This window comes from Colletotrichum gloeosporioides (assembly GCF_011800055.1).
Source record: "Colletotrichum gloeosporioides strain Lc1 chromosome Unknown consensus_39, whole genome shotgun sequence".
NCBI classification, from domain to species: domain Eukaryota; kingdom Fungi; phylum Ascomycota; class Sordariomycetes; order Glomerellales; family Glomerellaceae; genus Colletotrichum; species Colletotrichum gloeosporioides.
In genome coordinates, this window is record NW_025544684.1 from 130499 (window position 1) to 201039 (window position 70541).

The 70541-nt window shown below is 51.0% G+C and overlaps 8 protein-coding genes and 1 pseudogene across 9 annotated transcripts; 7 read left to right on the forward strand and 2 right to left on the reverse strand.

Moving 5' to 3' along the window:
- Positions 1-23149: 23149 nt before the first annotated feature.
- Positions 23150-23529, reverse strand: GCG54_00015398 (uncharacterized protein; the record flags this gene model as incomplete). Its single annotated transcript, XM_045415184.1, is given in 2 exon segments — positions 23150-23264; positions 23282-23529. The coding sequence occupies 2 exon segments, from the start codon at positions 23527-23529 to the stop codon at positions 23150-23152; spliced, it is 363 nt and encodes a 120-aa protein (XP_045264998.1).
- A 6-nt stretch (positions 23530-23535) lies between these two features.
- Positions 23536-23834, reverse strand: GCG54_00015399 (uncharacterized protein; the record flags this gene model as incomplete). Its single annotated transcript, XM_045415185.1, has 2 exons — positions 23536-23664; positions 23760-23834. The coding sequence occupies 2 exons, from the start codon at positions 23832-23834 to the stop codon at positions 23536-23538; spliced, it is 204 nt and encodes a 67-aa protein (XP_045264999.1).
- A 35003-nt stretch (positions 23835-58837) lies between these two features.
- GCG54_00015400 (Reducing polyketide synthase FUB1) lies at positions 58838-59206 on the forward strand (the record flags this gene model as incomplete). The annotated part of the gene is made up of 2 exons (XM_045415186.1): positions 58838-58956; positions 58981-59206. The coding sequence occupies 2 exons, from the start codon at positions 58838-58840 to the stop codon at positions 59204-59206; spliced, it is 345 nt and encodes a 114-aa protein (XP_045265000.1).
- GCG54_00015401 (Highly reducing polyketide synthase cla2) lies at positions 59207-60118 on the forward strand (the record flags this gene model as incomplete). Its single annotated transcript, XM_045415187.1, has 2 exons — positions 59207-59278; positions 59744-60118. Coding segments are annotated over 2 exons (447 nt in total), but the record flags the coding sequence as incomplete, so codon positions are not given.
- Positions 60119-60122: 4 nt separating this feature from the next.
- GCG54_00015402 (Reducing polyketide synthase hmp8) lies at positions 60123-60719 on the forward strand (the record flags this gene model as incomplete). Its single annotated transcript, XM_045415188.1, has 3 exons — positions 60123-60222; positions 60257-60462; positions 60489-60719. 3 exons carry the CDS (start codon positions 60123-60125, stop codon positions 60717-60719), a joined length of 537 nt encoding a protein of 178 aa, XP_045265002.1.
- Positions 60720-60727: 8 nt separating this feature from the next.
- GCG54_00015403 (Highly reducing polyketide synthase curS1) lies at positions 60728-61264 on the forward strand (the record flags this gene model as incomplete). Its single annotated transcript, XM_045415189.1, has 3 exons — positions 60728-61017; positions 61065-61113; positions 61163-61264. The coding sequence occupies 3 exons, from the start codon at positions 60728-60730 to the stop codon at positions 61262-61264; spliced, it is 441 nt and encodes a 146-aa protein (XP_045265003.1).
- Positions 61265-61299: 35 nt separating this feature from the next.
- On the forward strand, positions 61300-61538 carry GCG54_00015404 (annotated as a pseudogene). The gene has a single exon. A coding segment is annotated over exon 1 (239 nt).
- Positions 61539-61571: 33 nt separating this feature from the next.
- GCG54_00015405 (uncharacterized protein) lies at positions 61572-62229 on the forward strand (the record flags this gene model as incomplete). Its single annotated transcript, XM_045415190.1, has 2 exons — positions 61572-61708; positions 61890-62229. The coding sequence occupies 2 exons, from the start codon at positions 61572-61574 to the stop codon at positions 62227-62229; spliced, it is 477 nt and encodes a 158-aa protein (XP_045265004.1).
- A 774-nt stretch (positions 62230-63003) lies between these two features.
- On the forward strand, positions 63004-63759 carry GCG54_00015406 (Reducing polyketide synthase hmp8; the record flags this gene model as incomplete). The annotated part of the gene is made up of 2 exons (XM_045415191.1): positions 63004-63459; positions 63538-63759. 2 exons carry the CDS (start codon positions 63004-63006, stop codon positions 63757-63759), a joined length of 678 nt encoding a protein of 225 aa, XP_045265005.1.
- Positions 63760-70541: the final 6782 nt, after the last annotated feature.

A 70541-nucleotide genomic window follows, 5' to 3' on the forward strand; every position in this document is an offset into this window, starting at 1 on the left:
TGGAAAAGTAATCTTATCACCAGCCACAAAAGACAGGGTCGTTGTGCTCCTTGGGGTGTACAGTGGCTCATACTAACTCCCGTGGTACGAATGATGTATGTGTGGCTGGTGGGGTGTTCTGATGGAGAGCATTTGAACCTGCGCTCGCCTAAAGTTTGTTGCATCTCGCCTCAGACGGACGCTGCACACCTAGGGACCCTCATCTGCGATAGGAACTACAATTCAGGAACAGCATGTTATCAACAAGGTCGCATTCACCCACGAGAAAGGGCTTGTCAAGCTCGCCTCGGGCGATCATCTCCAAACGCATCGTGATGTTGATTCAGAGCGCTACTCCCACGTACAACCCGGTAGACCTTGTCGGAGGGAGACGACCGGGCCCTCGTAAGCATCGGGTACCGCGAACCCCTTGTCGGTGCGCGGGCGCATGGATTGGACAGCCTCGCGGCCAAAACCCTCGGCAGCTCAAGATCTAGAGTGCTGTCGTCGCGCAGCAGCGCAAACCCATCCCGATCATCGAGACCTGGAACAAATCGGTGGCGTCCTCGTTCTGGACGTAGCCAATCGTCTCCCGCCTGGACGCGGCAATCGAGTAAGTGCGCTTGGCCATCGATGCCCTTGATGAGCGCGGCGACTGCAGTTGTGCGAAGCGCGAGACGGTGCGCACGTACGCCCACCATAAGGGCTGGCTGCGCCAGACATGCGAAGCGGTCGTTTTGGGACTGAACACGGAGGCCACAGTCGAGCGTGTGTAATCAAACTACCGCGCCCTGACATCACGCCTGGTTGATACTGCACGACCTCGACAAACTCGCCGACGGGCTGCTACACACGCTGGTTGGACACGAGGCCCTCCGACAACGTGATTCTGCGTGTGATAGGGCCTACTGCGCGCTGTTTGAGTATGTGGCTGCGACCCTGGGTGCAGTTGATGTCGAGCTCAAGCAACGCGCCGGATGGCTCTACCTTGCCGACCAGGCTGTCGACGATGACGTCCGAAGCAGTCATGACAGCAGCGATCTGCAGCAGTACTTCGTTGCCGGCCGGCATTGAGGGCGTCGCGCGCGAGGAGGTCCGTCAGGGCCAGATGACGCCGACCGAGTGCGCGTCGGCCGCTGCAGACATCGGCTTCGGGTCGTTATCCGGGCGGGGAAAAGGAGCCCTGGGCAAGAACATGCGGCTCAGGTGTGTAAGAGTTTCCGATACATGCTCGCTCGACAACAGGACGCAGTAGTCGTCGCCTTGTGGAATTGGGGACAATACATTGACGAGGTGATGCTTTTGAGACGCGGTTGCGGTACCGAAAATGGGTGGGTGTGCGGGTGCGCGCGGTGACTCGTGGTGCAGGACGTGGTCGGCTATTTTCCGGCGCCATTTACGTACGCCGGAACATCTTGTTCGGAAAATCTAGTCAACCCTCTCCCCCGCCCAGGGCAGTCACCACGAATTATTATGGGTCGTTGTGCACACAAAGGTGCACAATGGTCCATATTAATTTCTGCCCCAGCCAATAGATGCGACTCTACTTTAACACAACCACATGGCAGCACCTGACCTGCCATCTGAGTCCACATAATTGTTGCACTTCTTCGACATCTTCCTCCCCATCTCCAGATCTGCAACTGCTCGTCCATAACGTTGAGGTCGGAGACATATGCCGTGAAGATAGATGACAAAGACGATACCTGTCGCGGGTGTGAATCTGCCATCGTCTGTGATGGCGCCTTTTCCGCGCTGCCCGTCTTGCCTGGCACCTGCTGCCTTGGTCTGCGACCCAGCCAAGGTTTTCCAAGTCACGGTTGCTCGTCAGCTGCTATCTCGGCTACTTGCGTGGAGGCTTCCTCTTGGCTGCATGCTCTGATATCAGCAGGGGGCAGAAGGCGACTGGAAATACTGCGTTCGCTCGGTCCTTCGTGATGGTGCTTGTGGCAGGTCGCCTCCTGAGTGTGGGACAATTTGGGGCCAGCGAGCAAAGGAAGATTGCACTGGGCTACTGTATGGCCGGCCATCCACGTGCATCTATTTTGGTCATGGTAGGCTTAGCTTGAAGTCGTCAAGAGACCTTTAGCTGCTTATTGGAGCTGCAATAATCAAATCTGACGAGAAGCTTAAGGCGCGGAGTGGGCAACGCGAGACGGCACGGTAGACAGCTACAGCACCCGCAGCGCTGTAGATTTAGCGCACTTTCAGCGCGTCGCAGGAAAAAACCCCAGCACAGCACTGGCCGACAGGGAAGGCACCCGCTGTTCAGCTCTGCGCGGGGAACTTGGAGGCAGCCGGTCACCACTCTGGTACCCTCTCCAAATCCGTCGCTCCCGCTGAGCGTCAGCTACCTTTGCTAAGATCCCCGTTGCACCTGAAACTGCAGCTTCCCCCAGGGCCCTCGGTCTGGCTGGCCGGAAAGGTGAGGAGGAGTCAGGCCATAGAGGTGCCTAGGCTTCAGCCGGCGTAGCCATTCAAACATTCTGCTTCAGTGAGATGAAGAATGGCAGCGATTGGGCAGCCCAAGCCACCCCCGCTCAAAGTGACAGCGGAACTGGTTCTGCTGTTCGGCTTGACTATGGGCCTTTCCGTCTCCTACGAAGCTTGTGGCGAAGGGAGTGTAAGATGGCTACTCACCCGACACCATCACAACGTCGGCGACGGCTTGGTCAACAAGAATGAAGATGATGGGGAGGGAAAGGCTTGCTAGCACCCTGACGGGAGAGCAGTGTGGCCAAGCCATAGTTGTTGCTTGGTCGGCACCTTGAGGGAGGACGGTTGGCTGTCCCTGCCCAAGACGAAGTTCTGCAGTTTTTGCCTGCCGCCCCTACTTCCCTGACACGCAATAGGTGACTCGACGGCAAGACGTGATTCACGCGTGCGCCCACGAACGTCCGTCGCCATCAAGTGCATGCTGCGTCCTTCCTGCGGGGTTCTCAGGGTCCTTCCGACCTTTTCTGTTTGTTCTTCGCCTTGCTGATAACACCCTGTAGGCCTTGATTCTCCATAGTGGAGAAGAACTCGCCGAACTCCCATTTCTTCGACCGACTATCGCCCCAACTCACCTCCTCAGCACAATCGCAGCAGAGCTCACCCTCTTTCTTTCTCAAATTAACCGCTCCGCAATCTAGCATATTTGACTTGTAAAGGAGGATTCCTCGTCAAATCTGCGACACATAACTAACACAGCTTTTGGACTTCTTGCCAGGTATTTCCGGTCCTCGGAATGCGGCCAGAACACCGCCGAATCACGGTTTCTACCAAGCCAACACTTGAACTCTTGCAGACTGGCTGGGAAACTTGGCGTCGATGCTACAGCTCCGACGGGCAAAGCGTCAGTGTAGCGAAGATTTCAAGCCGTCAGCTGGTCTGACGGTTTCTACTGAGGTTGATACCTATAGATTCCTTCTATCTCGCCCATTATCTTGGTCTCCCTATCTCTCTAACCTGCACCAACAGGGGGCACGAGAGTTCGGATACTCGTGTTATTAAGGGCCCTTTGCACCCAACTTGCCATGCGGCTGAGAAGGAGGACACCAGGCTAATTTCACACGCGATCCACAAACCAGCTGCCGTGATCTGGAGGAGGACACTTGTTTCATAAACCAGCAGCACCTGCCGCAGCAAGTTTTCGATCTAATACATCTCTACCAGGCTGGGATCAAGACTCGCCGCATTGTTGAGTGTGACCAGGGTTGAAGGCCAAAGAGAGCGCTATGGTTTGCAGGTAGACGCTGTTCTGGATGACTTCAGTCTTCGAGTGTCCGAAGTGCCTTGATCCTTTTTCAAGGAGATCTACAATAAAACAAGTCCAGGCCCCCACTCATCAGTCAAACACGCAGCAGACGGTCACTCGTTCGGCCATCCAGCAGCGAAAGCACTGCCCATCTCCAACTCCGCAAGCTGCACAGTCTGTTACGCCCACTCAAGTGTTTCGATTTCAAAGACCAGCCCGAACGGCCCGAGCTTGGGACATCAAGCGCGTTGATTGCCTGTCTTTCTTCCTCAGTATGGTTGATGCACTCGGCGACCATCGCCTTGCCAAAGATGGTCCATACGGCAAGAATAGAGACTCGCCCGGGAGAGGATGTCTCCAGTCACATCAATTCTTTCCTTTCCCACGCAAGCGACATCAAAGGCGATCTCGATATGATCCTCCCTCTTCCGACTCAGGCGCATGAACTCCTGTCAATACTACTCCGCCAGATGTATGAAGCTTCCGGGAGTCAAAAAATCGACGTCTCCCCATCAAGAACATCGGCAACCCGAACCAATACTCTCGACCATCCCCACCCCTGTATCCAAAAGCAGGTCGAGGACGTCTGCCCATGGAGAAGTTGACAGCCTGAGTGAGTGCTCTCAATAACCCGATCTAGTGCTCTCAACAATCTAAATCAATACCCTGGACACCCCTTCCCCTCCCCTAAGTACGGGGACGAGTCGAGAGTCGACGTCGTCAGAGGTTGTGACTTGAGCCGACGCTAGTATCAGGGCTACTTTCCAGGTTCATGGGGGATGATGGTAAGAAGCATCTCGACTTGCATATCCTGGGACACTTGGGACAATGCTCTGGGCCAGACATCTTGATGGCTACAAGAAGTAGAGGTCCCAGTGGTAAGATAAGTGAGATTTGCAGTGCTTAAGTCCATGTTGCTATCGTGGCATTGTCATTTCTTCAGTTCTGCTGTGACTTTCAGGATGCTGTTATTATGTTGATAAAAACTCCTCACGTCTCTTTATTGAAACCCTGATCCTAATGTTATAAGATGATGGTGTTCTCTGTTATTGGACGGCGAGTGGCCACTAGGTTTGAAGACAGATCTCAACATTGAGAGACCAACAAATACACCTCCCTCTCCCAGTAGGAATTCATGAAGTCGGAGAAACTTCAATGGAGCGCTACTTCCGTCTTAAAGACGGACACCCTTTCCATTTCTCACTCAATAGTTGATCTTCCTTACCATGTCTCTCGCTTCCTCACATCCTCACCATGTCTCAATTCATCCCAGCCAATGCTGCCAACCATAATGACTGCCCCCGCACGTCCGGACGGCGTCTCTTTACTATCGCCCGGCCAATCGAGTGCTCTGTTTGATGTCTGATTGGCAACCCCTGACGAACAACCCCTGGCGGAGGCACCACGTTGGGGAGACATAAGTGTCAAGGAGTCTGCTGTCAGATTGGATAGCTAGATCATATTAACGCGTAATATGCGCATATGCTGAATGAGTGTCTAAAGCTGCTAGCAAAACGCTCTAAAAGTCTGCTAAGTCTACAGCTCGCTCAGTGAATGAGAAAACCCTATGCATAGTGGAAATCACGCCGATATATTGAGGAGTATGTTTGAGGTTGCTCGAGGGTTGGGGGGGTTGCTCGAGGGTTGGGGGGGTTGCTCGAGGGTTGGGGGGGTTGCTCGAGGGTTGGGGGGGTTGCTCGAGGGTTGAGGAGGTTGCTCGAGATTCGAGGATGGTTAATAGAGAATGGCGAGCATGCCGCAGCACGAAGACCGAAACCCTAGAGGCCGGGCCTCAGCGCAAGCTTAGGGGTTAGTCAAGAGACGAGAATCGCCAGACCTCGAGATCAGAGTTGGTGTTGCACCCTATCTGCCTTCGAACCAGCTCAGTCGGGGAGCCTTGTCAACCACTACGAAACGACAGCCTTCGCAGGGCAGCTCAGGAGGATAGAGTGGGGTGTGACAAAGGAAAGCTTTTGATTCAAGCATACGTCAAGCAGGCTGGATTGTTTGCTGCTAGATTTTGCGTACGCAATACGACCAGCCAGCAAGTTCGATGTTGGACGCATCATTTGCATTATCAGGGCAGTCGCACTGGAAGTAGCCAGGCGCCGTCTTCGACCCCGAGATTGACGTACTTTGACTGACAACGCTGACAAGACGATGGAAAGATTGCCATCCACACCCGTGCCTCTTCCAGGTCGGCAAGTACCCTTCTAACCTCCCTCGTCAAGACCGAATGAATTATCCTCTCGCGCAAAGAACCAAGATACTCTCGTGCTGGATTGTCGACCCAGTTTGGCTCAAATGCCAACCGGGCTGTTTGGACCGAAGTCACATCCTCACGGGCCCGAAATTTCTCAAGCCCTATGCATTCCACGTCCATCCGTGTATACTGGACGGTCCCGAGGGGTGCTGGCTTTTGGTGCGAACATTGCAGGAGGCGGTTGCGCAGTTGCTGCGGCGAGGAACAGGTAGCATTCGAACAGGCTGACTGGAAAATGGCGACGAGATTTCTATTGCAACTCCAACAGTTAGTGAGACGCTGCGAACATGCCGTGAAGGCTAGTGGTGACATTGGGCTGATTTCCTACTGGCCTCGACAACCCAGAGCTTCCATGTAGCCTCAAATGACGAAGTCTGTCGAGAGCGCAACTGAACCGTGTTAGCTAGCAGATGGAATCGCACGCGGTGCTCCATCACTCGGCAACAACCATCTCCAAGCTGAGACCATGCGGCGCCCGTCCATCCGCATCCAACTACCAACTCCATATAACTACAGCTTCGTCCGCCCGGGGCTTTCCCCTCGCTTTTCTTGCGCTGTGTTTCGTATGATCGATGTTGGTGCAGAGAGTCAAGCTGGTCCCAGCACGACACTTCAGGGGACGATTGGAGAAATCTGCCTGGAGTAGACGTGGTTAGCGGTGGTGTCTGTGCGAAGTTGAAAGAGATAAGCAGACTATCAGAGCAAATACTTGCGGCTGATAAGCATTGTTGGTTTTCTGGTGTGTTCGACAGGCGCGGAGTGGTTGAATCGACGGTCGAGGCGGGGTGTGAAGGGTGAACAAGGCGGATGAAGACCCGAAGGCGAAATAAGTCGGCAGCACGTCTCTCTCCGAGTGGGTCTTATTCCCAGCTTGGTACTTGCCTGTTTCTGGTTGGTGTAGGATATCCCTGGGGCATGTTGAAAGAAGAAGGCAAAAGGGCTTGGCACAGATGGGAAAGTTGCCTGCAATGAATGTCGTGGTGATGCTTAGGCTGTGTGATACGTATCGTAGAAGGAGGCACGGAGGCATGGAGGCAAGGAGTCGGGGAGTCAGGAGAGAGATGGTGGCGCTTACCTGAGGCTCTGAGCAAATCAAGATGTAGGTAAGGTAGGTAGACGCCAGACAAGGAAGGAAGGTGGTACCGGTTTTGGGGGTTCAGATGGTGACTTCTCCACTGAACTTGCGCCCATCCGGCTCCCGGCAACCCCCTCCTCTCACAGCGTGGCATCGCCATAGGGGAGATACTTATGCATTTCCGTTCCGGACTTTGCAGCGGATCATTTCTAGCCATATGCCGGTCCAAAGATTGTCGGCATCAATGACGGGCGACCTCAAAATGACGTCTGTGAAAGGCTCGACCTTGCGCCAGGCATTTTCGCAGCATGGACTCCGAGTTTCACGGTGTTGTTGGTCTGTTCTGGGTGCCGTCGAACATCCGACCCGCAACATGCTTTCGAATCTGAGATTGTCGGCCATGACGGATTTCGAGAGCTCTGACCTTGATTAGCGAGAAAACAAATCCACAGCTTCCAAGACTGTAAAAGTCCCCAGCCACCAACATCAGTGGTGCAAGTCGTGAAAATGTCCGGCCGGCAAGTGATGGAGGCGTCACAGCAAGCGGCCTGATCCCCGCAACATCGAGACAGCGGGTCGGCCCGAGCCGTGCAGATCACAACAAGGATGGAATATCGGCCGAATGAGATAGCGACCTGCGATGCATACACGCTGCGTCCTTTCACTTGATCTGCAGCGCTGCCCCAGCTTGCTCGTCACGTCATGTCGATTGAAAGGTAGGTGGTCGGGAGCCTGATTCCGAGCAGTCCTCGACCCTCCAGGTTGGTTGGGATTGAGCACAGCGGGCGCTCTCAGATCCAGGGCAGTGACCGACTGCTAATTAGAGTGCTGAAATCGGCAGCTGGTGCCGGAGGGGCCGTGGCACAGCTGCGCAGGGTCCGTGCACCCGGTCCCCACCCCATAAGCACCAAACGCCGAAAGACAAGGCGCCACCAAAAGGAGAACGAACATCTGTCGCGTCGCCTGTAGACATATGAAGTCTTTGCCGAAGATCTTGAAAGCCTGCTCCTGCCCTGGCTAGTTTGAGCTGTCACCGTGCTAATATTGATGTGGTCGCTCGTGCGTAGTGATGGGAAGTGCATCGTCAAGGAGACGGATTTGAGGAGAATGTGTTTGAGCATGAAGATGCAACCTTGTAGGATCGGGATGCCGTACCAATGTCTCGCAATCCGTCATTGTCAATTAGCCGCTGTCTTGTTGGCTATATTTGTGCTCCTCCAGCGATCGTCCTGTCTCTTTGACTTGAACGACATCTTCTGGCCCATACCGGACTTCTGCCAATTTCAATCAAGAAGGCAAGAGCACCCAAGCCAGCAAATAACACCCCACCTTCCTCCCAAACGTCCATCTTCGCTGCCATCACAACCAATTTTGTTTTGTACCTCCGTCAGGAATTCCCTTGACACGACTGAACAGCAGCCCTCCCAGATACTCGCGATATGAAGTTCTGGACACCCAAGCTTGGCGCTGTTGTGGGTCGCCTGCCCGAAGACTCCTCGGAAGTGAATCGGAAAAGCCTCATCAGGGAGCCTCGAGAGCTGCCCACAAGCCAAACTACCGAGGCCTCTACTACCGACTCAGTTACTCAAGAAGGCTGGGTCCTCGTGAACGGTGCCCAAGATGCACATGTCCCCATGGCTGAGGATACTGAGAGAAGACCGATGTCTTCCAACCGGGCATCTCCGGAACCCCTGCGCGAGGGAACGGACTCAGCGAGCAAGGACGAAAAGTTTTGGACGGTGGACGACATATACCATCTCCATCGCATCTCCAAGAGGAACGCGGCTGGATTGATGAGGGCAGCGAAGGATGCTCGGAGAGAAACGTTGGACAAGGTAAGCTTGCTTGAAATGTGCCACGGCATGGTGCTAACATACGTGCGACAGCTTCAGAAGCTGAAGGAGGCTACGCCAACCTCTGCGAGGATGAAGCAGAAGAGCGACACAAAAACTAGATGAAGTACCCCTCAAGTGGAACAAGAACATGCCGATGTAACAAGGTCTCCGGAAGCTGAGATATGGATTGGTAGCGGATATGGAATGGTGCAGGAAGAGGATGGTCTGAGTGTTGGCCCAGGCAGATGGGTCATCATTTGAAGAGAACGGTAGTAATGGACTGAGAGCCAAAGGAGGCATTGAGCCTGCCCTTACTGGGGCAGAAGAGAGTGTCGTGGCGGCCGAGAGACAATGCCGGCGATAAGGCCGAATAAAAGTGCAAGGCTTTGACAAATGTGGCGGGCAGTGAGACGGATGCTGGGCAGGCAACTCGGGGCCTGTGGGATCAGAGCCAGTGATAGGCGGCAACAGCAGTTTTCACGCCTGACAACTGAAAGACAAAGGGCATGCTAATTCAACCAAACTAGGAGGATACTATCACGATCAATGCGAATAGCTCAAGTTTTCCTGCCCCCAAAAAGTAGTGCTGTTGAAAATCTAGCCCTCTGTGGTGAAGGACCGGTGGATATCATGTTCGTCTACTCATGCAGATCATAACCTCATCATGCCGCATCATAGTTCCATGTCCTGCTCCCTCTCGTAGCGTGCCCACTTGCGCAGATGAACCTAACCATATTCGCCAAAAACCAAGAAACCACCCATGCTCATCGATTCAATCTGACCGCGTCATTATAGCTCGATGGAGCTCTCCTCTCCCGCTTCTTTACTGCCATCTTCCAGTTCCTCGTAAGCCCTCTGCGTGTCGTCTCGGAGCTTCCTGATCATTACCAGCATCGCGTCGGTACATTGCTTCGCTCCCCTTGCCCTCTCGATCATATTTGTCAGGCGCATAGCCGACGGTAGATCGTAACAAATTTCTTTGCTCTGGTTTGTGGTGGCCTTGGGACCAAGTCCGTTCCCCTGCTCTAAAACCTTAGCAGCTTTCAACTTGCCCTCAAGTTCCTCAACATTAGACGTCATCGAACTAGCCACGTCGTCCAACACCTGCATTGCCAGAGAGACGTTGCAGAGTGCGTTGGTGCACTTTTTCATATCGTTGGCTTGGATCGCCTGGATTCTCTTTAATTGCTTTGATAGTGCTTTCGCCAGCTGTGGTCGGGGCAACTCAGGGGATACCGAAGCATCTGCAGTGGTTGCGTTGGGAGTCGGCCTTGGTACAAGACTGCTGAGGTCGGAAGACGACTCGCTGTGTAGGCACCCAGCCATGATAGATCGCCACAATCTTGAGTCAAGGTGTGCAGGCAATTCGTGATTCGTTGCTTTGAAAAGAGCAAATATGAATGTGAAGACTCCGCAATCGGAACCATTTGTCTGTCGAGGGCTGGCACAAGGGACAAGGACTTGAGCCCGCTGCGGCGTTTCCCACAGATAGAGTTTGACAAAGGCCAGGACGAGACCCCTTGCCTCGTGTAGATTGCGATCAGAGGGAAGCGAGTCGAAATAATTCATCGATACTGCTGCGTAACGCTTGTTTCTGATCGTAGCAAGAGCCCAATGATTGTTGCCTAAATGCAAGGGCAGCAGAATCAAGGACGCTTTGGGAATTCGGTATAATATGCTTCTGCATACGACGTAATTAACCTGTAAAATCCTTTGAGTCTCGAGAGACTCAACGACCATGGTCCCATCTGCGACACTTGCGCCACTTCGAATCGTTTCGCACATTGGTCCGACTGTAAGCATTAGTTGCTGGTCGGTAATCCACCAATCTTCCTTGATGATGTTCTGGGCGTCGGCAAGGGATCCAGAGAGGGAGTCTTCCAGCCGCGGGCGCTTTGCAATGTGGTTCATTTTTTGCTGTTCTTCAATGGCCTTGTCTTGGGTTGGTATTGCTTGCTGGTCCGACGTTGCAGATGTGTTGGGGACGTTGCCTCCCGCGTTGTCGTGCAGTGTTCCCTTGCCAAAAAGCTCGGCTGTCTTGTCCTGGGAGTCGTTGCCGATAGGGTTGTCGTTGTCAGAACCTGCGGCTCCAGGATGGAAAGAATCGCCAACGAGGAAGTCGTCGGGGAGATCGTCGTCATTGAAAAGATTGTTCAAGTCGGAGACGTCAACGACCGAATCATCGACTGCCTCGAGCTGTTTGTACCGCGATCGGGACTCTTCTGCTGGAAGAACAGGTGACGACGGGGTTGACTGAAGCGGGGATCTTGTCGATGATGTAAATATTGGAGAGGGTGGTTGATGATCACTGTCTCTTCTTCCCTTCTCCGGGGTGCTTTCAGTGACTCGTGTGAGCTCGTGCGCTGGCTTCTGGACGACTTGCTGACGGGCCTTGGTTGACGCGGAAGATGGTTCGGGAACGACTTGTTGCTGAGAAGGAGGGAGTTCAGGGCTATTCGATGGTGGTGTAACACGACTGATGACGGCGCGTACGTCACTCTCGATGAATCCTTTCCGAGAGCTCAGAGAGGTGCCCCGTCTGGACGTGTGGGGGAGCAGCAGTTGTCGACGGTCATGGACACAGGCTTGAAGAGCGCTCCGACAACGCGGCCAATTGTTGTCTGCCTTGGCTAGAGCGCAAAGAGCAGAGAAGAAACCCTCGCCTTGGTTGCCGTAGTCAAAGGCGATCTGGAATAGGAGGTGCTTCGGATTGACTTCCCAAAAGGCTGCAGCTTTTCGCGCCTTGGCGACGTAACGAAAATTCGTGACGATGAACTCGTCTTCTGGAGATGCTGCCAAGAGAATCAAAATGACGTCGTCGGGAATGTAGGACCGTAGAGTAGTCGGATCGATTATCGACTTGGGCTGGTCAACGGAATCCGCCTCCAGGTCTTTAAAGCGGGACCATATGCCGTGCTTCTCGTGGGTCAAGTCTCGGAACTTATCGACAAGCTTTTCGCACTCGCTGCGGACCCTGTCCGCGTGCGTGTCCTCGCGGGTATCCTTGGTGGGTACCAGCGCTGATTGGGACTTGGGTATTTTTGACAATCGCGCCATACGAGGAGTACAAGTTCAATTGCGCGTGGTTGGTGTTGGTTGTGGACGCGACACCAACGGTGGTTGAGGAGGAATGTGGAGGGCGGCGCATGACATCAGGTCGCGAACCAATGAATATGATGGGGGGCCTCGAGGCAGTAGGGCGACCGGCCGACCGACTCTTTCCGGCGCGGGGAGGGCCTTCAAGAAGGCGCGACGTGATGTGCTCTTGCCTTTTGTACAGGCGACCTTGGCAAGTGGAAGGAAGGTCTGGGGATGATGGGCGGTATGGCACGTACCTACCTAAGGTAGGTAAGGTAAGGTACGGCCACTGAACCTGAGGTGGGTAGGTAGGTAGGTAGTGAGTAAGGGAAGGAAAGCTGTGGACCATGGATCGTTGAGCAGGAACACTGACCCTGGAAAGAACCGACAGGGGTGGGGCGACGCTGCGGGTGTGCCTGCGTGGCGCTTTGTGGCACGGAAGCCGCTGCTATCACTCCCCCGAAAAGTGCCTACCAATGACATGGCACCGTCAGCTTTATCTCAACTTCGTCCTTCAGGTGTGCTGCCGTCAAACTGTTGGATGTCGACCAATCTTCCCACTTCGGCGCGCCTCGCTGACGTTCCCAGAAGTAACGAGGGAGAAAAGCAGCTGAAAAAGCCGTTTGGGCACTTATTGATTTGCTTGATTGCGCCGTAACCCACTTTGAGCAGGTGTCGCAAGCTGATTTTCCGCCGCGGTATCGGGAAAGGTCTCGTCAAATCGCGTGGAAATTTTCGCGAGCCAGAAGTGTGACCTTCATCAACAGACGTGCAGCAAGAATCAGGTGATCGATGGCAGGGAGGGTTTGTTCCTGGAAGCTTGGCCAGCTTACGAATGAGGTTGAGGATTGGGCTGCATCCTCTGGATGTCTGTTACCTGATAAGTAGCAGACCATAAGCCAGTAGAAAACAAGCGGACGCAACAGCACGGGAAATCGTGTCGCAATGATGGCCTCAAAGTGAGAATGGAAATGCGGCGCAGAGGAAGAGCTTGAAATTGGAGACTGGAAGGAAAGGGAAAGAAGTCAGGACATGATCAACAACTGGCGATTCAGCGATCCTACAACGAGAGGCATGGCAAAGCTGACTGACTCAACTTGAAAGGCAGGCGCGACACTGAGCTTGATGTGGTGGACTAACACTACCTAGGTAGGCATGAGGAAATCGCAGTGTCAAAAGCTGCAGAAATCGAGTCAGTGAAAGAAATGGCCTCGAATCAAGCCTGTGATACCGATGCCGGGAAACACCCAAAAGTACCGTGGCGATCTTTGCCTGGCATATTTACTTGCCGAAGAGCTGTGTCGCATCCCTTCCCATATTTTTTCAGTGACGGAGGCGAGGGTGTGAGGCCGCGTCAGCCCTTATGAGGACAATCCGCGTGTTGGGTAGCTAAAAATCTCGGTCTGTAGCGCTGCCGGTCAGTCGCTGTTGGCGCCTGGTCTTTTGAGCGGTGACACCGGGATCGCAGCAGCGCTAGTTCGCAAAGTGAGGAGCGATCATACCTGGTGTTAATGGCCAAAAAGTCGCCGGACGGCTGTGGGGCGCGATCAATATGTGATGCAGGTCGAAGTATTTTGGTGGTGAATCTTCGACCTGCACTGCCACGAAGAGAGCCACGAGGCTTGGGTGCCGCAGAATTAGCGCACCTTCAGCGCATTGCCGGAAAAATTACCAGCAGAACCCCGGTGAGCCTGGAAGCTTGCATGCACTGGACTGCCTGGTGACCTGACCTCAAAAGTCGTCCGTCTCGGTGCCGGCGGGGCCCAAAGTTTCTTCTGCCCTGTAGCGCGCTTCATCCAGTGTCGCGTTCCCAATGGATGGATACCTTCCCTTCCGACATCACAATTTCTACCTTAAACCCCGATCAACTTCTCCTACGAGGCTGTCAATTGCATTATCTGCAGCAAACATTGCCCTCTCACCATCTGGGCATCCGCGTCCTCAAACGGAAGCCTTTTCTTGAAGAAATCACGTGCGTGCAGCATTCTGCGTTGCTCTGCGTAGACAGTGTTCCGGGACCATTTGCGCCCTCTGAGACCCGTGATCCCTGAACGACAAGTCGAGCGATGACCATTTATTGAATAGAAATCTTGAGGGATATCCTCGACCTAACCAAGCAGGCCCGTCTGACGGCGACCAGCCCCCTTGTCCAACCACTCGGAAATCTCCACCGTTTCCCCCTCCCATTTCAAGCCAGAGCATCCACAGGCGATGGCTTGTGGAGCTCCAGGCCTAATAGACTTTGAGGACCAAGCTTGGAGCAAAGCTGGGAATCATGGCATCACAGCCCGCCACTCGGAATGCCAGACACAAGACAGGTATTTGCGCACTCATGCCGCCCTTGAAGACAAAACTGTCGAGTCCGAGAGCTGACGATAGAGGGTGCAGTTTATGACATACACGATTCAGGCTCGATAATCGAGTCATACGTCCTCTTGAACTCTGGGCAAACAACAAACTCTGGGCAGAATATCAGGGGCATTCGAGCTCGCCAGAGTTGATGAACCCGCGGCTGTGTATTTGTTCTTCCACAAATTCTCGAGTCTACCTATGACTGCGTGAGTCTCCAAATAAGAATATTTGCGTCTCCTGAACACCAAGGAAATCTTCGGTGTGTCAAGGCTCGACCAAGCAGAGATAATTGGAACAGCACAAATAACCGAAGTATTCGAAGATCGCGCTTCTGAAAGACACATAAAAATACCAGCGCATTGGGTCGTGACTGCTCAAGTCGTTATCCGCAAGAAAGATTGGCCAACCTTTGTAATTATGCTCAAAGAGGACTCGCAGGCGACAAACATGTACCTCTGAAGTTGCGGCCCTTCAGAAACGTCCCTCAAAGACACGCAAACTTCAATTTTGGCTTTTCAGCTGCCAAGTGGCGACTCTTCGCCTTTGTTGGGACCAGTATAGGCGCATGGCTATCCTCAATGCAAGCTGTTCCTCGTCTAGTATTTTGACGGCGGAATCGCAGACACCTGTAACTGGTCGATCTCCACGAGTAACCCGATGTCTCATGTCAACCATCCATAAACTGGGACACGGCAAGGCACAAATTCCGTTGAATACATGGGTGCTACCTCTGAGCTCAGAGGAGCCAGGAGAACGTCAGCTATCTCCCAAGTCATGTTTCAATATCAGCACAACACCATTTGCAGAGACAGCTACCTTAGTAATTGCACCGATATCTCACTAGAAGGTCGTCTCTTAAGAAGAATCCCTCTAAAAACATTCACATGTAATCGATGAGTTCAGACCAAGCCTATTGTACACTTTCTTCCGTGCTTGAAGTAGATGACCAACATTGTTGGGGACGTTTCAGCTGTTTGAAGCACAAGTATTGCGCGTATTCAAGCCCAAGTTACCCGAGCCCGTTTGGTCATCAACGAGAAGAAAGAGGGCATTGATGTCAATTTGGTAGTATCGACTTTTTCAGCTTGGAAGTGGAACGGTGCCTAGTGTCATCTTCTGCATTCGATGCGAATGTGCCAGGATAACTTTGGCAGGATGACTTGCGCCTCATACCAGTAGGAAACACGTCGGCGGGCATGATGTGGTTAGTAATTTCGTTCGAAACAGAATACTGAGTGCAGACTCGAATGAGTGCTGGGAGAGATTGAATAACAAGGGCGATGAAGGGGGGCAAGTGCTGCAGGATCACAATGCTACACGAAGCATGGGAATGTAGCTAAAGTATCAGGATATGAGTATGCCCCACGAGGTTCGTCGTCACCGGGGTCTCCAGCGGGATTTTCATCAGGCCGGCGAGACTGAACGCGTCTTCCGTTAATCTGTACGTCCAATCTCTGATTCTCCGCTGCATGAGCTTATAGTATTAATAAATAGTATCATGATACTATTAGAAATGCCGTTAATATCGAGGCCGCTGTGATGTTGACTGTCTTCCCGTTGTTGGTGAATACCAGCTCATATCGCGCTTTTCAAATATCCCAGGGCCATTGACTTTTGCCAACCATGGTTTGCGGCGCCTCACATGCGTTGGTTCGTTTATCGGTCTACCACCATGTAAGCGCTGGACCGCCAAAAGCGTCCCCATGTATGGTTCCGACCAGACAAGCTTAACAGCCAGCGTGATATTCCCTGCACCATTCGTGTCTGACATGTTATCTTCAAGGACTCTCATCTCGGGGCCAATAATAGTGTCAGCTAATCAGAACAGGATCATTTGAGCATCAATCCTCAAGCCTCTTGGCATTCATCTGCATTTTATATACTTATTTCATACAGAAATTCGGGTTTGAAACCCCTACTCGCTGGTTGTTTATTCTTCCCCTCCCCTTGTTTTTATACTTTTGTATAGCAGGTAATTGCTTGCGGGCGCACTTTTCGACTGCCATATAACTGACGGGGAGATATTTGAGGACTAAGACGGCATTTCTCTTCGCCGGCTAGACTAGATTCTCTGTTGATATCCTTCATCTAGTCTCAGTCTTCTCAATCATATTTATCCTAGCCCAGCTGGAGGACAGAGGACACCGGCGTGACACCGTTCCATACTATCGACAATCTTCGCGGACTCGAGCTGCAATCTTTCCTCAAACTGACGCCTGACCCCTCTTTATTTGTTTGACCTCGTGGAGAAGATGGCGCTCAGGACGCGTGTTCAAGCCATAAACTCCAATAGATTGGTCGCTAGAAGTGCCGTTTGGGGATCGACGAGAGGCAGGCTGGCCATGACTGGGGTGTGTGGAAGCACAGTAGAAAGGTAATTGGGAGATGCCAAACATTATGAACTCCATCGAGGGCGACGGATGCGCGAGATGCGAACATCCAGGTACATGGCTTATGAAGGGGCCGGTCAACACTGAAGTGCACCATCCAGGTCGAAAATCGAAAAACAGCCAGTCAAAATGTCGACTTACATTGAGGCGGGCACGCGCCTTACTTGATTGACATGGAAGTCCAGGGCCATGGGCCCAGATGACATGGTCTGAGCTTGTCGGCTGGGCAGGCCCGGCAGGAGTTGTCACGCCTCCCACGGCGAACTGACAGCGGACCAAACGTCCGAATTTCTTCATCAGGCCACCCAGCCTTTTTCTTTTCTTCTAAACGCAACTACTCCGCCTAAAAACCTTCAATCTCAACTCTTGACTCTGCCAGGAAACACTTCCATCGACCACCGACAATTTGCAGTTGCCTTTCAGCTGTACGTAATGCACCCTGTTCACGTGCTCGATTGATGGCCCTCGGTTCCGCGGCGACGGCGACGAATCACCTCAAGCAGGCCAAGTAAGATATGCGTGCTGCCTCTGGACGGGGCGTCACGAATATAGGTGGTCATAGAGGTTTCTCTGTGACCCAGGCCATCCTGGCCCTCGAATATTTCCCCGTGAGAGTCATACGACAGTCAACAAGGTGCGCCTCCAGGCGGCAAACTGCGAAGAAAAAGTTAGAAGGGAAGAAAGACTCCAGCTAAGTGTAACCAGGAGGTATCCTACTTGGAGGAGCTTCGTCTGTCTGGAACCACTATGAAGACTGTCTCGTTCGCCCTGGACGGAAATGCCGAAAATCCTGCCGACGACATATCCTACAACCTAAATCATAATCAACACCTCATTCTACCCGCTGAATGATGCGTCTGAATACTTAAGTTAGTGGGATATTGTGTATGGCCTGGAATTAATTCTGTTGAAGCAGGCGCTTGGGAGTTGGATTGGACAATGTTCCCTGGCTGGGAGTCAGACAATGTGCCCCGCCAAGTGCTCACTACGCTCGCTGATCTATCTGATTTCCTTAGGCTACCTACCAAGGTTTGTATTCAAGTGCAGATTGCTTCTGCCGTCGTAACACTCGCTGGGCCCAGTTCTTGTGCTGCTGTACCCTCCACCCTCGATGATTCCGCTGTCGTAGTGCATATGTTCCTACTATGGCTTATTCGATCAGATAAACTATCTTCTCTTTCTATTGCTTCGGCCCACATATGGACGCTTGTCCATTCTGACTGAATGAATTTCGTGGATGTCGGAAAGGGGCCGAGTGCTTGATCAGCTATCTAAATTATAGCAATCGACTCTTCTAATTTCACTATGCTGCCGAGATAAGGTCACAAGGCATGTCTCCAGAGTGGGGCAACCAGAACGACGGCGACAGGAATGGCAGAGAACGTGGAGTCTGAACAAGAATACGCGCACTCGGCAACCTTGTGTGTGCGCTCTTCCTAGCCGTGCTTGTTTAGTACGGATTGTCTCTCCACCCTAGCGATTCGAACCCCAAGTCTCCCTTGCAGTCGTCTCCTAATCATGTCTTCCGATTCTGCAGTGCTTTGTTCACCCATCTATTCGTTCCCCGCAGGTCGGCAGCCTTTTACCAAAGATTTAATTGAACTACATTGAAGATGCTCGACTGGGCTTAGCTCGTGGGTATCTACTCAATAGCGACGCGAATAATCTTTTCCTCCCAAGATGCCGCCAGGTACCTGCTTGGCCATGTCGTCAGCCCGCCCTACAACAATCAACTCTACTTAAACGATCGCCTCACCATTCCTATTACTGCAGCCCGCCAGAAGACCTGGGAAAGCCGCCATCAAGTTTGAATCTACCTAGTCGGAGCGGCCGTTGTCAGTCAATATCGACATCGTAACCGTCAACCGCTTCCCTTTTATGTGCAACCGCCCGGCGTCAGAAATAAATAAGAATTTCATCCAGACTGCTTTCAGCCAGAGTGATCGAGAACAAGACTCTGCACCACCTCAATCAAGTTCAGGCCATCACTCCCCGAGCCAAGAAGCTGTTGAAGAATCCAAGCCGCAGCAGAAAGTCGTTCGCACAGATGAAGGCTTATGCAGCTTTTTATCCCTACTTGGACCGCATCAGCATCACTGGACGGCCAGAATCCCTTCCCTTCTCGACCTCGCCGAGGCTACGTTCCCTACAGTTGCACCGAACGGAATAAGAGAGACGATACAAGCCAAAGTCCCAAACCTTTTCATTGATGTTCGAGGGAGGATGAGTTTATTCGTCCAAGACTCACTCTGACGGCAGCACACATGTCTACGCGGCTGATGGATGAAGACAAAAGCTTGCCTATAAGACCTTGTATCCTATTGCTAAGCACAGAGTAGCGCAGTATACGGCGTTAGCATCTAGCATATCGCTGAGATGTTACCCGCAGACCTTTTCCAAACTTCTTTGCGCGGTGCGTAATCGTCGGAAAAGAGGCCGAGTGACGTCGAAAAAAACCCCAACTGAGGGGCGGTAAATCGTATATGAATACTTTCAGGGGTTTCTGACAGAGCAAACGCAAATGAGTGCTGCCCGTGTGAAGCCACATCCAAAAACCAAACCCTCAACCAAACTCACCGCCACGCCCTCGCCACCAACAACGATGACAATCTGTTTGCCGATATCGCGAGATCTTCCTTTGGGGGGGGGGCCCTGAAACGCTCCCTTCGCATAACGCAGGATTCACCTCAACCTTGAAGCAAGAGTTATCGGTCATAAAAGTAGCAGAAATGGCGACATTTCGACACAGAGATTCTGCCTGCATATGGTATACCCAGCTCCTGCAGCACACCCAAACAACAGGCGGCAAACTGCGAAGAATAAAAGTTAGAAGGGAAGAAAGACACACCCAAACAACTCATACTTCTCTCCCCATATCATCACTCATGATGCCAGCTTATGCCAAAAGAAGACGACATGATGTCCTAAGAAAAAGTGTTCCGAGACATGATGGCCTCAAAGACTACTACTCTTGGATATCTCTCGTTGCACTGGCGATGATAGCCTGGGCTGGCCGAGCCCCGAGCGGGACATCTGCCCCGCCAGCGCTGTAGACTCCCGTCGCAACCACGACCGCCGCCTTCACCATGATCTGCAATGCAATTATCGCCCTCAGAGGCGTCCACCCGGGTGTCAGAATGTCTAACTGGCCGACTCTCTTCAGCGCGCTGGGCCTGAATCCCCACTCACCGTCCTTTGACAACGGCCATGACAATGCCAACGCGTCTGCCGAAGTTTCTTTCAGATCTTTCCAGCATTGAGGCGTCCAAAATGCAGAGTCATTCCTGATACAAGAAGCTTTGCTTACGTGTTATATGCGGTTGGGCGGGAAATAGCGGGTTGTAAATTGTTTCCGTAATCAGCTAAACTAGCAGAATTCCGTTTGGGACGGTAGCCAAAGAGAAATCTTAAGGCACCTCCTTGCGCCACTTACCCTGTGGAATACCTATGCAACCAAGAAGCCAGCCAGTCAGTCTTCCACGTCATCCAAAATTCACCCATACGAAACGTAATGGCAGAGCCGGACAACACAGCAGCCAGGCCGAGCTCCATTCAAGCCACGAAGGCCTCTTCGTTCGCTCACCTCTCTACGTGACAGCAACAACGGGCTGACGATGGAAGAAAATCTGCACGCAAATAAGGCTGCCGTCCCTGAGGCCGCCTCAGCTGATGTGGTCTTCTCCCCCAAGACAGTTGTCCCATCCGGTGCAAGTTTGTGATTCTGTGATTCCCTTTCCCTTCTCTCCCTTGATGCATGGCGACCGACTTTTGCTTAGGCGTACACTCTTTGAACAGGTAAGGTGACCGAATTCACCGGAAAGGAGTCCGCCGCCGCCGCCGCTACGACGGATGCAAAGAAGCATGACCTCCGAGCCCGACCGTACGTGCGGTTCCACGACCCATACAAGGACAGCAGCGACGAGGACGTCGTCTACATAAAGAATATTATGGAGGACATGGATCCGGGAATGAAGGACCTGAGGAAGCTTGCGATGATGGGCGATGACGCAGTAGAGATGGAGGAGAGATGGCCGGCGAGGTGGGACAAGCCCCATCACGGCTACTTGAAGGGAACGATCAGGCGGGATTTCTCCCGGTGGATTGCGCGTGTCTCATCAGGAAACGAGGCAGCTCCAGAGCCGGAGGCGGAGGCGAAACTGTGGGAAGCCAGCAGCGGAGAACACTAAACCAGCAGTGGAAGAAGAACCACTCGAGGATTTGGCGTGGTGGGCGTTGAAGCTCCTGGGACTGGACTCCTTGAAGCTCGAGGGAGCTATAGCAGCTGTGGGAAGCCAGCTCTGTTGGGGTTTGGGAGTCTGAGCTTCAACATCAAAAATCACTTACTTGATCACTTTAATGCCCGGGATCTCCACATGCAGCATCCCCAAGTCCGCCATCCGTTCCTCCGCCGAAAGAGGCGCTTGGCTTTGGTCATCAACCCCACTGCTTTGTGGGCAGTGTCGGCTTTGCGTGTAATTGCTCCTCTATCATTCGCATTCGCTTTTGGGCTTCCTGTGAAAATTAAACTTCGCGACGAGCTATTTGTTGTTCATGTTCACCACTGTGATGCCACTGTTGATACCTGAATCCCAATGGTGGATGGTGGGGTCGCACTTGCCCTGAGGGGAAAACTGGCCCATGCTCCCTAAGGGTTCAGTCGGATTCTTATAGATCTTGGATCTCATGGGATCAGGATGAGATGATTTCTCATCTAAAGACATTGTTTCGCTAAATTTTGTTCCTGGCACTAGTCAGCGCATCTCCCTTGGATAAAGCGAATAAATCACTTTTGGTAGCTTTCTATCTCGGTTGACTTCAGCAGCGATCAGTAGACTTTCTCTCAAATTAGAAGCATCAAACTACTATGTGTACATGGTTAAATGTTGGAAAACCATTGCATAATCATCTTCAACTTTCATCACGAGGCTGCTGAGGCTGCAACAACTGTGCTCAGCAGTCATGAGGTCAGGCTGAGAGCGATACGTACCACAACTCAACGCCATCTCAAGCAGCGATGCCCATCTTTGACTATGCCTTCATTAGCTTCTTCCCACGCAAGATAGCTTGCAGCACATCAATCCCGTTTTCTTTTCTAGAACCAAGCCATATTCAAACGATACATTGTCATAACATAAGCAAACCGAGATTAAACATGCTGGATTACCTGCGCAAAGCAGCGATCCCTGGCAATCTGATCACACAACAGATGAGGTCGTATCTCATTGTGTGAGAATCCACAGATCCTGTCCCTCGGATCTGGAGCCAAAAATGGTCTCAAAGTCATGACGGCTAACAGTTCTGTCGTCATTCATCTGACCGCCCGGATTGTCCCTTGTATAGGTCCTGGACCCAGTCATTCGTTATCCCGTGGAGAGAGATCCATATCTCTACAAATCCAACCAGCGCGCATGGCTGTAAATAACAATTTCGGCCGCAGGAAGGGTCGTGAGAGCGTGCGGCCTGTCGAGCCTGTTACGTGTGCGAGATTGATGGAAATGTGACCTGGTCCTTCGTCGAAGGCTGCAGATTATGTGAATGCTATTGAGTATTGTAGCTTTACGGCGAAAAGGAGAATGCAGCGACTGTCATCACGAACAGGACGATCGAGTTTCCCACGGTTCGTCCGTGAAAGGTAGCACCATCGCCTCTTCACAGTTTGTGCTGTCGACCACGACGGGATAACCCATCACTGAAACTTTCAATAGCTGTAGTGTCTAATCTCCTTCAATGATAGCGAAATCGTTCAGAACAAAGCGAGGACTTAATTACGATCCATATACGCTTTTCTCGCGGGAACGCTGGTCTTCCGCCTTTAGGCGCACTGGCCGATTTCCGCCGTGGGCTCTGAATAGCAATGATCTCGCTGGTTGTGATACCCTTCTGCAGCTCCTCAAACTCTTCTACCAGCCCCTTGGGATATGTTGGAGGCTGTATCTGGCGTGTGAAAGACCCTTTCGTCCTTGCTGTTATGGTATGGGGCAGGCTGGGAAGTCTCTTTGATTTATTCTGGGAGGACGGCTGCAGGGGAGCGTTGTTGATGCTGACGCGGGGAAAGTTGTTGAGGGCGTGGGAAGAAATGAAGGTGCTCGTGTTGAGCGATGGGCCCAAAGGCAACAAGAGTGCTCGATGTATATAGGTGGAGATAATGATGGTTTTGATGCTTTGATGTTGGCGATTGTGAGTCTTAGGCGAGCAGTGGCTGCGGCGGTATTCCGGGGGCAGACGTTGACGGGATTGCAGAGGGGCTATGGTCATGAGTAAATCCAGGTAGAACTGTAGGTATGCATCCTTGTTCGACACTTCTTGCTTCATCGAGCATCCAGACGATGTAGGTACCGGTAATGATGCTCCCGTGTAATGCCTCGCTATGCAAATCTTCTCCAATTGCCGAGAATCCATATCTAACCTTGGCATTGCCATCAAACCCCAAGGATCGTCCTAGACCTCTGATACACATACAGAGCTGAAAGCGACCATGGACACGACCTTGAAACAGCGAACCGTAAGACTGACCCTGAAGCCCTGAAGCCCTTCTATTTGATGATCAGACGGACTGTCTCGTCCATCCACAACCGATGTCCATCGCCCCGCCGACTTGCATGTGTCTCTGGATGATTTCGAAGGGGTTTACAGATGTCTGGGAGACCAGTCCTGTGGGATCTCTGGCCGCCAGCTCCGCCCAGTATTTCACGGCTGGCTCTATGGTCGGATCTCAGGGGGGACATTTTGGCTGTTGTGCATACCGCATGAAGCGGTATTCGCAGCCAGTCCCTTGCTGCGTCGTGTGTTGAGAACGATACACTCGCGTACGGCAACATGCCTGCTCAAGTGGACGAAAAGCTGCGATAGAAATTGACAAGGCTAGATCGCGGGTTGGAGGCTTGGGCGATGGCTGTCGCGGCAGGTATCGCGGTATTCGATGCGGCGATGGGAGGTGATCTTTCGTGGTAGACCTGGCTGCAGATGGGCGGAGGGAGGGGCGCAAATGAATCTCTGTTTCAAATGTCAGTCGGGCTCGTATGACTTCTAGTGGGCATGTGAAAAATACCAATGTAATCAACGCAAGCAATCCGGACAGACGGCGGCGCAGGGGCGTCTCTTCGGAGGAGACTCCGGGGTCCATACTTGGGCAGATGCCCTAGGGTAAGATCGTCTAGAGGGACCTGCAAGCAGGGCTCAGAAGGGTGATAACTTGCATCAGGGAGTCGCTCCATGAGAGATCCCGGGGCTCCCCGGGAGAGCTCTGTTGCTTAGGCCCTGATTTTGGTTGATCCGCTAAGGTCCTATCAGTCCATATCAGAGTCAATCTCACCTAGTGAGCAAGTCCGTGCCGTCTTCAAGGTATGAAGAATGCGTCCCATTTTGTCGCATGTAACAAAAAGATGTATGGTACCTGAGATAATAGACAAATGAGGGATCCCGAATAGCATAATTTTTCTCTTCAGCTCTGCATTATGATCGGTTGATGAGTCTGCTTTCGCTCTTAAGGCAATTCCTCGACGTTCCTCCACTTTGACTGTCCTGGCTGTATGCAGACACCTATGATTCCGCGCGGATGGTCTTATTAACAGCTAGTATTCCCTCACCTCTTCATCTGAAATCATATGATATATAAATCCTGTGCTCTATTGTCCCACCTATTGAGTCCACTGTCTTTCTTGGTTGCTGTACGGTGGTTTGCCGCTGCGAGCCCCATTCGATATATAATAACCGCTTTTCTTTATACAAGTGTTATTGTTGCAGCTATAGCCTTATCAGGTGTCGATTTGAACAAGCTGCAGACCGCAGGCAATGGCTTCTCTCTTGAATTCGGCTTGACAAATGCCGACGCGAAAGTCAACACTGTCTCCTTAAAGGGAGAGCTTCTCAAGAACATTCTTATAGCAAAAGTGCCAGAATTCATCATATCAGTCCTTTATTTCGCGCACAATTGGGCATGTATGCTGCTTAGCCAAGCATGGTTCAGCTATACTAGAAGGGCGAAAGGCTTGCGCATTACTTCATTGAAAGGCGAGCAGCAGTCGAAAGACCGTTCACAACTGCTATAACGCCATGGTATTCAACTAATGGCGATGTATAGACTCCTCCCCTTGTTTGTCTCGCAATTACTTTTCCTTATGTTACTCAACGCCGACGGCATACTCTACCCCGAGGATCTGCAAGCGTCATACACCACGTGTGGCTATTCTCCTTCCGCAATACTGGCGAGTATCCTTGTCGGATCTCTGGATTCGTTGATTGCCCTGATAAATAGGTTCACAAGTAATCCAGCGATGCACATGCCCCTTGTTTAATCCTGCAGCACGGCCATCAGCCCTGCTTGCCACCCAACACCGATTGACTGTGACGCGCATCTTTAAAGAAAGCATTAGAGTGTCTTACGTGAAGACAAAGGCGACGCTGGAGAATTTATAAACAGATTCGTTGACTTCCAGCTGCCAAACGAGGGCCAAATTCATCTGAGCGAGTAGAAGGCTCTCGATTACGATTTGTACATGACAAACCCGACCATGGCGGTCGGGATATGAAGTTTTGGGAGTAGGTGGACGACCGACGGCTACAATCGGGACATTGGCATTGTGCCCTTATCAGTACGTCTGCTGAGATGTCGATTGAAGGCGAATTATATGCAGACATAGATAAGATATAGATGTCGGCAGGCTGTCGCTTGCCTTCCAATTCGCCCTGTATCGCCGTTTTCAAACCTTCCTGAACATGGATTTCACAACTCTACAAGGAGTAATGTACAGTCTCTTCCGCTTCCGCTCCACAGCCTCAGCCGCCTTCGGGCCTCTCACATCTGCTGCCCGGGCTATCGGAAGGTATCACCGCCCAGTATAAACAGATCCTAAGACCTACGCGCGGCAGTGATCCAGTTAAAGTGGCTATGGAAGCGGCTTGGAGTAACCAGTCACCATGAACGGTGAGTGTACGATGTGATCTTAATTGGCTTTGAGACGGCCACTAGGACCTGGGGCCGATGGCTTCTTTTCCTGTTTCCCGAAGACCTCTTCTTCCGATGTGAAGAGAACTATTCATGGCTGTTTGCGAAGGAAGATTGACAAGACTTTACCGCGCAGATGTTGCTTATACAGTATAGCGATCTAAGGAAAAGGCAAATTCAACCAATTCAGCCATCGCCCTCATCATTGTCGACCCACTGCAGCTTTGAATCTGGACAGAAGAGTCGGTGACCCGTCCTTTCGTACGTTGGCTAGACCGAGTTATTTGGTGTGACACCTCCCACCAGAATCTCAGGGACGCCGTCGGTATCCCAGGTTGCCTAGAACGAAAGTGTGCATGGTGAACCTTCGCCGGAGCGAGAGACCCGCAAAGGATTGCCCGCATGGCGACCGTCCAGAAAATATTTTGTGCATGGCTGCCGACCGTGGATATCCTGAGGCATTCGATGGAAAGATCGGGTCTCGGCCGCTTAAGAAAACCCTGGTGACCACGCAAGTCTGGGCCATTTGCGACGTTGCACCGGAATGAGTCTCTCCCTAGTGTCTCCATCCTTATGAGGACAGATGACATTTTGACAGCTGGTTCGAAATGTCAAGGATAGGACTGCCGTAGGCCACGGTAAAGGTCACGTTCAGCAAAATCCACGGTCTAGACCAGTGAATGAAGGAAAGCCCCGTGGCGGCTCGTTAAAGAATTCTCGCGATCACACAAGGCAAATCACGGCATATCGCAAACGAGGCAGTGTTGCTGGCGCGACTCGATCATCCCCAGATTGCGGAATTAGTCGAAAATTGCAGTCACAATGGTTTGACGAGTCTTTTGGGGAAACAACCGAAGGTCGAGCTTCGATATCACGTTTAGGCAGCGGCAAGTCTGTTCTCTTTTCAGAGATCATGACTGAACCTGGACGTGGAGTTCATGGCTGTGCAAAATCCGAGTCTTCCATGCCATGATCGTGGATGGCTCGATGGTGTAGCAAGTTCCCTCAATGGTAGCCTGGAGCTGCCGGGATCGTCGAGAGCAACCTGCGGCTGAGACGCTGCAGATGATCGACATCTCTCTTCCATATGTCTGCCCCATCGCTGCCTGTTGCTGTTAGAGATTCATGAAGCATAATTGAGAAAGCTGCACCTTGCTCTGTATCAACACTCAGGGGAAATCTCGGATCCAGTCCTTTTGCCCCGACTAAGCAATGTTCACGCAGAAATTCGGCCTTCTGTTCCACGGACTACGGCTTGAACTTGACTATTTTCTCGCACAATTCTTCTGATAAAACAACATGTTGCCCAGAGTCCAAGCAGGATGGATTGCTTTTGCATCGGTACCAACGTGAACCGGGCATGTGATACTACTAAAGGTTCAGAGGGTCAATGCCATTTTGCCGAATGCCCTTGAACAGCTTGGCGAAGTCTACAGAGACCTTCAGGTATGTTGGAAGTCCATGCGAAGCAAGCTTGTCACTGAGATTCAGCAGCGCGGAATCTAGTTCGAGAGCCCACTCGAGCCAGGGAGCGGTCTCGATGTTGTAACCGGCTTCCGTATGTTCTTCGAGCCATTCGCTGTTGTTGGCGATATGATTCCATGCCAAGTTGGTAAGGACCAAAAGACTATCCTTTACCGTCTATGGAGAGGTGGTGGCTTCTTATCGACGTCGTCTGAATGCCTTACAAAGCTCTTGCTGCAAGCCCCTCATGTTACATTTCTGCTTTCACTTTGTATAAACTCGAGTTTTGATTCACGGAGAGCGGAGTAGGTTCTAATCATAAAATCAACCGAAATAATGTTCTTGTGTGAGTGCCCACTGTTCAGACATTGCAACGGTCTCCTGGGCATCAAAATGGGAGCGTTGTGGAAACTTCACGTTACCTCCTCGATAACTATTGAGAGCTTCATATTTTTTTGTCGAACTGGAATGTCTTTGCAGTCTATCTGTGTCTCTTTCTTTTTTCACCGAGCAAAATCATCACATCATCTTCATCACATGGTCGCTCAGGTGGAACTTTGTCGAGCAGACTGTATCACCAGAGCTAACGGGCTGAATTAAGGCGGCTTTGTGGAGACTAACGGCGACCAATGCAACCTATCTGGATGAACGGACATGAAAGCAAAATCTATGCTGCAAATTGGCTGGCCATGTAATGATGAAATAGCGATGAGAGGCTCTTCATATGTCCATGAATGCCCAGATTTGCCTGGTTCAAGGAAAAGGAAGAGGTGTTCTTGCTGAGAATCTGTGCAAGACTACGAAGAGGAAATGGCTCAGATTGGATTATGATTGAGTAAGCCATTATATTGCAGTTTTGTTCTATTGCCACTTGATCTGTAAACAGGGAGTGAAATGAGCTGGTAGACGTGTCTGCCTAGGACTTAGATGGCTGCCTATGATTTCACGGAAAAGTCTTGCGAACTTCATGGAACCCTATGAACTAGAAGTTGGTGAGTTGAAATTGGTCGCAGTCAAGGCCTTCATCTGATGTGACCTGGCATGTTGAGTCTGACATGTCAGTATTGAAGGACAACACTTTCTTGTCATTGGCTCTGATCTTCACTTGCCCCTTCTATTCGAAAATCAATGATCAAAAACCCATTTGTTCCCTAATAAAGTCCTTGTCCCATTGCGTTCTGATCAGTTTGCTGTCACTGTATCTGCTGTCCATGGAAAGTTGAGCCTGAATATCGAGCGACTCTTCCGTCAGTCCCTTGATCAGCAAATATATCTCAACTGGCCTTTGATACCTCTCTCCTCATATTTAAACTATTCTAAATCCTAACCACTCAGCAAAGTCTCACTAACCTTAGTCGCTCTCTAATGCCACCCTCTCCATCTACAGACAAAATGTCTATCTACATGGAATACTGCTCCTCTATAGACCGCATAGAGAAGAAACACGCAGCGGAAAACGGCGCTTAGATGGACCGGGACGGCCAGCCTATCGCAGGCGTACACCATTCGGGCGACGCTTCTCCTGCAGAAAGTTCATGAGAGCAAAACAAAAGAATGTTACTAGCCTTCAATCTCTCAGTAAATAGACATGAGTCTTGTTCTTGAGACTTGCCATCAGATCCAATAGCATTCCGGTGCAGCGCGCCTTGACCAAACAAATTGTCGGTGCGCTTGGACTAAGAATGAGACACATGAAGAGACTTGTCGACCAACTACGCTAGTACATCATCATGATGCTCGAAGGAATGAGCTTCATTACAGAGCTTCGTGCTATCTCTGGCGTTCTATGCAACATATCGTGCCGCTGTTGACGCGTCGTTTTCCCCAATAAATAAAATAGCAAACTTTAAAGAAATCTTGTTACCCTGAAGCAGGCCATCGATCTGGAGATGGATCCCGGACGATGCAGGCTGGGTGCTCCATCTTCATTCATCAGAAAAGCTCTCGCCTGGTCTGCAAGCAAATCCACTTTAACCTTCAGCGTCATTGCAGGCGATGTTAACATGGTTGCCGCCAAGGCTCGCGAAGCATGAAGAGGTATAAATAAATATCGCCAAGCGAAGTCACGCAAGACTGAATCAGGCGAGGTGAACGCACCGCCTCTTTGGTCTCGACGTGGCTGTGCGTCGCTTGATCGCCGCGCCAACCATCGACGTTGTGTGCCGCATTTTGGAAGGAGGAGGAAACTGCTTGCGCAGTGAAATTCCAGATGCCCCTTATAGCTCAGTACCCTGCGTTGCTCGGCTAGTCTCTTAATGAAGACTGCAAGTCGTCGAGGGCCCGGAGAGGTGTCGATATCGCTTCAGTGCAGCAATGCCAACTAGAAGTGCGTTGTAATTACAGCGGAGTGGTGACGATTAGCAGCGCTAAAATCGTCACTTTCCCTACCTAAGGTAGGTAAGGCAAGCATAAGGTATGCAGGCCACCGCAGCTAAGGTACCCACCCAGTTAGGGACTTTAGCAGTGTGACAGCGCCAGCCCCGGCAGCACTTCCCCGCCGTTAGGTTGTCACAGGGCTGCTTTACACCGCCAAGCAGCGTTGCACACCCAACCAACAACGCCCACCCCACCTTGCAGCAAAACCGAACCCACATCACTCAGCGATCCAACCCAACCAAAGGTGCCTCTCCGTACTGCGCAGCGAATTGGGACTGACTTCTTTTCGTGTGGCCTCAATCAGTGCTTTTGCGGCGCCAACAATAATCTTGCATGGTGTGTTTGATGGAATCTTGTTCACGCCCAGTTTGATGCATACACTTATGGACTTCGCACTGCGACTTTCTGTGTGCAGAGCTTTGTGATTTACAGTTCTTAAATGCTCGGGAATAGGGCTCATAGCTCCGTCTCATAACCACTGAAATCCAGTCGCTCAGCTGGAATACTGTGCAGAGGTCAAGGCATGTCTATGAACACCGAGAAATGGAGCAGAGCAACGCTCGATTTAGCCACATGATTAGAGCAAGCAAGTCGTCTCATTGAATGCAATAACTGTCACTGAGGTAGCAAAGTCAGACTTGCCCCGCAGCGTGCACGTCTCCACACGCTCAAAATACTTAGGTGGCTTCGTCATGTCCAGCCAGTCTCAGCAGACTGCACACACGCTCTTCCAAGCGGGATATGGCGTTGTTGATTCTCATCCGTTCCTCTGCAAGATCTGCTCTCTCCTTTTCCAAGCTCTCACGTTCCATAGCCAGCTCTAAGGCTTGAAATTCAATCTCCGCTTCGGCTGCTCCAATTTCTGCCCACGCGAGCTTGATTTGGAGTCGCTCGGCCTCAAAACTATCGGCAGAATCTTCACAGTCATCTCCGTCAGGGGCGTGCGTCTCAGGCTGACAGGTACTGGCACTGTCGGTATCGACGCGACTCTCAGTTAAAGTATCATGTTCCTCTTGTTCGCTAAATTCTTGGCTCATGGAGTCTTGCAGTCGTCGTGGCGGTCGTCGTGCTGGCGTGGAGAACAGCGTCGCGCGGCTGGTATGTCCAGTGTCGAGGTGTATGGGTCGTCTGCTGCGCGGAGTTCGGGAAGGGCAAGCCGACACAGATGATGGCGGGTTGGTGCTTTCGTGATGGCTAGCATTCGAGAGACTGATTTCATGACGGCCGGGCGTCTCGGGAGGCCGGTCTCCCGGAAGGATTGGCTGTCTCGAGGACATAACGGATGATGTGTGCCCTTTAAAAGGGAGAGAGAACTTTGTTCGGCGCGGAAAAACGATTTCCTGTGGTCAGACTCGTATGATTCTTGGCCACTGCTCTAGGATTGGAGATTCAGACGGGCATTGGGGGTCGAGGAGGTTTGTTCTCATGGCATGCACGGTATTGAGACGAGCGACACAGTCGGGCCCTCCAACGCGTTGCATTCAATCCTGAGCAGGCAGGACCTGCACCAGGCTTGACCGAAGTGTCCTCTGGTAGTGATGGAGGGATTAAGACGGAAGTCAGCGACGTACATGTGCTTAGGAAAGAAGGAGAGGTCTGCCGCATATCGAATTAGAGGGAGAAGGTGAAGGTTGCATCAACTGGCAATATAAACTGCGCTTGGAGAGGAAAGAAAAGCCAGACACCTTACATCGCTAGAGAGAGTCGTCAAGTCTGAGGCAGTAAGCTTCCCCGCTGGCAACTACCTCTAGTCCTAATATTCAACGCCATTGACCTCACACAGCTCTAGAGGTATGCATCCTCCGTATTTCCCCTGAGCAAATGTGATGCTAATCAAGCCTTGTTATTCGGCGCAGTGTCAATGCCTTGGTTGGACGCCTGGTCCAGCGATCGTAGGACACACCCGTTCGCGCCGTGAGTATTGATTCGCTGGTTGGGAACCCAGAATATGGACGGAAAAGTGGTGCCATGCCGGAGGAGGATCGCCGTCAGTAAGTGTGGTGCTCGAATGGGTCCGCACTCGGGGCTGCACGAGTTTCTTTCCACCGATGGATGTTGACGGCCTACCCGCTTCTTGGGCTTGGAACGTCTGCGGGCTGGCTCTGTTTCCTTTCGCTTGCTCGGTCTCGTGTCTTTTGATGGTTTCGGAGTCTTTCTTCTTCCTGCATTGCTGGACGTAATGGATGTTGGGATCACGTAAAATATTGGACCATGGTTCGAGATTGCAATGAAGTTGACAAAGTGACGTCGGTCGTGGTGATGACGGGCAGAATGGGGTGCAGCGAGATGGCAGGTCCTTAAAGTACAGGGGATGAATGGCTCCAAGACTTGCCTGATGAGGTGGTCTGCAGCATGATACTGTCTTGTAAGTGGCCAGTCCCTTAGGCAGGTCTACCTTAGGTAATTGTGGCTGCCGATGTCAGCACCATGTGACTTGGGATCACAGGCCACGATGACTGTCGTTATCTAAGGTAGGTAGGTACCTTAACCTGAAGGTAAGGTGCCGAGGTAATCTATGTCGCCAATGCTCTGTTTCTGACTCCCCCTCTTCGTCGAACCACGCGTGCGAGCTCCGCCTCCTCTGATAGCCCGATCGCTCTGCCTTTTACTTCCGCGTCTCCCTCTAAACAAGGTATTCATCCTGTTTACTTCCGCAGCTTCAAGTCGATAACGACATTCGTTACCTGATCTTCGAATCCGACTTCCTTTGCGCGTCGATCATCACCGCCGTACCAAACTTCAACCTGCCCGGCCCGCTACTGCGACCTTTGGCCTGACCTCATCGTTCATGCGCCGCCCGTAGCATTCCCGTCAGCCACACCACCGTCTATTCGACCTCCCCGCCCACTATGGCCCCTGTTCCCAACGCCCCTGCTGGCCCCCTCCCTTCGGAGGGTGGACTTAATGTAAGTTTGTCTCCAGCTTATACCCAAGGAAAACATCAGAAGGAACCCAAATGGTCGTCTAATGCTTGATGCTTTGGGAGATATGGCTAACACGTAATGATATAGGATTACATCAACGTATATCCCTTTCTCGCTTTCCCAACCACCACCACCATCAGCACCTGGGCTGGTGCTGCCCTACCCTCGGGTCCGTCCCTGGGAGCCGCTGCGTTGCAGCAACACACAATCACGCATGCTCGCGTCCTTCGGGACACCCTGAGAGCCCAAGGAAAGGCCGTCGACGGCCGGCATCTCGTCCGTCTGAGACAGATTGAACAGCTTCGGGAGGCTTGGCCGGCCGTCGGCTAGTACCCGGCGGCGCTAGCCCCACCGATGCCGCCCTCCGAAAGAGTCGTCTGTGCAATGTGGGGCCTCACGAAGAGGGTACTGGCCGACAATCCCCGGGAGCAACAGCATGATGCGCTGCTTGGGCTATGGAAGGAAGACGGCCTCATCAGAGAGGCACTGCGCCATTGCCGGGCTCGGCATCTCAATGACGCCGTGGCCTCAGAAGCCCTGCGCCGCTACAAGGCCAGGCATGCTCCTGCCCCGACCCCGGCACCACCGGCCCCGTCATCGGCGCCCTCTCCGGCTCTCGCGCCCGGCGTCACCGACCCCAAGATCAAGGGCAAGGGCAGGGACACCCATGCCCCGGCGCCGCTCTCGCCGACCCCGAACCCCGAGGAGCCCCGACGCACCACCTCACCTCGTCCCGCCTCACCCGGCCCCGCCTCGGCGGACAGCTCCGACGCGGCGCCCAGCCCCCTTCTCCCTCTCCCAGAGTCTTTGGCTCTGCCTCTCCCCAGCCTTGAGAGCTGGCCGCCGCCGTCTCCCTCTCCGGCTCCCTCCCCTGCCCGCGCCAACACCCTCCTCCCGCCCAAGACCAAGACCAAGGCCACCACCACCACTACCAAGGGCCCCCGGCGGTCAGCCCGCCTTCAAGACGCTAAGGAGAAGAAGGAGGCCGCCGACGCCGATGCGTGGGAAGACGAGGAGGGCGACGACGAGGAGAAGAAGAAGGAGCAGAAGAAGGGCAAGAAGGACAAGGCAGAGAAGGAGAAGAAGAAGCCGACCCGAGCGGCCAAGGCCACCAAGTCTGCCAAGGGCCAGCAGGAGATACGTGCCGTCATCGCACAAGAACTGCCGGGCCTCACGGCAAGGTTCTCTCGGGCCCTCGCCCTAGACGCGCCCAACGCCTCTGTCGGCCAACGAGGCGCCGCCGTCCGCAAGGTCCGCCGCCAGATCGAGGCGGCCTTTGGTCTTTGATTCAAGAGACTGGCCTTCGGGCATCAGCTTAGCTTTTTCGGTGTTCTGCGGGGGCTCTTCAACCGACTTTGCGTCTTTTCATGTTTTTTTGGTGCTGTGGTGTTTTTTTTGTTTCTTTTTGGCGCTTGCTGCCCGCGAGAGGTTTTTCACTGTTTTTTTCTTTCTTCTCTCCAAAAAAAAGGAAAAAAAAAAGAAAAAAAAGACCATCATGAATAAGAAGAAGGGCCTCGGTGCCAGGGCATTATCCAGTCTCATATGCTTGCTTAAATACCTTGCGAATATGTTTGAATTTATTTGAGTAATTATCTTTTTGTGGCAGAAGGTAAACCAATCGCGGTGATCCAAGTTTACACCAAGATGACCTCACCGAATGCAAGTAGCATTACTTAACAGAGCATGCAGCTGGATAAGAGTCTCAACAGGAATTAAAGGAGAAAACTACAATACAGTTCCCCCAGCCATAATACCAAACTGCAAATTCACATCTGGTTATGTTTCCTTCTGTGCGCCGTTGATTAAGCGACAGAAGTCCCGTTGCCATCAAGAATGTGTTCCCCTTACACCGCAATACTCTGCGGTTCAGTGATGAGACCACGTCACAGGTTCAAAGCCCAGAGATGGCATAGGGACCAGACCACCAGGTACCCGATCCTACTCCCTCTCCCACTTCTACTCCCACACTCCAAACTCCCGTTGTAAGTTCCGCCGAAGACGGTGTCGAATTACGGATTGTCTAGCGGATGATATGACAATTTGATTTCGGGCGAGGGCCATAAGGATGTTATCCATAATCCAATCCGTCAAAGAGTCTAGAGGTGCAGCAAGTTTCTCCTCCGTGGGCTCGCGGTGTCCGTCGATGAGTCTGAGGTACGGGCCGGTGACCGTCTTTCTAGCTGCAGCGAGGGGCATCACTAGGTTGTGAAGAGGGTCGACTATGGAAGAAGTCGAAGAAGGAATGGAGATCTGGAATGGATTCGGGTCAGCAAAGCATTTGTAAACGGACAACTTGGCCTCTTCTCGTACGGGAAGGCTTGTGCTTACTTCAGAGTCGCCGCCGCGAGCCACCACTGATGGACGAGGGATGGATCGTCGAACATGTCGGAAGCAGACTCTGCGACGATGTAGTAGCATGGTTGGCAAGGGAAGTTATCCTTCCGTAGAACAATAGTCCAAGCACGAGGTACCGTGCGCTGGACAGCTTCAACACGTTCGCTGAGTGGCTGTGGAGTCGTGTTTCTCTTCGGACGGCAGGTCTAACGAAGAAAGTCTCCAAGGTAGACAGCTGCTTGTTGACGGCAACGTAAAATCGCCGGCATGTCGTTGTGCAAGGCAAATGATGTCCCCGTCGAAGACACTGGACGTTGGGTGCGTGCAGCCCACCGGTGCAGTGTTTCTTCTCTCGGTTGGTTCTTTGGCGGGAAGTGTGACAACGATGTCGCGTCGCCTTTGCGTTCAGTGTTGCCAGCTTGACTGCCTTTCTGTAGGCTTGCTGCGAGTGTTGAACATCGAGGTGGTTCTTTGTTTGCTGAGGTTGTCGGTCGCAAGACGCCCGGGGTCAAAGATGTTCGTTCCAGTCAACGCGGCACGGCGGGGTACCTTAAGGGGACCTGGAAGGTATGGCTTACGTCACCTTCCATTGATCCTGGGCCCATCCCGGGGAGGAGCTGTGCGGCGCTCTTCAACTGCTTCCTTTTCCGGCGTTTGACTTTCCGCTGATTGGTTGCACGCCTCCAAGCAGGAAGGTGCTCCTCAGTCACAGCACGTGTTTACAATGACCCACTTTTACGAACTGCATAAGTGCAGCCGCATTAAATGCACAAGGTGTGCACACTGGGCTGCGGATGAGGGGAGCGGAGCAACCTGTGCTCGCGGCCCCAACATCCAGGGAGATCGCTGCACCGCCTTTAAGCCGGATAAATCAATAGGAGAAGTAAATGCAACTGGTGTTTTTCGAGCGTTCTATGTCAGATGCCTAACTACTTCTTCCAAGGTCTTGAGCCCACTGCTCTCGGCTTTTTGGCCGACTCCTTGAGCGAGGGCGTTGGTTGGTAGGTCGTGACAGTGGCGACGATCGCATTCTTCGTCGTTCGTGAACCCCAGCTGGCTTAGACTCTTGGGTGTTGTGCCGCGTCGTCAGACTTCCTTCCAATACGTGCCAGCCTTGTTGGTGAGATTGACGCCAACCTGCAAAAGCCAGCCAGCACATTGTCAACGCCGCTTCTACCTTTATTGCCCAGGTCCACCGGCACGTGCTCCAGCCTATTTCGATGCGGTGCCATGCTTTTCTTGTCTCCGGGTGATGCTGCTGGATATCACCGGTCTTCAGTCCCATGTTTACGTTGGCGATGGAAGGGGCGAGTGACCTTGTTTCGTAGCCAAAAATCAGGCTGTCGATGCTGCAAGCGCCGTCGCCGCATGGCGGTAATGGTTCATCGTGGATACAACGGCGAGGAGAGCGCTTCGTCTCGTGTACTTCGGCCGTGGAGCTTGATCGTGGAGGTTGGACACCGGCGAACGGTGCGACGAGTCATCGTGGCGCTGGCGAAATTGGGCGGAAGCTGCTTGCATTGGGCGGTGTGAGAGACCTCCTATGGGCGATGGATGTTGGGGGCGGAGAGATGATTGATTGTTCAAGGGAGACGGGACGGAATGTCGGCCGAAACTGTGCTTGGCCTTCAGCTGGGATTGCTTACAGAACGGCGGGGTGGCTTCAGACTTTTGGTCCCTTCACCTCACTCACTGTAAGGTACGTACCTTATGGGCCTCTGCAGGGATTTTCTCCCAGCCGTGCGCTGAAACTGCGCTGAACCTACAGGTGCCCTCAGTGCTGCCAGACAAGCTCGAGCCACCCACCAAAAAAGACACCCTCAGGAATGGAATGCTGCTTGCCTCATCGGGTGAACTTAGGTATTGATGGAAGGCATCTTGCCCACCCGCCTGCCACCTCATCCATGGACATTACGACCTCAACTGGGTAGATTGTCACAGCTGGGCTGCTTCCCGAGCTGGTTCGACATCCCAAGGTAAGTGTTGCCAGGATGCGCTGCGTCGATTCCTTTCCAGAGGGCGACGGGGAGGGTAAGATAGCCCGAAAAATGAATGACGGAATGGCGAAGAGGGAACGTGTTGGTCGCACTGTCCATGTAGTCTCGCGCATCTCTTGCCTGCATTCGTAAGGGTATGGCAACAGACGAGAAGGTGCTTCTTTTGAAGGCTTTCTTCAGTGGGAGCTTTTTTCATAGCAGTCTGCCAGTCATGGCGAAGTAAACCTGGGAGAGGTCTTTTTCCTTGCCGGGAATCGCAAACTATAGTATTGTAGGTAGCGGAGGTTGAGGCAAAGCTCATTTCGTTACTTTTCTTCTGCCAGCCACATGACCAGGCAGTGCCCGGCCGGTTTGAGGATTGACGTATTGGGCGTTTTCGACCTTTGACCTTCGACCTTCGACCTTCGACCTTCGACCTTCGACCTTCGACCTGCTGCCCCCCCCTCCAGATAATACACGTCCAGCGCCCGAGAAAGACTCAGTACTGTATATCATCTTCGACAGGATTATTAGTCTTCATCAAGACCCCCCAACCGAAGTAATACTTCGCATGCGCGTGCGCTGGAAGAACAACGCTCTGACATAGGAACTGAAGACAATTATCCAAAAACGCGCTGGTAAACATCTATCGCTCTATTGAAATGATGTGATGAGCTAACGTGAGCGCGCAATGGCAGGCAATTGTAGGAGATTATTGGGCTGGCGAGGGGGAATGCGAAAGGGCAATGAATACCAGTCGATCGTTCGGCGGTTGAAGAGGCATCCATAGATGCAGCAGGTCTGGACGCGGTTGACACCGGACAGAGAACGCAGCGGGACCAGCCCAGCCCAGCGACAAGTACCGGAGAGAGGCGGACAGCACTGAGGGGCCTGTGGGTTTAGCGAACTTCCAGCGCATGACTGGGAAAAATTCCCAGTAGAGCCCTCTGAGGTACGTACCTTACAGTGGGGTGAGGCGGGGTACCGAAGCAGCAGGTCACGTCCCGGCGTCAAGGCCAGTAGCCGAGGCAATACAAGGAGGCGCAACCTGAATACCCGATGATAGTGGATCCATTGTCAACTTTCCCACGTACGTTGTGATATCTGGAGCACTTCATTTGTCCATGTTCCATTCCAAGGGCTCTCTTGGGGTCCTGTCCTACAACTCAAAGGTTAGTGTCAAGCATTTGGAACCCGTCACATTCTCTTACATTGAACAATGCGCAAGCGAGACCTGATCGGGCCGCCGTGGAGGCCGTCTCTAGCCTGCAAGCGACTGCCGCAGGAGGCTATCTCTGGTTTCTCACCTCCACACCGGCGACTTGCTGATAGCCAGCTACCATGACCGCCACCGCCACCATTTTGGACCGCACGCTGGCTGCAGCCGAGATAGAACAACGGGCGCTGTGTCAGACGTCCTAAGTTGTCAATGCAGCTCAGCTGATCATTATGTTTGCTACTGCGGTTGCAAGTCAAGTGAGCCTCATAATGGAGGCCGATTCAGGGGCAAGGCACAGGACTCGCTCTGATTCAAAACTGAAGTTGGTGTTCCTGCTTCGCTGATTTGAGCCAGCATACAATTGGTAACAGCTTGTCCCGCAGGCGCGTATCTCCGCGTCTGAATGTCGTGTTTAGCGTAGCTGGAATACCGCGGAGTCTAGACCGAAGATTTATAGTGGAATCTACACTGCCCTGGAGAATCAGAGACCTTTCTTGCCAACAACGAGGTGAAGTATTACTCGTGATCTGCAGGGACCGTCATACATCTCCCCTACAAGCCAGAATCGTCCAAGAGCAAGGGTTCATGAGCAAGGGTATAGCTCGTGGATGACAACCGATCAAATCGGCCATGCTGTCATCATAGCAGCAACTTCCTGTAGATGATGTTCCAAAGAAGGTCACGAGGAAAAAGTGCCCTGTCTCTTGGGTCATGCGAAAACAGCTTCTCAGTTGAGACAAAGAAGGCGGGAACATGAAAAATTTCCAACGTTGATGTTGGATCCAACAGGGACAGAGGACTTAAAAGAAAATGTTTGTCGGCACGCATCAAGTTCGGCATTTGCTTTTGATAAATTAGTGAGCCATCTCGTCTTTCATACACACACGCCCAGCGTAAGTCAGAGTGTTCCCCTGCTGGGATGATACAGATCTACTACGCAGAGTTGCTACGGCAGAGACCGCCATTCAGGAGGCATAGCATCCTCGAACACTACATCTGAAAACTTTCCAAGGTTTTAAATGAACACATGTCTCTTCTCAGCGCCTCATTCTGACTTTTCCGATAATTAGCCCTCGAACGCAATCGAGGCCTCGTTCTTTGTCATTCGCTTTCAACAGTGCAGCTGTGTGATTGGTCTCCCACCGTGGATGAGCTGGAGTGTGATTTACTGAGGGTGCCTTTGATGGGCTCAACTGGATCCCAAAAACAGCATTCATATCGAAGGATCTGATGGTGGCTCTCTGCTGTAACAGCGGAGAGAAGCTGCAAACGGCTTCGGTTGTAGAACAACGGCATGGGTTACAATCTCTCGACTCTGGTCACGCATTCATTTTTATCACGAAGATCCAAATGACAAACCCTCAGCATGCCTGACGCCTCGCCCAGCGAGTACAGTCATTGAACAACATTGCAGCACAAAAGAACCGACGTCAGAGGCACGGATGAAGCAATAACCATTGAGAACACTGGACAATTACGCTCAAGCCGCTAAGACAGAAGACGATTTTAAGTTGCTCGACGTGATCTGGTGTGTCTGCCCCAGAGATGGTCGCTGGCGGCGGGGTATTTCACGACAGTATAAATACCCGAGCACCGTTCGGGGTCCCTTGGCCACAGGCTAGCGGTGGGGATGTCAACATACCGAATAGGAAAGAGAACGAAAGCTGGGGATGTCATGACGGAATAAATACCCGAACATCGTTCAGGGTTCCCCGTCCACGGGCTGGCAGCTGGGAATGTCATGACGGCATAAATACCCGAACACCGTTCAGGGTCCCCGGGCTACAAAAGGTCTTTCTCGCTCGCCAGCAGCTTAAGTTGTCAAACATCCAAAACTTACTCCATGCGGCCAAGCCAAAGATAAAAGGGCTAATTTGGTTGCTACGTGAGTTAACCTTTTTCAAGTTTGGGTGAGATGTAAGAAAAGTGAATGGATGGCTGCTGCCGCGATACGAAGAGCAATACGACCCTCACTGTCGTATTGCGTTGTAGTACACCCACGATTCGGATGACCGCATGGCCACAATGGTCTCTAGCGATGGACACATCAATCGTGCAGCAGGACTCCCTCCTTATCACGTAGAATGTAACTTAGATCAGCCGGTCGTCGACACTACCAGAAGCGGTCTATTTGACTGTGATACCTGTAGTACCGTACGAATGCTGGCACCCACAGTTATGCTCATAAGTTGCTCTCTCCATTGCTGGCCTTTTTACCGTTGAGAAAGACACATGCCGCTGTGGAAAACCATGGCGACCTGTTTGCAAGCAAGATGTGGAGTTGGCGTGGCAGACGAAAATGCGCGGACCAGCAGGTTCTGGGATATATTTGAAGGCACCGACGAGTGATTCTCATTGGTATCGTCCCTCCCCTCGTCTTGGGCTGGGGACAGTGTACAGTGTGGCACGAGTCTTTGGAAGATTATGGAATAACTGAAGATAACATGACATGAATCAAGCTAAATGCTACGGCGGGTGCTCTAGATAACCATTCACCATCCCCACCTGCCAAACAGAAGCTACAAATCATGCACGCAGTGTGACATTGAATAGTAAAGTAAGCACTATATACTCAGGAAATAATCTCGAATGCTGCCAGTGTCTTGCATCTCGGAGGGACGGGGGTGTAGTAGAAGTCCAAACGTTCGCAGCCATGGGAATCATCATATCTGAGAGACGTCAGAAAACATGGCAACGGGTGAGGTGCCTCGCGATTCACAGCATAGCCTGTAGTGTAACTACATTTTTTTGATTTCTTCTGATGTTGCAGACACTGTAGCAGCACAACCATGAGAAACATCATGCCTACCAGCCCTCCGATAATTCCAAGTACGACCAGCGTCATTGCATGTATCCTGTAGGGAATATGATTTCTGGCAACAGTAAAGAAGACGGCTTCTGAGGGCGTAGCAATCTGTAATCGGGCACTCACCTGCGCGTGGCTCGATACCACCTCGCTGGTGTATCAAATCGGCGGTGTTAATGTGCATCGCACCCAAGGGCGTATTTACTTTACAGCAACACATTCTTATCTTCGCTTTCGCCCTGCGATTTCAGGTAAGATTCCAATCCCATCCAAAAACAGAAGCTGGAAATGAGCTAAAAGAGATCTGGAAGCGGACTGAACCAGAAACCCTACTGTGACAATCTCAATATGATCGAGGCCAGGAGACATGTCCTACTTTCCACAAGTGTAAAGACACTACGCATTCGAAGCGGGCACACCCTAGCTGCTACTATCACCAAGTATTCGCCATGGCCTCTTCTGTTCTCAGGTCTCTGACCCACTTGGCTGTTTCACGCAGTATCCTACATCCCGTTTTAGGAGAGCAGTATGCAGATCAGCTTGCAACAAGCGAGATGTCTTCCCAAATGCGCGATCCTCTGAAAGCTTGCGTTTATTGAGGTACGCGCATGAAAGAAAGATATGAGATGATTGCGTTTTGCCGGACCATAGCACTGGACCTGGTCAGTCCTTCACTTGAACTATTATGTCGTGAATCACAACGGCTTTTAGTGGCGGAAACCGAGTAGGTCTACTGCGGAGCACTCTTATAGAATACTGATGACTTCTGATGAGTAATTCTTCCTGTCTGACGGTCTTTGTTTGACTAATGACTCGACGGTATTGCGGGCTAATTATCAACGCGGCACGCGAAAAGATGACAGCGATGAGCGTCATGTTGAGCACGGGATAGACCTTACCAAGACATAAAAACTAACGTGATGTCGGACGCAGCTGACCCATCTCAGGTTTGTTGGTTAGTGATAACAATAAATTGTTGATGAGTCTGGGTAGCTGCGAGAGGACCTGTAATGAGTTTAATGAATGGTACGAGAGGTTGACGATGGAGTGTCGACTAAGGTCAAGCAAAGGACGATAGCCATCGCGAATTCAAGTCATCAACTTGACCTTTCCGGAGCATTCATTCATGGGAACGAATGATTTGCGGTCGCGGTGCCAAACGGTTGCCAATTTGCAACATCTTCATTATCTAGTTCCCTATTACAGCTGAGAGACTCGTAACTCCAGTCACATGTGCTTTCGTGGAGAAGGGCTCAAGCCGTGTCATGCTAAAGCTGTGGTTCACGCTGGCTCTGCAGTCCGCTAAAACTGCTTGCATAGACCATTAGGCCTTCAAGATTTATGTGCATCGCGCTGCAGATGTGCGTCGTTCTAAAGAGTTCAAAATCGTGCCGGTGGTTGAAATCCTTTATCGGGATACAGCCAAGTGCATCTGACCGCATCGCGCCAGTCAGTGTGTTCAATCTTGAGACCTTCTCTGTCGCCTGCGATATATCGGTGTTATTGTAGTGAAACTGGCGGTATGTAGAGTTGAGATGGATGGTGATGGGGGCTGAGCAACAGCGTTGAATTCGACGAGGAAGTACTTCTATTATGCGATGCCATTGGCCAGAACTGTCCCATCTCTTCGTCAGCTAACTACATCGGTCGTCTGTCCAACAGAGAAAACATCGTGGGAGATCTGACACATGCTGCTAAAATGCTCTTTGCTAAGACTGCACCTGTATGGCAAGGGATAATACACAGCAAACCTTTGACGTGACAGCCACTTGAGAATGCTGTGCTGCCCTTCAAGGAGATATTCCGAATTTAAAGCGAAAGGGGAACTTGCCTCGCGATTGAGACTCAGCTTCCCTGCAAGTGATGTAGAAGAGATAAGACACCCACAGTCAGACTTTCGGATTTGGCAAGGTATCTGCCAGCTATGCCGTGACTGGGGGCCGGGTTGATATACTTCTTTGTATGCTGCTGGAAAGACCCTAAGTAGAACGGATGAGCAAGGCAAAGCAGCAGGCAGGATATATATCAGAAGCCTTAGTGCCCAAAGCTGCCTGTTCTGCTGCGTCTGAGGCGCAGATACGCTTGTTGATTGAAGTCTGATATCTCCTCCCTGTACCACCAGGTCCTCAGAACTCTCCCCCAGATGATGAGGTGCACGGGTTGCTTTGTCATGAATTTCCCTCAAACATTGCGGTGGGACGAGCACGGCACCTTCTGCTATTGGCATGTCGTCTTCTAGATTTGTGAGCTGCTCCTTGCTGTCCCAGGCGAGCACTTCATCTATTTTGAGGTGGTTCTACCACTGATTTTCGGCAGCCACTCGGAGTTCTTTCACAGTCATATGAGCACGTAATCAATCGTGTGAGACAATTTATGCCTACGATTAAACGCCTTCCCAGCATGCTGTGACACTCGCGTGCAGCAGGCATTCCAAGCATCCCTAGGCGTTTGTTCTCTCCTTTGCATGGCGTCCGGCCTGACTCCTAAGATTCCGCATTGGAATAGTCGGCGTATGCCAGGATGCGCTGGATCTTCAACGAACCCTCGCCAAGGTGTGCACCGGAGTCGCTTTGGGGCTGAATGGCTCGATATACGTTCATATTGCCCGGGCTACCTAGGAAAACATTCGGGAGCTGCTGCTCTGCAGCAGAATCTCCTTCTTTCAGCCTGGACACTACCATGCTCGATCTGTCAGCGACGGCAAAGGCAAACTTGGTGCGGAGGTGGGGGGTTTGACGGCTCAAGACATCACGGAGCTCTGCGGAGTGGTTTGGCTCTCCATGGACATGATTGATTGTCGGCGGATGATGTGATATCAGGATAAAAGGCTTGCTGTGAGCGAGTGTGTTCCCGCGGGCCTTACATACCTCGGCAGAGTTTAGAAACGCAGTGAGTATTGGAGATTATGCAAAACCTATCCCACACCTCCGTTGAAATTGTTCTGGGTCTCGCCGTGCAATGAGACTGCGTGTGCGATTCTGAGCCCGAGTCCTGGCGGACGCATCGCAGCGAGCTCTCTACAGCCCTCGAGGGCCAGAACGATTTACCCGAAGGCTGGGAAGACGGTCTGGTTCTGAACACTATGTCGGTTCAGCCACAGCATTTCGGCCGGGCTCAGAACCTGCTGTCAGGGGCTCGTGGGCCCGAGACGAATCCCCGGTCTGGTGTATGAGCAGCATTTGAGTCTTCCGCCTTTTTTAAGACGGCGTCGGCCGGTCTCGAGCGATTCCATTGGTGGACTTTGTGGTCCCAGGCATGCGACGTCATCGGTCAAAATGTTGCTGCCGGTGAAGCTCAATATCCACGCATATTTAGAATGGGAGACGTGGATGTTGAAGTCTTTGAGAGAACGGCCGCAGAAGCCCATAAACAGCGCTGTTCGATGGGAGCAATACGCCTTTACGCGGGCGAATTAGTTCTCGTTCTCAAGAACGACCAGGATGTGGACGATAGCCCACTCGTATTCGGAAAAGGTCAGGCTCTTGGACGAGTTGTAGGCCGAAATGGATGCCAGGCCGCGGAAGACGTCCAAGTCAACCAGCTCGAACGCGTTTTCCGCCGACCCGCCGACCACCAGCATGGATCCCTCTTTGTTTCCCCGTCCGCACGCTAGACGGAGGTATAAGCCACGGTAGTAAGGAATGCAAATATCGTCGGCAGCCCACAAGACGCCCGCAGCGTTCGCGGCGCCTATCTCGCTCGTTGAGTGGCCGACGACGGCTGCGACCTCCATGTCTAAAGATTGCCATTTGTCCACCACCTGCACAATGCGGACGGCCGTGCAGAGCGGCTGCTTCATCTCGGCTTTGGCAACGCGCGAGTTGTTTTCACGAGGCCTTTCCCCGCGCGGAGACCATGTTAGGCGGTCAGTAGACGGCACCCTCGCAAGTCGTTCCGCCAGCAAGGCTATTCTCGATGCTGCCGCGGTCGATAAAGCGACGAGACAGGCACAAATGACAGTCCAATGACCTCCCTGCCCAGTAAAGACGGCCACAACGCGTTGGGCCGGTCTCTCCATGATCGCGTCGGTGTCCACACGGTGCCCCACGATGCTCGCGGCGTTTGCTTCAGCACCTCGGCAATTCTCCACAAACTTTAGTCGGAGCTCGCCGTTGCAAAGGGGAGGCAAAGGGGAGGCGGCTACGGCGGCTGTGCAGACTGTATCCCAAGTCCTTTAGGCTCACAAACCGGCCCTCGTCCGTGTGTAGGTAGCCTGTCATGTTGCCGAGCTGCCTCATCAACGACGTCTCGGTGGTAGCTGGAAATGAAAAAGGAAAAAGCACTGGTGGCTCGTTGTGGTGGTGATACGGCGATGATGGTGTGACTGTTGCGTAGGACTCGGTAAAGCATGCGCGTTAGTGGCCTCTAGCCCGAAGCTACCGTCGTTAGCAATGGCTCTCGACAACTCTTACAACACGGCGTCTCACTTGTTGACCCTTGCACGGCGTGGCTCGCTCACCTCGGCTCGCCCACCTTCGTCGGCGGCCAGGGTGCTGGCGACGTTGGCTGACGCAGATGCTCTTAAAAAGGCTCAATCAGCGGGCTCGGCCTGTCGAACAGGAAGTTTGGCGGAACGGCCGCTGCTTCAGCATGGCTGCAGACCCTCTTAACGCTTCCCTCCAGGGGGCTGTTGCCCGCGTCCCCCTCCTTACTCTTGGCGGGTGACCTGTCGAAGAAGTTCGAGTGTGGCCTCGGCTTCAATGGGGTCCCCGGCCGGCGTCCCAGTTCCATGGGCATCCAAAGACTGGGGCCGATCCGCCTGAGGGTCTAAATTCAGTCCCGATCGCCGGTAGGTGTTTTGGATGACAGCGGATTGCGCGCTGGCGCTTGGCCTGAGAGGATAGACTGGCCTAGTTGTTCGCTTCATGACCAAAATCCCGGACGAAGGGGGCCCTTGAATGGTAATGTTATGAGATGAAATGAAACGGCCAAGTACACAAGCTGGACTCACAAATTTGACATTCTTTCAGGAAAGAAAGCTTCATTAGTTGGCGTAAATCCGAATGTCATAAGTGGCGCACGATGCATTGTCGCGGTGGAAGCACTTTGTTGTTAGGATTAATAAGGGCTGACTTGACGTTCTTCCCACGAGTTGATCATTGTTTCCACAAGCAAAGAAACCGAATCTTAAGCTCTTTGTCTAAGATACAGTCCGTTGCGTTAACAGCGTCCACCCCGCAATTTACAGCCTAAAAAAGGCAAAAAAAGGGGCTTTTTACTGAAAAACCACTAGATCGCCCTAAACTTTATATACTAATAGCTCTATATATACGTAATACGCGTATTTAGAAATTTAATTAATTATTATACTAATTAAGAGCTATTTAATAACATTATTTTTATTTATATATATATTATATATATAGAGTTACTAGTATATAAAATTAAGGCCGATTTTAAGGGTTCTTTTAAGTAAATAGTTTAATATAATATACTAGGGGTTTTAGTTTTTCTTTTTAGTATTATATTTAGTATCTACTAGCCTAAAAACCCCTTAAATTACCTTCTACTTTATACTTTAATAACTCTATATATACGTAATATACGTAGCTAGAAATTTAGATAATTTATCTACTAATTAAGGGCTATCTAATAATATACTTTTTATTCTTATATACTATATATATAGAGAGTTATCAAGGTGTGAAGTTTAGGGTGATTTAGGGGGTTTTTAGGCTAGCGGAAAATTTTCCTTCTAGGTCAAAGTTAGGGGCGGACGCCGTTAACGCAACGGACTGTATGACAAAAAAAGTGGTTCCTTTCATCATTATCCACAAACCTTTCCAACCAAAAGCCTAAATTTGAGCGACTGATGAGCTCAGTTTTGATGCAGAAACTTCTGGGCGTCTGGACCGCCCTTAGAGCAAGATTAATGCGGGCTTATCGGATTTTGTTGCTTTTATCTCTCGTGCTGGTATGACATATTTAGAATTGTAGATTTCATTACTCCTAGATGGAAGAGAAATTGGCATAACCCCAGTCTCTTCTTCATATACGTTTTCAACACATATGTGCATTATGACCACGAAGCTTCTTGAATATGACGGTTCCTATATCAGACTTAGCATTCATGGTGGCCGAGCTTCCTTTCCGAATAACAATGAACCCCCCGAGGCCCATGTCCCGCCAAATTCATACCATTCCGTTGAGAAGGAACGAACAGTATCCCTGCGGATGCCTGCAGTGAAGTTTTTACCGCATTTTCTAGATAAGAAACGTGCGCCACAGGTCTATGCGTATTAGCAGAGGACGAGGACAAAGCAGCTATACCAGAATCCACAGTCCAATCTCAAAATCAAGTTATTTGTTTTGCATTCTCATGTGGGAAGTAATTCAAAGTGGGTATTTGCAGTGTAAGTAATATGAAGCCCGGAAAGTGGAGACAGAAGAATGTTAGGTTCATGAAGCTCTCTGAGATCTGAATCAGCGCCCGCCGCAAAGCAAGTAAACTTGTCAACATCCATCAATCAACCAACCAATCATGAAGCTATCACGAGGCAATCAAATCCAGTTTGAGCCTCAAATTTGATCGGTTGCCTTGGAGTGGGCGCTGATCTGATTGCATACCTAGAACTATACCCATAACTGATCTGCTTTATATGGCGTATTTAAGTTCAGGTATCTCAACTCTTTCACTGCTCCGATGCTAGGAAAGCACGCCAGTATGGACTGTACTTAAAAAATCCGGTATCAGTAGAAAAGTCATCACCAGCGCAACCAACCTATGAAGCCTGGCCTGGTTGTCGAGCTCGACCTATTCTTCACGGGCTGGCCGATGATGAAGGTAGCATCTCCCACCGCGGGCGTAAACAAAGACCGTATTTATGGGATTAGTACCCCAAATAATGCGCTGGGAGCGTCAAGCTCACCCTGAAAAAATAGTATAGGTCACTTTAAACTCAATGCCTAGTCACCCAATTACAACAAAATGTGGATGCAGCAATTCCAGAGAACTATTTATATCTCATATCTGATGCTCGGTTGTTCAGATAAAGGAGGTCTTGCTAGTAATATCAGGAACCCCCCTAAGCACCCAAGATTTGCCGCTCTTTTCTTCCGATCAGGTTCAACCACAGAAGTAACTGCCAGTTTCCTAATCCTTAGGGACAGGGAACTTCCTGAGCACCACACATATTGAACGTATGTATATAGCACAGCTTACGGGTCGGTGATCGCTCTTGGTATACCGCTTCTAAAGCCAGTGCGCTGCGTGTAGACCCTTCGTGCCCACTTCCCCTTGCTCTCAGCCTACGAAGTTCTTAAGCGGCCGAATCGCTGACAATGTGATTGCTTTGCAAGTAAGTATCACTCAACATCAGCATGGGTAGGGATTGACTTGGTAGATCAGAGAGGTCTGTATGAAGTGACGTGTGAGAACGTCGGACTGAGTTGTTGTCTTGTGTCTTGAGTATTAGTGTCGGACATTTTACCTCGAAGATGAATGTATCTAGTGGGACGACCATCGCAACCATGGATTTGAGACAAATCCTTTCTTCTCTCACTTGATTTGGGCAGCAACGAGGGAGATGCCGGCTTTGGCTGCTGTTCCTCGGGTTGGTCCAGTCCGGCTTATATGTATGTACTGTGAATGAGATGGGAGGATCGTTAGGAAGCATGATTTTGAACAGTGAGGTCGCTCTCGACTTAGGTGTGTCTACCCTCCCAAGAGGCTTCTAAATATAAAGTTGCTGAGCACTGGCTCTGAAGGAGCGGCCTCTTATTACTCGCGGCGTTTGCACAGCACGTTGCGTCTTTGCAACAGTGCATCCGTCTTACGCTGGTCCCCGTTATGACTGCTTGCCTGCGTGCCCATGAAGATGAATGATCCTGAGCCGTAAGACTTCCTCCTGTGGCTGCTACCGCCGCAGCCCTTGCACCCTCCAACGTCACATCTCAAATTCTCGACAGCACCATCCACAACATCAATTGATATTTTGTTGGGCTCACTCGATGTTAGATCTTTGACTACATTAATCCTATTTTCACATATCATAATATCAACCATAATACGCAGCTGATATCGCCTCGCCTTCGGATTAACCAACCCGCCTCCCTGGACGAAAAGCCAAAGCTCTTTTCAATTGCTCAAGATATGCTGGCAAAGCATATCGCAAACTAGCAGAGTGTTCTCAGCACCCAATCCGCGCTCATGAGCTAGCAGCGGGATCTCATGACGACCCACCAATGTCAGATTGTATTAGAGCACGGGCATCCATACTCCAGGGTTCTGTACAAGATGAAACACATCCATTGGAACGTGCAGGTAAACGACGAGTATGCACGGCGTCTTCTTGAGCGATTGAGGAACAAAATCCTGCCGGCACCTCTTTATGCCCCCTCCACCTTCACCGCCGGCAATCTTTAACGGTCCATAGCCTGCAAAGAATGTCGCTGTGACAGCGCTGGGAACATATTCCGCCGGTACCAAAGGGGGACTCCATACCAATGCTGGTCTCAATTCCAACACTATTCTCAGTGCCAATACTGGTCTCGATACCCAGCTGGCGAACCATCTAACACATTTAACCGACGCGACTTGTATGGGTGCGTCTCCATTCATCATTTGACCCCTCTGTCTCGTCCATTCACATCCTCCGTTTCTCGTTTCATCTATCTTCTTCCCTTCTAATCTTTTATTTCACAATTTGTCACATAGCGGCGCCTCCTTTTGACTGCCTTACGACTGACAGGGAAATATCGAGGGCCAGGATGGTCGGTTCGTTTCCTCCACCATGCCAGACTCATGCTAATATAGATCAGAACTGCAGCATATACATATCGATCAACACATCCGAATATCGTTGACCCTGAGCGTGAAGAAGGAGTTTGTGATGTCTCCGCTATATTGATTAGCATAGAACATAGGGGCACCTAAAAGGTTGGACTGTCTTCGTGATCGGTCAGCTTACACTCCATACGCAGGGTCTATGAAGACGAGGACCGAGGGAGTTTAGAATGATAGACAATACACATTGGTTTCGTTCAGCTATTTGCTTCTTCCCAGATCATCGAGCACGTCTGCAAAGTATGCCTTGATCGATCTGATTGAAGATGTAGATTTCTGGGCAGTTCTTGAGCGACTCTGACAGTGAAGTGATGCAGCCTCCTCCGCAGAACCAGCCGAGGTACTCCGCTCGAAAAGCTTGGAAGTGATTGAAGTCAAACCTTTATCCACTTCAGTACAGTCTGTTTGCTCCCTCTCCACCTACGGGCTATTTGCTACTTTCGTGATGGCTTATATATTCATCCCCTCCCAGAGACCCAGACGCGGGGACCACAAATTGGGAGCTGGAATCAGAAGCTGGGCAGAAATATAGAGAAACAAGCGAGGATTCTAGCAATACAAACTCGCATGCACATTCAGTGCTTCCATCCACAAAAAGAAACGATTTAAAAAGGCAATCTAAACGCTCAATCTTCTTATTACTCTCGAAATATCCCATCTGTGATCTCCAACCCAGAGCAGCCAGGCATGTCCAGCCCACAAGCATTAATTTTGGGTGCTATTTCAATAACAGCGCGAGGACCCCGATGAAATGTATCCAGAGCTGAACGCCATAACCATGGTACCCAAAAGAAGATATCCATTCCGTTTAGAATAGAGCAGCTTTTGGTTTGAATATCAAGATGCTACAAACCCTAAGCACCGCTTTCTTTCAGCATAAGCAACCTCCTTTATATTAACTTCAAGGTCTTTTCCTCAGAATCAGCAATATCTGAATGCAACATGCCCCGAACTGTTCATACTGGCGATCATGATGTTCAAGTTGCCAACATTATTACCGTCCCATATTCATTCCGACGCCCTTGGGCAACTGCATTCGACCGAAAGACATGAATCACCGGGCCGTACCACACATGAATGGTGCATATGCAGTACAGCCTGGAAACATCATCGTCTTTGAAATATTCACCAGACCAGTCGAGAACATTGTATACTAACAGCCGAGGTTCTTTACAATCCCACCTCAAACGGTTTCTTATACGGACCCAATGATCATGCGCTCCACAGTAGTGAAGGGATTTCGGGTGAAAGATCGAGGGATGGGACATCAGCTAGCCCGGACAGTAAATTTCGGTTTGCAGCAAGCATCTTTCCATCTGTCTGGCTTTGTTGTCGAAACGCCTCGCCAGCCTTGACTGTAGTCGTCACACATCGGTCATGTGCGACGTGAACTGACGCAATTGAGCAGGCTAAAGCACCTTGTTATGTATGCGTCGCCTGGCTGTCCATGGTCTGATTGAACGTCTTACATTAGAAGTTGTGTAGCAAATCGAGTGACTGCTTCAAATGCTGTTGGGTTCGTTGGCGAGCGAGGAGGAAACTGGATCGCGCGGGTACCAAATCCGGGTGATCAATGTCTCCTATGCCAGTTGGATCACAGCAGGAACATAGCTCGTGACAAATGCATAGTCAATCCATATGGAGTGGTATTATTATTTACAGGTTAGAAACGAGCTGCGACAGGACCTGCATTGCGAAGGATATGGAAGCCATAATCAAATCCCTCGGCCTTTGCACATTTCATTTTGGTCAGAATCATGGCAATACTCAATACAAAGGAAGACAATACCGTTTGATTTAGCCGAATATGAATAGTGTCGTTCGAAACAGATCGCAATGTGTCTTTAACGTCCTCCGCGGCGGTCTCTGTGGCCTTTGCACATCCGCTTTCCGATAGTAGACTGTGGTACTTCGTGAGGGTACTCTCGAATTGAATGAATCAGTACTGGACCAGGCATTATCATCCTCGTTGGGAGGAATCAAGGTGGTTTCCGTGCTTGTTGGCTATACTTGTTCTGTATCCATCCTTTGTCTACTAGTCTTGCTGTCTAACTCATCAGGTCAGGGACAGCCACGCTTCGTTTCCTTTCCCCAATGGCGCGGCGTAGTATGAGACCGCACGGAGTCAGTCACAGTGGCGCCCCTCCGCACCCACGATTAGCAGCATCTGCCGGTCCGATTCAAAATCATCTCCAGTTCCAGTCGCCCAACTCAAGCGTTGCCCCCTCCTCTGGAACCAACAGCCTTCTCTTCACAAGCATCTCAGGCTCTTCAGTGATCTCGCTGATTGTAAGAACGACGTGTATCGTCCGAGAGGTCCTTACGAAACGTTTGACCAATGTCGTTGATCGCGCTGCCCTCCATTGTCATCATCAGTGAGCCCAGTCATAAGGCCCTCAACATCCATGTCATAGACTAGCGTAGTGGCGTACACGGCTGTCTCAACATTGCCAGCAGGGCTGAGCATAAGCCTAGCTGGTGCAATTTAGTTGCTGCGACCTATCCAGGCAGGAGCAGGTGACTGTCTGATAGACGAGTGAGTAGTTATCAGACTTGCCTTATATTTATAATCATTTGTAGCTGCGTCTGTACTGGACTTTTTGTCCGTATTTATTGTTGCTGCTAGGCGGACTGCTGAAGATCTCCTTGAAGTAGTTCTGAATGCTATTCTCTGTGGATATGGATCAGCTAGCAGGCGAAGTAGACTGAATCAGCAAACGAAGCTGAGACATGGACTCAGTCGATTGGCGTGGAATGAATAGGGTAATAAAGAGCAGAGTGCTGAAAGAGAGAATAAAGGGTGACGAAATGGATTCGATGGCCACATTGAAGCGCTTTTGGGGCAGTATTGGCAAATGGTAGCTCCCCATTGTCTTGTGCAACACCAATTTGTAGCCCTCGAGGATGGCGGTAAGATCGCATGCTGCTCTCGAAGTGCGAAGGTTTTTGATTGTATCCACCGCTCTTCTGGATCGAGGAAGTTGGCGGTGCTGGACAGATAACATGTCAACTCGCGAAGACCGATGCCGGGTCCTTGCCATGGTCCGCTTCTCAGTTTATGAAGTCTTCTGAAACAAGGCCGACGTGCACGCCATGCGTTGCCACCGGAAATCAGTTGAGACTGCCGAAAGGCTTTCACCATACGTAGCGATTTTGAGAAAGACGGTAAAAAGCGCATCATGATCAGAATTATTCAGCGCCTAGCTGTAGACTTGCTCAGCGTAGCTTTCCTATGCCAATAGTTAGCGGGGAGGAACTCTCGATTTTGAAACCGCGTCCAGTCCCATACTCTTTCGTGACGCTCGAGAAGAAAGACAGTCGCGGCAGAGACCGATACACCGCAACGTACGCGTCGCAGCCACGCCGATAAACAGTAGGTGGATGAGGAGCTCTGGCTGTGGATAGTTAGGTAGCAATAGCGTAGGTAATCCTGAGGGGTACCCGCAGCGGCGAGAAAACAAAAAGGAGAGAGAACAGTCCGAATGCTCATGGGTTTATAATGGTAGTGACACTGATTCGTCCTATCGACGCACCGGGTGAAAGACAGATTGAGGTTATATGGAAAGGTATCACACAGGGCATCGCAATACGACCTGCCCGTATATTCGTAGAAGACTCGAGAGGCATCTTTAGGGCACAGCGGGGATGTCGTTGCTCAGGTGAGTTTTCGAATCCTCAAGGCGGCTCGGAGGCCATGCGGTCGGTGCTGTGTGGATCGCCCTGCCAAACGGTCTTCTCAAACTGGATTTTCACATGGATCAGTCAGAGAGAGTCATACATGAAGCCTGAGAATGGTGGGCGTATTGCAAAGCAAACGCGAGTGAAGATCGGTCTGCAAGGAGGCAAATAGACGAAAATTTCCAACAAGCCTTGCTAGTAATGTCAGAACGTGCTACGTGCTTGCTTGGACGAAGGCCTCTACCTGTCTCCTCTGTGTTTGAGTAATTCGAGTTGAATGCTGTTTCCCAAAACACACCGGGGTTTGAGACGGCGGAGAGAGGCAGAGGCCGGTACGAAAACGGCAATGTCGAGCCGCGCCCGAGGAAAAAACTACGCAGTAACTTGCCATGAGCCATACTTCAAGTTTAAGTGATCTCAAGCTAGGCGTGGTGCGAGAGACTGCGATACCTGCTTGTCTGGTGAGGGATGGTTGATAATTGTGGGTCGAGTGGCGGCCCGTTGTCGCAAATGCACTTGTGTACACAGTTTTGTGCACAGTCTTGTGCATGGTCAAGTGGCTGCACAAGAATTTGCCCACGAGCCGACACTAGCCGAGGCGCTTCCCGACTGCTTTTTGTACTAAATATGCGGTACATTGTGCCGTCGCCTTACCTAAGCCACTCCAGTCGTCAAGGCCCACAATGGCAGAATCGGGCACGGACCCCACCGCCTTCGACCTCAGGCAGTACGTACCTAGCACCTCTGAGCCAAGCGCCGAGGAATCGGACGGTGCGGCCGGCGTCGACCCACCTACCACCCGGAGACCGTTTCCCAGAAGGCTCCTGTTACAAAAACAATCCAATTTCCCTCCAACAGCCGCATCTGTACAGCTGTATCCAGAAATTGTGCGCTTCAAATTCTACCTTTACCTATATTAAAAGGGTGCTGATGCAGTCTCCAGACAAGCATGCCTCGCCTGTCTAAAGCGAAGCGACGAGCTCAGACGGCCAAGGCCACGGCGGCCCGAATGGCAAAACGAGCTCTTGCCGCCGAGGAGGCCGCGATAATAGCAGACACCGCACCAGCTTCTGGTATTCTTACTCCGTCAATCTAATTGGGGATAAAATGCTGACCTAGTAGAACCAACAGCAACCACGAATGCCGATGCTACCTCGGCTAGTATTACTTCAACAGAGTTAACTATCATCCGGATGTGCGACAATCAATCGCGCATGAATGCAACCAAGCGCATGCCGGATGGCCCAGATGCGGTTAAGTTCCTCTAGAAGTGGGACGAGGAGCAGGGACGATGGATGCCGGTGACACACAATGAGAAATAAACCTGGTACAAAAAGGCAAGTACAGGCTGCACACGAATGCTGAATTCAGCCGACTTATGGCCTTGGTGCTGACTGTTAATTCAACTTGAAAGTGGCCCTATATCTAGCGAGCGACGTCATTTCCGTCGAACATGGGCAATGATGACGGAGGTCGGGGCCAGCTTCACAGTTGGCCGCCCCATTTGGAGAAGGCGAGAACTTCATCGCAAGTCATCAGAAACTGAAGTCCGAAAATGAAATTGCAAGTACTTCTCGAGACGGCTGAAGCTCGAACGCCAAAGACCCTCCCTTTACCGTGGCAACTTTGAAAGATCATGAGCTAGACAATGCCAAGTCCCGCAGATATGCATGCTCCACTTTGATTCAGAACAGCCTGTTGCGATCTACAAGTAGGAATGTCATCAGCTGCATCCATATAACTACTCGCAACTTACTGGGAATGGAAATATCACCTATTGGCCAGCGATAATGGGCACCATCCCCGACGCTGATGACGATGCTCGTTGAGATATTAGGACGTTGCATACATGGCCACCAAGTGTTTCGAGCCAGTAGGCCATGGACATACATTGCAAGCCATCTTTCGTATGAAATCAACACATGATGTTCAGGTCTGTTGTGGTATCTCTAGATTTCAGCTCGGCAGTAAACCCCGTCAGAATGAAGCGGAGGCCAATCACAGCAAACGTGGAGACTTATAAAGCAAGCAACTGTGGATGAGTCCCCATGAGGGCGGGTAGCTCTTCTTTCCTCGGATCTGTAAAATGGACCAGAAGCATCGAACGACCACCCAAGTATGGAAGCTTTTAAATTTCGTAGACGCAGAGTTCTCAAAAGCTACCGCCAGCATGGGAACTTTCCAAAAGCCTCTAGCAACGAACACAGGACATGCGGTCGCCGACGTGATGACCCCTGGGGCTCGCAAATATTCGAAGAGAGAATATAACGAGCCAGGCTTCTTTGAAAATTACTGCCACATCAGCGTATGAATAACTAAAGAACCGTGTCCGAAGGCCCCAGCCACGCTAAGAAGTCGCACACGAATGGTGCCGAATATATTGAACGGCCGTAGTAATTATGACCGTTCCAACATATCTAGCGATTGAATCCGGGCCACTCTGAATAGCGCAGAGGAAGCACGGTTTGCGAAAAACCTGCAAGAATGCACAAAATAGTCATGGATGGGGTTCCTCCCGTTTGCGCTGGGGATCTCAGTACTCGCAGATTAGGTCACCACTGACGGTGGACCTCAAACACTGAAGAGCTCAATAAGCAGCAAGTCATAAATGAATGTTTCTTTTATTCATTGCCTCTGCTTGTCTGCTACTTTCTGGGCCCAGGGGTAACATTGCCTTCAGAGTCACTGCCCTGCTATGTGCTGTTATGGTCTCGACATGCACGAGGCTAGAGTTCAATCTTCATGGTGGATGTACCAAGGGTGGGCTAGGCGCATCCAGCCATTATTGCCAGAGCGTCAGAGGGCAAGCATGAGCAATCAAAACTTGGAGTTCCAGGCAGTAACGATAAGTATCTGGTTGCTCTGTCAGTCCGTCAAGATATTCCTACTAGACCACCAAAGTTAAGCGCAGGGCCTTGAGTTTGAGATGCGAAACCCATAACCCATTTAAAATTCATCTTGGTATGTGCAACGTGAAGACCAAAGACCAAGGGTTGCAAAAAATGAGAGTGGAGGGGAACAGAGGGAACCTTGGGCCGGCTCAACCCACGCCCGGCTCGCTACCATCATCATCATGATCACCATTATCATTGTATTTAAGGTGGAATTGGCCAGGGATTCCGCCATGCAGGTCTGGTTCTTCAACTTCCTGATACTGCATGACGTTGTACAAGCGGGAGCCATAGACAATGCACGTTATTTGTTGACTGTACGCCTGACGCTGACTAAACTTCAACCTCGGACAATGTCAAACGATTCAAATTCCACGCCAACGAATACGGTAGCAAACCCAAGACACAAATCAGCGATACGAATGCGAAAAGCGCAATTACCAGAGTTGGATGCTAGCCCGTGACTTGTTTCTTCTGAGATAACATACTTCCGCCAAACATACATCATTACCACGTTCCCTGACTAGCAATAATCTCCGACTTTGATTCCAACACGTGCAAGCTTGATGCCAAGCCTAATGGACGATCAATGGGGTCCCAAAAGAGTGTGGATAATCTATCCAAGTTCTTGTCTTGGCGATACGACTAAACTGCAAGTATCATGAGGAGTATCATGAGAATTAAAAAAATGAAACATGAAAAGTTGCACCCGCAACTGTGATCTGTAGAAGTCTGGCCCAGATCTGGGTATCTACTTTTGCAAGCCGAACGAGATTCTGGGCAAGACGGAACCATTGAGCTGCTATAAATGTATAAAAAGAATCAGGAGAAGGAAATGCTCTATGTCGGCTATGACTGTTGTCTCGCCGAGATTTCGGAGTGCGTTGGGGATTGGGTGATCTAAGAGAGCAGTCGCTACTTAGCAACGATCGTGCGAGGTCTTTGAAAGTGGGGATTTAGAAGGCGGAGGAAAGGTTGAGAGCAGCATTCCAGGGTTAACAGAAGCCCTAGGTCCAAGATATTCCACTGCCGTTGTAGCCATTGAGGCGAGGGAGCTTTCAGACATTTAGTCTTTTCGACAGCTCCCACAGAGCGGTAGTTGCTTTCAAGATGAAGAGTGATTAGGTAACCCTTTTCATCGGTAGACCCGAAATCAATGCAAAGGAGCTGAACGGGGACAGCTTGAAGAGTCACCACAGTCCTGCGACGTGTAATTCGAGACACTTCGTCGTTCACAAAGGAAAGCGTGACTACCTACAAAAGTCATCACGCTGACCAGGGGACTGCAGGGTTGGAAAGGCGGCTCTTGTCACGAAGTTGTTGGCATTCTGCAGACGGTCAGGGCTGGCTCCCTGGAGCTGGAAGGAAAGCGATGGCGTCGGTATCTTTCCAGGTGATGACGACAGTTGTGGTGTAACTCGATCAGACTGCAGAGGAAAGACTACCAGGATGATGGAGGATTGCAGCAATTGAATCGGAGTCTCAGCGTAAAGGGTTGAAACGGGTGGCGTTGCTGAGGTCTGAGTCAACGGCCGGGAAGGACAACAGGAGATGATGGCCTCGCAACTCACTTGTTGGGAATGAACCAGCGTCTTTGGGAAAGCTCACAAAGAAAGTACGACCAAGGGAAATATAAGGTTCGTATGACACTGATGTGGATTGGATGACATGGTCGATAGTAAGTGTATGGGATGCCGTGGGGTTTTGAGATCTCCCCCGAAAACTCACCGAGCATCACGAACGCACGCGCACGCCGTGGCTTCCACGAAGCCTTCCTTGTTTCAGAGCAATGTTTACAATAACACCCTTAAAATGAGCAAGTTCAAACGATAACTTAGAATTAATTTGAAATGCGAAGCCCACTGCCATTCTTTCGATAACATGTGTGAGACAGTTCATCATGCGAGAATCAAATGTTGGTCCTTCATAAGTAGGTAGTCTCCATAATCCAATGCGGTGTTAGACTCAGTCATAGAAGAAATGGAAGACACTAGTAGTAAGATCCACATCGATTGTCACTTGATTACGATAAATGACACTATTCAAATCAACGGCCACAACCTTTAGTTTCGGCTATTGAGGAGCGTCAGGATGGCTGCAAGGGCACTTGACATCCCCTCGGCAATGCCAGCACTTTCAAAGAACATCTACCATGCACAATGCACTATAGACATCTGAGAACGCCTGAGCCGACTCCGTCTACGAGAAAACACCATCTTGGCGACAGTTCAATGTCGATTGAGGATACTCCGAAGCAACTTCCGATGCTATAGACCTGACAGAAGCTGGGTTGTAATCGAATATGGCAACCGTGCCGCCCTGAGAGCTAAAGCGACGTACGATGGTCAGGCCGATGCCGCTAGCGCCGTCGGTGATGATGACTGATGTTGGAGCGTTGCTAATTGCCATTACGACATGTGTATGTGAGTGATATGAGCTGTCCTTCGCGAGTGAACGCACGTAGCATTCGGTGGATATGTTCTCGATCGCAGTGATAGTTGATTGCAATTCTCAACGTTAATTTCCTTCCTTCGAAACCTTCGGCGTGTAATTCCACTGGGGAGACGGAGGTGTTTGGTTTTGGTCACATTGGCAATTACGAAAGTTTGCACTGAAGCATTCGAGGAGGGCAATCCCAGCTCTTTCGGAGTTGAGTAGACAAAACGCCAGCTCCGAGAGATTCTGTCTAAAACTCACTCTCTCCAGGACCATTCTTACCCTACTCCAAAATGGCATCCACGGCCATAGCGCCGCCGTCCAGACGACGTGCTCCTCGAGTCTGGTGGCTACGCACTTGGCCTGCCAGAGTCTCCACTTCAGGGAGTCAGAGAGGGCCATGGCGGGTGTTGTCGGTTTGACGCTCACACTAAAGCAACATCCGGCTGGCCAAATTGACGTTCCTCAATGCTGAGGGCCATAAAAATTCGTTCGGTGCAGATGATGATGCCTTTAGTCGCAGTGAAGGTGCTGGCGCCCTCGTCCTTAAGCGCCTGGGAAAGGCGCTTGCTGAGAGAGATTCTTTCCGTGCTGTCATCCAGACGACGGGCACCAACTCGGACGGGTGGACAGAATGTGTGACGATGCCTTCTGACGAGTAGCCGGCGCTTATCAAGTATGTCTACAAAGCCAATGTACTTGACTACTCTGCGACTCAGTATGTGGAGGCCTATGTAAGTTATCACCAGGACCTATCGCTTGAACTTGCATGTAAGTTAAAGCCATATTGAAAGTGCCATCACCTTATAGGGCACGGGCAGAAAAGCCGGAGATTCTTTGGAAGCGCGAGCCATCTCGAGAAGCATTAGATCAGGTACGACGAAGTTACAGGATATCTAGATAGGAAGTCTGAAGCCAAACATAAGGACTTTATATGTACTAGTTACTATATTAATGAAAGGCTGACTTCACTCCCTAGATCGGTCACTTGGGAGCTGCGGCTGGTATTGCGGATATTATTAAGGGCTTCCTGGCAATAGAGAACGGAATGATAACCCCAAATTTCTACTTCACAACCAGCCCAGTCCCGTCATCCTCTTCGACGATCGAAACACGGCTGTCAAGAACTAATGAGGTCAAAGAAGAGTCACGTCTCAAGGCGCACATTGTCAGCCAGCCCATCTGTACTGCTTTTGCAGATTGCGCTGATTGACGAGCTCCGCTCTCGGGGAGTGACGCCCAAGAAAGTTGCTGACCACTCAAGCGAAGTTATTACAGCGGTGTACTGCGCTGGAGCGCACACGCAACGTGGTGCCGTCGCCATTGCTTACATCAGAGGCAAGGATTCCTCTGGCCTGGCCGGTCTCAAGGGCGGCATCATGGCTGTGGGATGCTCCTATGATCAAGATCAAGCACGATCGTTTCTCGCGCAGAATGAAGAAAATATTGGCGGTGTCACTACGGTGATCTGTGTGGACTCTCCGATCAGCGTCACCATTTTGGGTGCCTCAGCCGCTTTCAAAAACCTGCGAACCATCCTCAAGAAGGAGAGCATGTTTGCTGATATCCTTTAGGTTGATGTCGCCTACTACTCCAGCTATATCTGGGGTACTGCCTCAGATTATGCTGCTTCTATCGATATCGAGCCAAACAGCTCAGATGAAGATAAATCAAGCGTGTAACTATTATCTCTGATGCCTCTGGTGGTGAAGTTGCGCTTGAGTTGCTTGAGGGCTACTACTCGGCGCGCAAACTGGTGTCTCCTTTTCTCTTTGGGAAAGTAATCACGGTGATGGTTTCTCTATCGGCAACAGAGGAGGCGGGGGGCAAGACTCTCGACCTGCCAATAGAACTAGGTCCTCATAGTGCTCTTGGTGGCTTTATCGAGCAGATTTTGTCTCACAGAGGGATCAGCAATGTCAGTTATAAGTACATTCTCACTAGACTTCAGAGCGTCGCCGACACGAGTCTGCAGACTGCAGCTTGCCTCTGAGGCTTTTGCTAAAGGTGTCTCTCTGGAAGTTTGAAAGATTGATAGTAATTCTCAATTGCAGCTTCTCGCCGACCTACCGCTATATCCCTGATTCCACTCAAAAGTCTCCCGCTGTGACTCTCGCGTTGCAAAGGGACTTTGGGCACAGATGTTTCCCACTCGAAGTCTCCTGGGAGCGTTAGTATCCATGATGCACGAGACGCAAACGGTATGGCTCAGCTTTCTCCGACTTGAGGACGAGCCTTGGCGTCACGGGCACAAGGTTGGCAGCACCGTACTTCTCCCTGGAGCTGGTATGACTAGTATCATTCCAGAGGCTAGTCAACACGTTGTTGCATCGAAAAAGCATGCTCAAGCTTTCCGTCTACGCGATGTGTTTCTGTTCGTTGCCATGGCACGCCCCGAAAGAGTTGCAACAGAAGTATTTGCCCACATGAGGCTCCGCCTTCAATTCACAATTGGATTAAACCCTGCACCGGGGTGAGAGCTCACCTTGTCTTCGTGCATGGGCGGTGATCAGCTGAGAGACAACTGCCGTGGACTCATGACGATAAGCTGCCATGGAAATACGACACCGTAGATGGCATAAGAAGATGCTACCATTGCAGCCTCAAAAGCCGCGAAGTACCATCGCATTCACAAGGTGTCGAATCTCGAGTACGCCTATGAAAACTTCTACAACCACATGAACAGTACTTCTTGGAAATTCGGTGAGGTTTTCCAGTGAATTGAGGGCTGCCATGTAGGCGACGGCCAGAGCACATGCAATATCGGAGTCACCGATATCGGGGAGACCTACATCAATGGTCAAATTCCTCATTCACGCTGGTACCCTCGAAGCAGTCTTCCAGAGCTGGCTTAGTAGCACGTAAGTAGATGACGAGGACAGAGGCTTCGACTGTCGGAGAACATTCGTGCCTGTTCACTTTACGGAGTTTGAAATCGGAGCTGATGTTTACAGCGACGTGGGCTACATTATGCCTTTACTCTGCCTCCCGTAGCAGCGATATGACTTTACGAATTTGTCTGCGGAAATGTTCACGTTCGACAATGATGTTTCCAAGCCTTACACCGTGATCAAAAACTTCCGAGATGCCGAGCTGAACATGGACGACGGCAGCAGCTGCGAAGACAACGAGGTTGACTCAACAGACATTATTGGATGTCAGAAGTACGCTGGAATTGTGCCTTGGGTGTTATGGAGCCAAAGGAAATCAACCGAGTGATATCTGCTATTAAGCTCAAGGACAGGACGGCTGAGCTATGCTTGTAATCCATGCCGGAGACTCTGTCCTAAGTGCTAACATTGACGATACCGGTCAATCGGATGGCGCTTCACTTGAACCCAGCAGCCACGCTTTTGCGGCTCGTCCCAAACACAACGCCGTACGCAACTCGGTCGTCGCAGGACTACCTGGGGACATCGACAGCCCAAGGCAACTTCGCTACGCGGTCATCAAGGCCTCCAAGAGCCGATTAACCGATAAGACAGCAGTCCTCGGCAAAGCGTTCAAGCGTGGCACACTGGATAGCCCCTTGCCAAAGAACATTCTAAAGGCCGATCTTTTGATCATTTCCAGCGATGTAGATGAGAATGACAAGCGCGACCAGTTCTTTCAGCAGGTTCTCAAACTCACCAAGCCAGAAGCGGCGGTTCTCATTGTTGTCAAACAAGAACCCATTCCTGGTTGACTGTCTTTGGAGTTGAGGGAAATAAGCGCCCTACACTGTACTGGGGTGCCAAGAACGCAGATGCAAGTCCCATCGACAATAGCACGTCAGCTTGGCCGGCATTTGTCATGGCGGACAACCATGTCCAAAGAGTCTCGACAATTTTCCAAGGATCTACAGGAATTGGTTCTCTCCCAGAGCCACACAGTGTCAACGAAGACCTTGGCCGACGGAAAAAGTCTGATGTTGCAGAAAGCGAGCTTCTCATATCTCTGTTGAAACTTGAGAAGCAGCTTGGTACTCGAAAACTTGTCGGAGAAGTAGCACAAAGTTGTGAAGGCTCTATATCTGGCGGACCAGCGCCTTCTCTGGATCACCTGTGGCGACAGCCCATCAATCGACGTGGCTGGTGGGTTGGCACGCTGCGTCGACAGCAAAAGTGCTTCCAGGTTCTGCGTCCGAGCCAAGAAACGGGCCTCAACACAGTCCAGCCCTTGCATCTCGTATCTTGTCTTCGGAAACCACAAAAGATGATGAGTTTCGTGAACGCGATGGGGTCTTGCAGGTGACCCACATCTACAGAAGCTTGGCCGAGAATGAGTCCATCAAGCACCACTTGCATGGTTCGACCCGGGTCACATCTGTCAGCGCTGAAGAGAAATTGAGGTTCTAGATCGAGGGACCTGGTCCGCCGAACACCTTGAAATTCATCAAGGTCGGCCATGTCAAGCGTCTCTCGCGATAAATGAAGTGGAGATCAAGGTGAAGCCCACGAACATCAATTTACAAGATATCATGACCACTATACGACTCGTTCTCATGTATTTCTTTGGACAAAAGGACAACGGCGTCGTTATCAAGACGGGCAGCCAGGCAAGCCGCTTAAAGCCCGGTGACTGCGTGAGCTTCTTGGGCGTCGGTACACACACCACAAAGATCCAGGTCGATCATCGCGTTGTTGCACATCTGCCTGACGCCATAACCTTCGAGGAGGCTGCGGACTTGCTCGTTGTCCATACCACTGCGTACCATGCCCTTGCCAATCTCGCTAAGTTAACGAAGGCCAAGTTGGTTCTGATACAAGCTGTAACTGGTAGTGTGGCCCAAATAGCTGTGTGGATTGCGTTTCACCTGGATATGAGCGTCCATGTCACCGTTGGTTGGGAAAACAAGCGGAGGCTATTGGCTAATACGCATAATCTCCTTAAGAAGCATCGTTTCAACTCCCGCGATGCTAGCTTCATTAAAAGCGTGATGCGCGGGACGAATGGATGAGGAGTTGACTGTGTTTTCAATTCACTCCCTGGGCAGCTTCTTCGGACATTGTAGAAGTGCCTGGCCACCCTTGGCACTTTTGTCGAGATTGGTCTCTGCAACATTCTCAACGATACCCGGCTCGACACGAAACAGTTTGGAAAGAGCACGGCGTTCAAATTCTTCAACAAGTTTACACTATATGAAGAGGATGCAGCTGCGCTAAGACAGGACCTCAACGAGACCTTCAAGTTGGAATCCTTGGCGCTATTGATTATGTCGTCTATTCTTACCTGAGTGAAGAAAAGTATCTTGTCTCACTCGGCCTTGAGGACGTCCGCTTCGCAGACGGAGATTGTACAGCTGTCTAGGTTTTGCCCAGAGGATTGGAATGTTATTTTCGCAAGATCACTGGCGAGCTTCTTCACATTTGCAGTTGTGACAAGTTCTTCAAACGGGCCAATGACTGCCTTGCGCAGCGGACGCTTGGGCAAAAGATTGCGGATCGCCATCCCAGGTTGCTTCACGTCTCGAGTCGTGCTGATGATTTAAACACGCACTTGGTAGCAGTGGAAGCAGAATCACAGAACGCGTTTCCGGAGGAGATCGTCATATCGCGGACCCGATGGCCTTAAATGAGGGCATCCATTCCTAAGTCGGCAATAAAGGCCCTGAAACTAGGTTCAGAGTCACTGCTCGCTAAGAGTTCTGTACTGATACTTTGCACCCAGGTTGCGATTTGCTTCGGGTTGAGCTGGGAGTTTGCGGCGAGGCTTACGCGCAACCCATCGCCTTTCTCAGTGTATGTGACCCAGAAGCTCTGTAAGTCCCACGTGTACGTGGGGAGCGTCAACAACCGCACAGCGGTTCAGTAAGGGCGATAGAATAGTAGCCAGTCGATTCTCGAGCCTTAAAAGTAGATTTTCGCGAGAGATCTTGAAATTGATGTGCAGCTCTCAGCAGTATTATTGAGCGTCGACACGATGGAGCCCGAAGACACAGACGAACTGAGACTTTCCTTGACAAAGAAACCGTAGACTTGGCTCGACCTAAGTTGAACCCACACCGCATCGCCTATATATTTCCTTATTGCCGTGATAGCGTCCATGAACTGGACGTTCTTGCGAGCTTTTTTCCATCCATGTAGGTTTCATCAAATGTTCCGTAGGCGTGGATAATCGTGGCTAGTAGAGCAGAAGCGACTGGAATCTTGGGTTTCGAGTATGTTGCCCCTCAAGCGAGAGTTACAAATTAGTCCAGAATGGGACTTATTTGGAAGGAATGGAAAGCTTATGGAAGCGGTAGCAACTTTTGATGGAACTCTGTTATGTCCGTCGCAAGCTTTTCAATTTCATTCAGTAGTACACCAAAATGGTGGTGCGGGAACCACTACTAGAGCACAAGATCCGAATAAACCCTGTCTTATGTCGCATTGATCGACGACTTCACAGAAGATATGACTTGTCTTGTATAATGAACCGCCCACGCCGCCGTAATGGGAGCCCTAGCCAACACGAAGACCACCGACTTAGAAGCAGAAGGCTTTATCTTCATGACTTCGTTCTGGTTGTCGATGTCTGACTTCAGTTTGGACATGAGTTCCGGTGTCGATGATGCGGGTATGTGGACCTGAGCGGGTGATGCATTCCCCTTATGGTAGTCGTTCAACCGATATCCTGAAGATGGGCGTTGGGATTCGCCACAAGGTATTGAAGAAGCGGGTATAAGTTGGAACGCAGAGAACGTTTGAGTCTTAGCGGACGTAACAACGACGTGGCTCGACCGTACTTGCACGCCCTCGTCGCCCTCGCCGCCCTCGCCGCCCTGGTCGTTCTCTTCAGATAGTCGTTGCCGGGATCTGTTGTCTTCTCGAAGTAAGAATCAACCAGGCAAAAAGCTGTCCAGCTAGCTGAAGCTTTGTCGGTTAGGCAAACAGATGTTTGAAACTCATACAGGCCATCCATAAAACCGGTCGTTTGAGGGTGTGCGTGATAAGAATGATAGCTCTTTCAACTGTCTTATCAGGTGATGATCCACAGTTGACCGAGTTTCTTGCAGGAGAACTGCATCAATTCGCCACACAAACCTAAGCGTATGAAATTCCAATATGAACCGTTGGTTTGGCTAGATGTCAGTTAGGTTGTTGCAAATGCCGAAGACTCATTCTCATCATTCTTGGCACGAATTCAGATTCTCCAAGGCCAATTCTTAAGCCAATGTCTAAGTAATGGATGATCGAGGATATGAGAGCTAGGGCAAGACTTTAGGTTGCGCGTAGGATCAGAATTCGTTGGAGATGGGGTTGAAATAAACCTATGGAGTATCAATATGGCCAGTCGACCCCAACGATCCCTGCTAAGGCAGACCTTTACCTACATTTCTCTCGTCGTAGCACTCGTCATACACGGTTCATTTATTCTTTGCGTGTGCGTGAGCTTGTTTCATTGATCTGTTCTTCCTTAAGTGCTTAAGATACGTGCCGACTAAACATATAATCAGGTGTCGCAATAGACATCGCTTCATCATACATTCTAGTTTCACCCGAGGGGCCTCGATCGTGAAGTCATGCAGCCAACTCGTCAGGGCTATCGTGGCGTCTTGGTAGTATTTGGTCCAAGATAAGGGAGCTAGAAATCCGAGAGATATGTGGAATATCATGCCTAGCATCGATGAACGATCCGATGTGTGGAAAGGAAGATCTTGAAGACATCCCTAGCGATCATACTCGCTTCCAGACAGCTGAAGAACGGTCTCCCCAATCCAAGGTGAATCTTTCAGGTCACTTTGACGCCGAAGTGTGCGCAAGTAATTTTCAAACCGCTGGAAACGCATTTTCGCTTAGAATTTCTGTCTCTGTTGTTTTAGAAGATACGCCAAGAAGGATGGTACATGGACAATAAGTAGCAATATTTTCTCTGGATTATGGTTCGTACTTGGGGCCTCACAGACTGACGAATTAGCTTAGCTAGCTGCCCCCCCTGTAGATTCGGCGAGCTCTAAGCAATGTGAGTCAAAGTACGGTTCTGACTTTACTTGGGAGTTTCTTGGGCCGTACGTTGCTTGGAGAAGGGCAGCTGAACCTCCAGAGGACGAGAAAGGTTTCAATGTACTGCCTCTGAGAAGATTGCATGACCTATCCTTCTTGATATTTGAGTCTGCACAGAACATCCTGACTGAATGTCTCCACGTAGCACAAGCGTCGTTCGTTTTTACTGGTAGTCGTCATTCGGGATGGGTAGCCTGCTTTCTGAAAGATTGAACTCAACCGTTGGATGTTGTGCCTGCTAAGAATATGAGATTCCCTTGCAGTGTTCAAATTTCAACTCAAGAGGAGCCCTGCATTGACCCATGGACAAAATAAACCGTCGGCACGAGAATGACAACTGTTGATGCCAGGGAGTACCAATACCCTGTATTGAAAGCATGTGTCGGGGAGATACGTGAACAATGGATGTTTACTGCATATTAGCTTACACCCAGGCTCACCGCATGTGTGAATACAAGCATTGCTCCCGTGGGTTCAGACTTGATCTTCATGGAATCACCGACAAGCTGACCTTTACACAGCTGGACACCAGAAATAAGAAAGGGGTCACTGGTCCAAGAAGTCCAGTGTATTACCTGGACATATAAATAGATTGATGAAATCACGTTCCTCTTCAACAAGCTCAATATTGTTATCTCAAAATTACTCAAAGCGTGGTCAAAATCATGAGAACGCAGGCTTATAAGATTGCCTCATCTAGCCAGCTAATCTTTTGTGGGTTTGAGGAAGCGTTACCTGAGTTTGAACAGCTAGAATATCTCCGCGATGGTCTAGGGAGATTGGCTACGAAGATGGAGGCGTGCTGAGAAGAAGTGAGTTTTCGTTCTGCTAGCTGCCGCTCCCCGAATTCAGGCCACTTGACGGGCGCAAACCGACGAGCCCGATTTGACAGTTCCGCACGCGCCTCAAGATTTTGATGGTGGTGCTCAAACTACTGGTGAATAGAGTGATCTGGAGAAGCTTTGTAAGTCTCCCGATCTCAGTACACTGTCGCCTCGTTCACTTCATTAGTATATTTAGATTCAGGGACGCTTCCCATTATCGTCATCACGGCTGTAACACTCATATGATTGCAATTCTTCCCAATCGTCTTCTTGGGCCTAGACCTGGTCATGGATCGTAAGCATTGCTTACAGGTATCGTACCAACCAACTCCGAACTTATGTGCCGTGATCATAGTAGGATAACGAGGTTGAATCGATTGTCTCGACATTGATAGTGCCACTTGAGCGGGTTTGCGGCACGAGAAGAGGCATTCATTATGGCGAATTGATTGGTGGCCTTCGCTTTGGGTGTGCGCTAAGCTGCCGGATACACGTAGATAATCATATGATGGTGGAAACGTCAAGGTCTGCCGTGACTGTCATCGTTGCCTCGCATTGAGGTCGAGGGCATTTCACTACCAGCCTTTGCCGTTCGGAGAACCTCTTGGCAAAACATTTGCGGATTTCACGCTGAAATTCATGGCCATTTCAATTTTATAGATAGAGAAAATTTCATTTGCATGAGTGGTATCTTGACTCTCTTGTACGGGGTTTTCGTTGCCACGATTTCGAACACGCAAGCGATGTAACTTGAATGGGCAGGAAGTCCGTATTCGACACAATGTCCGCACACAATCTTCATGCCATTGTACCCGATTACAAGTCTCCTGACTGCCATCAGTATATCCCCCAGTCATCGTGCTACTATCCATGACAGCCTCCAGGAACAGTCCGACTTGGGGGGAAAAATATGTAAAGTGGAGCACCCCGACGGGTCAATGGGCCTGCTGGTCGCTTTTGGCCGACCTCCAAGGGAGGCAGTCGTCTGACTGGCCGCTTCTGAGATCATGTTGAGTCCTCTCGGAGCCCAGGCCATCGCAGTTGTTCCTGAAGAGGCACTGCCAGCCAAGCTGGGTAGTCTGACATTGTTGACTCGTTTGGCTCGCAAGTGTTCAGCTTTTGGGACAACTTTTTGATCGAGACTCCGCTTGTCGGTGTTTGCTGCGCATAGAGGACTTGGCTGGTTCCGCAAGCAGGGCCGGGTGATTCTGGTATATTGACGACATTGGTAGGCTACTTCCTCGGCTGGGGATGCGACGAGTTATTTGTCGCGACGGTGGTCGACGGAGTGGCAGACAAAGTTCGCTAGCAAGACTTATGGACTGCTAGTTGCACACTTCTCAACCAAGGTCAGCGCCGCCTTTCGATGTTAGTTGCAAGGTACAGGAATGGAGAACAGAACTCGGGATCTTCAGGACTGGCACATGGGCGACGGGCGCGTTCATGGAGCGACGCAGGCGATTTAAATGATCGAGAATGCGATGGGTGGTGCACTGCGGGCCTGACCCACTGGGTACCCCGGCTCACCTCACTGTAAGGTACGTACCTTACAGGGCTCTGCACGGACTTTTTCCCAGCCGCGCGCTGAAAGTGCGCTAAATCTACGGGGACCTCAGTGCTGAGGACCACTGACCCGGACGGCCCACGCTCTGCCTTGCGTTCCCTCTCGAGCGGGGCCAACTGCCAACCACAATGACACTGTCACCACTTTGAAGTAAGGTAAGGTAAGATGCTCGATACAGGCATCAGCGATCAAAAGGGTTTTGTTGTTCGACCTTGGTCCTTTTCCAAATCTGCATCTCGCTGTATATTGTACGTCGGTTGTGTTGTTTGAGCCGACTGCTCGGGACCATGGAGAAGTGACTGGCGATGGACGCACTGACCAACTGCTGATTTTGGCACCGTTTTCGGCAGCTGCCGATTCTTGGAGACATGATGCCAAAAGCCGTTGATAGTAGCCGTCGGGTCGAGACCTGCGCGACCTTTCGAAATGAAACTGCCGGGCCGATGATCGCATCTCTCGAAGGCAGCTTGTAGAATCCCTCGTCGGGCTGGGTGACAGGGAGAGCTGCAGACTTTGGGAGTCTACTCCAGCTGCAGCAGTGTGCACGAATGCGGCCGTGTTCTCGGTTTGCCCTCCATTCGTGTTGAGACGAATTGAGTCTGGGCGCATGCATTGGCGATATTGTATTGCGAAAGGCAGCGTCTTCTGCTATTCCTCGTGTCGGATGTCGTTGATTGCGCCGCTCTTGACCTAGTTCTGGGAATCTGGACTAGATGGCTCGGTGCGGCTTGTGGTGCAGTCGTCGATACGATCGTCGGGTTCGTAGTTGTCTGGAAAGGGGCTGGCAAGAGTATTGAATCCCCGCATTGGGCCCGGGTCGAATCAAGGTGGAAGTCTCGTTTTCTGGAGTCTGATTTTCTGGTCGGAAGCGTGGTTGGGTTTGCGGCAATGTATGGAACGGGGAACGGGACGCTGAAGGTGCGCTGGAAGCGTCGCGGCTAGCAGGCTGCCCAGGCTTGGTGGTTTGGCGGAGAAAAAGCCAGAACGCTCTGGTGACGTAGTGTTCTGGCGAAAAAAAAGCCAGAACACCTTGGTGGTCTGGAGGTGTCTGCCGTGGCCCTTCTCAGCTTTTTCGATTCCGCCTGAAGCTGAAGGCGCTGCGCGTCGAAGTCCGCGTTGGATAATGCGGCTTCTCTTTTTGCGCCGTGTGGATTGAGCACATCTTCCTCCATGACACTCCAATTCTATGCTGCCATTGTCGTCATATGGGCCGCTTGCGATACTCGGGCAGGTGGTAGCGGGGCTTGGAGCTGAATTGTTTCTCGGCGTCGAATGGTTGTCTCCGTCATCGCAGACTGGACAGCCATAGGTGTCCAGATTCCCCTTGAACCGGAGTTGTCAGGACGTCTGTTGGGACTCACCTTACCCAGCTGGGTACCGTACCCTCAGTGCACTGCAGCAAACCGGAGGCGGGCCCTCGGCGGCACCGTCATACTTTCCCACCTGCATGGTCATACTTTTTTGGGTGGGAAAGTATGACCGTGCAACACCACCCACTGCTGTCCTTCCCGACTCCACCAAGGTGTTCTGGCTTTTTTTCGACCAGAACGCTACGTCACTGGAGCGTCCGTTGCCAGGCAGGTACAACCCGAGGCCGGTTCGCACCTGTCGCCAGCACTTGATGATCAAATGACGTAGCGTCCTG